At 30.7% G+C, this 72,089-nt stretch overlaps 5 protein-coding genes across 5 annotated transcripts in view; 2 read left to right on the forward strand and 3 right to left on the reverse strand.

The window, feature by feature from the left end:
* The first annotated feature begins 641 nt into the window (after window positions 1-641).
* LOC131956223 (zinc finger MYND domain-containing protein 19) lies at window positions 642-5,106 on the forward strand. The gene is made up of 6 exons (XM_059320640.1): window positions 642-848; window positions 1,888-1,947; window positions 2,292-2,398; window positions 3,060-3,697; window positions 3,806-3,905; window positions 5,050-5,106. Exons 1-4 carry the CDS (start codon window positions 840-842, stop codon window positions 3,301-3,303), a joined length of 420 nt encoding a protein of 139 aa, XP_059176623.1. The 5' UTR covers window positions 642-839; the 3' UTR covers window positions 3,304-3,697; window positions 3,806-3,905; window positions 5,050-5,106.
* A 3,477-nt stretch (window positions 5,107-8,583) lies between these two features.
* LOC131956225 (serine/arginine repetitive matrix protein 1-like) lies at window positions 8,584-15,872 on the reverse strand. The gene is made up of 3 exons (XM_059320643.1): window positions 15,849-15,872; window positions 14,907-15,177; window positions 8,584-14,565 (listed from the first exon to the last, which is right to left on the reverse strand). The coding sequence occupies exons 1-3, from the start codon at window positions 15,870-15,872 to the stop codon at window positions 13,898-13,900; spliced, it is 963 nt and encodes a 320-aa protein (XP_059176626.1). The 3' UTR covers window positions 8,584-13,897.
* A 2,305-nt stretch (window positions 15,873-18,177) lies between these two features.
* Window positions 18,178-19,683, reverse strand: LOC131956226 (52 kDa repressor of the inhibitor of the protein kinase-like). Its single transcript, XM_059320644.1, has one exon. The coding sequence runs from the start codon at window positions 19,681-19,683 to the stop codon at window positions 18,178-18,180; it is 1,506 nt and encodes a 501-aa protein (XP_059176627.1).
* Window positions 19,684-27,532: 7,849 nt separating this feature from the next.
* LOC131956227 (zinc finger MYND domain-containing protein 19) lies at window positions 27,533-35,018 on the forward strand. Its single transcript, XM_059320645.1, has 7 exons — window positions 27,533-27,646; window positions 31,496-31,555; window positions 31,898-32,004; window positions 32,676-32,895; window positions 33,256-33,313; window positions 33,422-33,521; window positions 34,522-35,018. Exons 1-7 carry the CDS (start codon window positions 27,533-27,535, stop codon window positions 34,619-34,621), a joined length of 759 nt encoding a protein of 252 aa, XP_059176628.1. The 3' UTR covers window positions 34,622-35,018.
* A 9,435-nt stretch (window positions 35,019-44,453) lies between these two features.
* LOC131956228 (voltage-dependent calcium channel type A subunit alpha-1) overlaps window positions 44,454-72,089 on the reverse strand; it is a gene marked incomplete at its 5' end in the record, with an annotated part of 44,544 nt that continues 16,908 nt past the window's right edge. The window contains 26 exons of the mRNA XM_059320646.1: window positions 44,454-45,887; window positions 46,237-46,501; window positions 48,220-48,336; window positions 49,186-49,281; window positions 50,526-50,634; window positions 52,018-52,181; window positions 54,392-54,406; window positions 54,922-55,031; window positions 55,278-55,382; window positions 55,959-56,064; window positions 56,165-56,261; window positions 56,743-56,870; window positions 57,190-57,361; window positions 58,028-58,119; window positions 58,240-58,305; window positions 58,809-58,925; window positions 59,300-59,383; window positions 60,572-60,682; window positions 61,623-61,787; window positions 62,533-62,734; window positions 63,981-64,124; window positions 64,336-64,496; window positions 65,354-65,450; window positions 69,447-69,553; window positions 69,936-70,125; window positions 70,648-70,777. Coding sequence (XP_059176629.1) covers window positions 45,220-45,887; window positions 46,237-46,501; window positions 48,220-48,336; window positions 49,186-49,281; window positions 50,526-50,634; window positions 52,018-52,181; window positions 54,392-54,406; window positions 54,922-55,031; window positions 55,278-55,382; window positions 55,959-56,064; window positions 56,165-56,261; window positions 56,743-56,870; window positions 57,190-57,361; window positions 58,028-58,119; window positions 58,240-58,305; window positions 58,809-58,925; window positions 59,300-59,383; window positions 60,572-60,682; window positions 61,623-61,787; window positions 62,533-62,734; window positions 63,981-64,124; window positions 64,336-64,496; window positions 65,354-65,450; window positions 69,447-69,553; window positions 69,936-70,125; window positions 70,648-70,777 — 3,818 coding nt within the window. The remainder of the gene's footprint in view (window positions 45,888-46,236; window positions 46,502-48,219; window positions 48,337-49,185; window positions 49,282-50,525; window positions 50,635-52,017; window positions 52,182-54,391; window positions 54,407-54,921; window positions 55,032-55,277; window positions 55,383-55,958; window positions 56,065-56,164; window positions 56,262-56,742; window positions 56,871-57,189; window positions 57,362-58,027; window positions 58,120-58,239; window positions 58,306-58,808; window positions 58,926-59,299; window positions 59,384-60,571; window positions 60,683-61,622; window positions 61,788-62,532; window positions 62,735-63,980; window positions 64,125-64,335; window positions 64,497-65,353; window positions 65,451-69,446; window positions 69,554-69,935; window positions 70,126-70,647; window positions 70,778-72,089) is intronic.

The raw sequence follows: 72,089 nt of genomic DNA on the forward strand, positions 1-72,089 counted from the left end.
TCTTCTTGGAGAGACATCTCTAAAATCAAACAACTGCTGCCTTGTAGTTTGTTCTTGGTTGGACAAAGGCTTTGGAAGCAAATCCAAATAGAGTCCTTGCAAACAAGTGACCTTATACTGTTATTGACAGTTTCGTGTATAATAATATATTAGTAGTGTGGGTTTTGTAGGAGTTAAGTGGTCTCACGTTTGCTACAGTACTACAGTTTGCTACTGTCAGTAGTGTGGTTGTACTATATCTATTGCTACTAAATCTTGTACTTAACAGAGATTCTAGAATCTACATTAACCAGATCTATATAGCCTATAATATATTACTGCATTTGACCAGATTCGTTTACTTAAACTCTATACGCAAACAGTATTACAAACGGTATATTTATTTAGAAATTTTGGCCACATATTTATATTATACACGAAACTGTCAATAACAGTATAAGGATCTTCAATTCCTAAGAGTTCAAGTTTTTAACGTATTTTTCCTTTTCCGCGGGTGCGGTTCTTTACATACAGTGAACGCGTCCAGCGCTGGTGAACAGCTGATTGTGTTTACGTCTCGTGTACACCACCGTGGCGGCGGGCGTAGGTATCGCGAACGGACGTGACGTCATATGAAAGGACTCTTATAGAGCAGGCTGAAATCTGAGTCAATGGCCTGAATGGCGCATAACCAGTTGACATGTATACTTATTTGTGTTAGAGGCGTGGTCGAGTCAGCAAAAAGCTCATGGTTGTTAAAATTAAAAAGTCTCGAGTTCGAACCCTCTGGCAGATAAGGCTCGATCCTTTCCAACACTAAAAATTAAGAACGAAGAAGAAGAAGAAATCTAGATATATCTATGTACTATGTATGTATTCTATCTCGCTAGATCTAGATTCTAGATAAAAATCTTTCTAGTGTATCTAGAGTAGAGATTCTAGGCCTCTCCTAGATTGCTAGAAGAGTATGTTTCTATTCTAGATCTAGATTATCTTCATTTAGCCTAGTGAGTATAATATAGATTCTAAATCTAGAATCTATATTTTTCATCATTTCTTACTAAGAATTCTTCATTGTCCTACCATCCAATCTTCATAGGCCAATATAATCTGTAGGCATTTGCCCTATTATAGGTCTATTAAAAATTTTTTTTTTATTTTACAGCCCCTATAATATAAATGCAAAATATTTTGAAAATTGACAATTGATTATTATCATTGCCAACAATTATGATGGAAGGATTCTTATTAATTCATTGATGTCCAATAGACTAAATTATTAGACTAGATCTAGTTGCAAAATTAGATTCTATCTAGGCCTAACTGTCTAACTAACCAACCTAATGTAAGTTTCTGTGGTTGATCTTCTAAAAACCCCGCTTTAAAGTAATTTGTACTCAAAACCTTGCAGATTTTCAGTGACAAATTGAAAACACCCAAAATTGTTTAGGCTTTTTTTTCTTTAAATTTTGTATAGTTATCAAAAATACTAAAAACATAAATACATTCAATCTTTAGTAAAGTCTGATAAAACCAAATAGTCAGGTTTTTATAAGTATCATATTTAAATAACAGCGTACATGATTTTTAAAATATTTAATAATGAGTTTTTGAGACTATACAAATTGGTGTAGATTGGATAGATGAAAAAAACACTGCATTGTTACAACCTAGAGTCTAGAAGAATCTGGTCACAGTGACTGGGGACGAACTACTTCAACAATTCATTCATAATCACAAATACAAATAAAGAAGTTTATTTAGTACCGGCAGCATTCATATTTAAAGCTTGGGCATTGTATACTGCTTAACCTTTCAGTAAATGTTAAGGGAAGTAGCCCAAAATATTTTCTCAATTCCCTTGTTTTCCACAGAACTAACTTTTTCTCTCTTTCAATATTGATTTAGTCGAAGTATGCCTTGTTGGATGAGAGGGATATTAGCATTGTTCAACAACATGCCATTGAGGTATCTGAATTGTTGGCGTAACATTCCATAACATTTTAGTTTTTAAAAAAAAACAGAAAAATAAAAAGTTTAAGATTGTTTAATTATTAATGTGTGTATTAACCATTTTCAAAAATCCTTCTTCATTAAAAATTAAAAAGTTTTGATATTTGTTAAAAAAATATATTTTTAAACACATCACAAAAACATATTTCATAGAATACAATTAAAATTCTTTTTTTTTTTTCTACAAATTTCTTTTAGCTAAGACTAGAAGTAGCTAAAGAATTCTTTTTTTTTAAAACTCTACATTATTTTATAGAATAGTATAACATTTTTTTTTTTCTTCTACAAATTTCTTATAGCCAAGAGTAGAAGTGGACAAAAATGGCAATGGGGCACGGATATATGCCATTGCACATGATATTGGAAAGAGTCGAAACTACGGGAAATATCTTCACGAGCTGCTTTGGTAAGTGTTTATCAATACGGGATAGCATTAGCTAGCATGCTGGCTTCTGCAATAATGTATACATTTTCAATGGCTGACTTTCTGTTTTTTTTTTAAAAATATACTGTAAGTAATTTGGTATGCAGGAGTTTTTTAAAATTCCTTTTGGCTTTCTGCTGAGCCTAGGGATTGAGATGACACTTTGCCAACAACGCAATAGGTGTCTTTTTTCTAACCCACTGCCCCTGGAAATCCATCCTCTATCTTGTTTCTTTTGAAAGAAGATCATTGCATTTTTGACCTCCCTTGCATCCTCTTGGCCTTTGAATTCCTACCCCTATCTATTCTAGTGGCTTTTGAAACAGTTTAAATTTACTAGTATTTACCAGTATTATCTGGTTTTTAAATATAATGTTGCTTTGTTGGTTCTTTTTAAAATCTTATGCCATAGCTCTAATATTCACCATTATAGAGGAAAAATCAATGTATCATATTGTTGTCACTGTTGAGTGTACAAAAGTTATTTATTCAAACATCCCTATGCCTCTACAAACCATATTCTTCCACAGACTTGTCTCTTTTGCTCTTCTGTTTCTAGACTCCAAGCTACTTTAGCTCTGTCTCCATACTATCTTCTATCCATTTGATGTCCACTGTTATGTTAACCGTTTCAAATTTTCAGGGAGAGGCATAAAGGTGGGATTGCACCAGGCTGGAGGGTTGTCCACAAAAATCATGTCACAGTGGATAACCGCCTGGATAACTTGGAGCTGGTGAAAGAGGATGGGATGGATATGTCGTCCCATCACCAAGACGAGGGGTCGGGTGGTCAGACCAAAAACCGGGAAAACAGTTTGTACTGGATTACTGTAACACAGCTGCTTGGTGACCCACTGGAAATTATGAGAGTTTTTAAACTTATTTAAATCGTTTAAATATGACCAGTTGTATAACATTTTAAAAATGTTTAATCGTTTTGATATAATCAGAATATTAGAATTTCTATATTATGTCAGTTGGTCAGATTTTCTGCGTTTGGTAAGTGTAATTATCTACATGTAGTCAGATGTTAAAATTGTCATCAGATTATAAATGGTTTAGAATTTTTAGATGGTCATTTATTTTAAAAAGTTGACCTTTTATTATATTCTTTTATATTTTAGTTATCTTTTATGAAAAAAGGTGTATTTGTTAAATAAGATAAAAATAATAGCTGTTTCTATTTACCGTTCTAATAAGTTTTTTTTTAATGTATTGTTTAGAACTACCACCATTTGAACAAGTGGTATGATTTCAATGGAGACATTGTAGATCCTGCAGGTAAATTAAAATTTAGGACACTAGAGCCAAATACTAAGATATAACGAGCAACAACTTTAGTGCCTTAATATGGTGGGTGGTTAGGCAGTTTTTTCTACCTCTTCCCAGGTGAGAGCTACATCTATTATGAGTGTCACTACCCACCATGCACTAGGATGGAGAGAGAGCTGCGAGAGTTCAGTATATGTGGGCGGTGCCAGGAAGTTAGGTTGGTCACTTACAGTTTTCATTAGAAATTAAATGTGACTTAATTATCTTTAATTATATATTACAATTTTAAACAATTTTTTTCTCTGATGGTGCTGTTTACATCGAGGCTAGAATCATGGGATTAGGAAACTGATTTTAAAAAACATTACCTTTAATTAGCACAGCTTAAATATAATAAAGTACTGTTTAATTTTTAATCATAAGTTGTCAAATATTTTAGTACTTATCCAATATGATCTTGTAATAATGTAAAATACAAGTAGAATAGTAATCATTCATATACATTAAAAATATTATGGAGTTAAATATTGTATTACTTATCCAATATGATTTGTAAAAATTAAGATATTTGTAGAATAAAAATCATATACAATATAACAGGATTCCAATAACCAGAGAGACAGGTTTAGAGTATTGTGTAACCACTTCATATAAAGGGGTTTGTATACCAGTAGCGTAGTGGGGGGGGGCATATGTCCCCGGGCGCCGACCTTAGGGGGCGCCAAAATGGGTTGGAAAAATAAATTGAAAGGTTGAGGGGGGTGCAAATCGAAAGGTTTGTCCCCGGGCGCCGGGAAGGTTAGCTACGCCTCTGTTGTATACAAAAATAGTCCTTCTTTTTGCCCAGGGCAGTTGGTGTAGAGTTCACCTTCGGTAACCTGAGCTGATAAATGGATAGTTTGATCAACTCTAAACCCCTAAACTTGTCAGGTATCCATAAGATCCTGTGTACAGGGATATCTTATATTAGTCAGTGAACCAAACTTAAAGTTTTGGAGAGCTGTGTTATGGCTCAAACATACTGTCCCTTGAAGAGTTGTTGTGGTCAGGACCAGCGGTCCCTCAAAGGGGAAAAAACTAGTGTACAACATGTATTTTATGTGGTCAGTGTTCTTAAAGTCTTTACAACACTATAAGTGTTTTACAAAATGACTGCGGCGTAGCTCAAAACTACTGTGCAACCGTGCAGCGTAAAGAGAACATTGGTCACGACAAAGCTTGGTTGTATTAATTTTTTCTGGAGACCTCTATCAGATCTAGACATTACTGTCGCTATCACTTGACCAGTTCATTCCTTTTTCCAATAGTGCTATCAAAAAGGTCTCATAAATTTAAAAAAAAAACAACTTTTGCCTTAACAGATACTGTGGTACTTCTTGCCAAGAAAGAGATTAGCCCTCCCACAAAAGATTCTGCAGTTCATTCCTTTTTCCTATAGTGCTATGAAAAAGGTCTCATAAATTAAAAAAACAACTTGTGCCTCAACAGATACTGTGGTACTTCTTGCCAAGAGAGATTGGCCCTCCCACAAAAGATCTGCAATTCATTCCTTTTTCTTATAGTGCTATCAGAAAGGTCTCATAAATTAAAACAAAACAAACAACTTGTGCCTCAACAGATACTGTGGTACTTCTTGCCAAGAAAGAGATTGGCCCTCCCACAAAAGATTCTGTAGAGAGCGCAGAAGACACACAAGGGAGAGTACACCGGATCGGTGATAGCCAGCCATTGGATAACATGTGAAAACGATCCTTCCATTTGACCTCCTGTCTAGTCTTTTAATATATTCATTGATTGAGTCTTAGTCCCACTTTCCCCCCAAGTTAACCTAGTCATTTCATCCACACAGATCATTTTAATCTACTACCATCTGTTTTTATGCATTTTTGATCATATGTCATAATACAGTTCATAACTCATAAGGTATAGAATATGTGATATAATTGTGATATAATATGAAGCGACAACAGTCACAACGCTTACATTGCTCAAAATTAAGGGATAGGAAAACATTTGTGATAACTTTAACTTGTAAGTTAAATCCATCTGTACTATATTTTTAAAAAAAAATTCTGACTAACATTGAAATTTAATATGGTAGCGTTAATAAACTACACATAGGCCTACTTGATTGTATGCTGACGTTTATTACTTCCCTTTTTTTCTGTTAGTGTAATTATGTAAGACTGCCATTTTCCCCCTCAAGTATAATGAAATGCATTCCAATGTTTTTTTTTTAAATAATTTTTTTTAATGATCCAAATCCTAACAAGATGGGTTATGGTTTAGCTAGCTTTAATTACCTTTGTATTACTGCTTACTGTTCTGATATTAGAATCTCTTATTGAATCTGTCTCATCTTTCACGGTTATGTTGTATTGATTGACTTTTTAAAATCAATAACTGACACAAGATCAGATTGCCTGCATTGTTCTGTTTACTTTATTGACAGTATCTAGTCTGAGTTGTAAAGGGAGATAAGATGTATAACATACATAATATCAACAATTGTACATTTTTTATAGTAATAGATCTTACCTAAACCCTGAGTTGTGCAAGTTCATAATTTGGCTGGCCGCTCCACGCTACCTGATTTATGGTAAAACTTTTTGTACTTAAGGAAAATACCTGATCAAAATTGATGTAAAGTTGATTAAGAAATATAATTATTTACTATAGTAGGTAATATAATGATGGTACGGCAAACTGTAAAGTACATTCTATTTATTCCAAAGAAAATAATTAATTCATTTTAATATTGCATGAAACTAAATTAAATTGCTTATGAATAAATTCTGCACTTGCATGATGAACTTATTTAAAACCATGATTATGACAGTTTGTCAGGTTATTTATCTAATGTAATCTTATTTTAATATATTCCTGTATGAAAGTTGTTTTCTATTTAAATTTTCATATTTTTAATTGATCATCTATCTCACCAATCAATAAGCATTTAAACATGAAATTCAGTTATTTAGTACTTGAATATTGTATTATCTATTTACGGCTCGTCTTGGGTATGAGATGTTCGTGCCCTACCAAAGCTTTGGATGCATGATTAGATATTTTTAGATGTGCCATAAAGGCTGCCATTAGATATTTTTAGAAGTGCCTCTGAGGCTACCATTAGCTATTTTTAGAGGTCTTTAGAAATACCATACATTGAATAATTATGACCTGGCTAAATTTAAACAGTATGTGTGTAATGTTTTTTTTTTCAACTAAAAACTGTCTACCAATTGTTTTTAAATGACTGTTGTCTCAAGATAGTTTTAGATCATTTTAAAAACCTTCTTGTGTTTGATTTGTGTGCAATATTTAATGGCTGATTACAATATTTGTAATTTTTTAAACACATTTTTAAATCTGCTTTAAAAGAAGTCATTTTGACTCATTAAAATCTTTTCTCGTATTAGTTTTATTTCATACTAAATCCACTAATGTGCTGTGGTGTTGTCCATTCCATAACTAACATCATACAGTTCAAGTCCCTTTTCAACAGCGCTCCTTCCCCAGTTTTGTCATGTCAAAAAGTCAGACTCCGCCTCTCAGGTGCTCTATGTCATTTAAAAATCTATGTATAAAATATACATATGGAATTTTGCAATTGATTCTAAGTAAACAATACTTCATTCTCTAAAACGTATTGTAGATATTGTCTACTTTGCAGGTGTTAATAAGATAACTTTTATGTACATAATACATATTTCCAATCAGAATTCCTCAATTTGCTTTATCATGTTCTATAATCCTGTCACAATTTTTTGTTTATCACATTCCTGTAAGTTGAATCCCTAGGATTAAATGTGTTTATTTATAAATTGCTACAAAGAACTGAAGCATAAACACAAATTATTTCAACAATGATGTGTGATCAACTTTATGACAAGTTAGAAAAAAATGTGCAAATATTTCAGAACTACTCATTATATTTCCTTTTGTATATATATGTAGTTAACTACCAATACTTGCAACTGATTTTTTGTTATTGTTTGTTAACCTTTTAACATGGAGAGCATTCCATTTGTAATCATAATTTTTTAAATTTACGTACTAATTTTGTAATGAGAGTATTTTTTTTCATTAACACAAATTATTTATAAATGGTGTCATCATTAATTTTATTACGTTATTCAATTTAAAAAATTGGTTCCAGCATATTTGTCCATATTAAAAAAGAATTTTAAATGTTTTAATCTTTTGAGTTTGTTTTTATTGTCCTAAAACACCAAGTTTATTGTGTGTTTTTTTTTTAAATGTTTATCTGAGTTTTTTTTTTTACCATGCATTTACATCACTTTTCAATCTTATAATTTAAAAAAAAAATCAACAAATTAAAAAAATACTCTTAACTACAAGAAAATTTAAAATGTTTTATTTTTATTTTGAAGGCAATAAAATAACATCATAAAAAATAAACATACAATGACAGATAAGAGAGAAAAAAACATAACGGTGAAATAAATATTTTAAAGGAGGGAGGACAAATAAAGAACAAAACAAAATATGGAATAAGCTTCCAACAGTAAAAGTAATAAGTCACTGTAAAAAATTTCATAAAAAAACGTTTTAATAACAAGCTTTTATGTAATAATGCACTAAAAAGTAGAAAATAAATTATAGACTACTATTTAAATAACTATAAAGAAAAGCGTGGGTCACTTTAGTAATTTAGTACCTATTGGATACCTTATTTGAGAAGAGACCCACGCTTTTCTTTATAGTAATTTAAATAGTAGTCTATAATTTATTTTCTACTTTTTAGTCATCATTACATAAATGCTGGTTATTAAAACGTTTTTTATGAAATTTTTTTTCAGTATTTTTTTTCAGTACTTTACATGTTTTATTTACATGACTAAAAACCATTGCGCGTCTATTGAACATGATGGCGCAGCTATTGAACGTGATGACGCATGTGGTGTGGTTGGATAGACATGCCTACTAATTCTGTCCAAATTTTAATTAATTCATAAAAATTAATTAGGCATCCAATTAAGTCTAATTTAATTTCAGATTGCATTGTCTTCATGTCTTGACCCACGTGTCAAATGTGAATCGTATTGGTCAAGTAGAAGTGTCCGAATTTTCACTCCTGCGTTTTGATCTAGACTGACGACAGAGGAAGTGAGTTAAATAAAAGCTTGTAAAAACTAGGAGTTCTTAAGGTGGTAGATGATTAAAAAAAACTTTCACTCCCAAGAAAAAAATACTGAGTCACGCCATAGAAAGTAATGTAGTTAATGTAGATCCTGAAATATTTACAGTATTTCAATTGCGGTAATTTGCAACGTTAAAGACAAAATTATCATGCATACTGGCACATTGGTTTATTTTAAAAAAAGAGAAAATGCTGTCACATTATACATGATTTTGGCTTCATAACAAAAGTGAAATGAGTATGATGTAAATTGAGTATCATTTCTGTTGCTTTTCTTTTACAGTTAAGAACTATTACTATTATATGTGAAAAAAAATGTAAAAAAAGAACAACAAGCACTTGTTTGACTGAGCTGAGGTTCCACATAGAGAGCAGAAAAATTATTTCAGAATTTACCAATGTGTCAAATGTCCACAACACAGATATTGTGCAAGAAAAAATATTTGTAAGTTATAAAAAATTAATAATTTTTCTAAATATAAAAAAAAAAGAATGACCCACTAAATATTATAATTTAATGACTACGGCCAAATTACATGTTAGGTGAAGGAAAAAAAAAAGTTTTTATATGTTGGTTGTTATAGGTCTGAAACATCTATAAAAAGACACAAATACTATTTAGAAGAGATCATATCTTTAATCTCATGAATAAATAAAATTGTTTATAACGAAAGGAAAATTAAAAACGTCAAATCACAAAAAATTGTAGAATGAGAAATAGTAAGAAAACAATTACTTCCAAGAAAACATTTCAAACAGATTGAGCCATTGGTCCACAGCTGAAGAGACAACTCTTGACAAGGGAGAAAATCATAAAAAAAGCAAGGCAAGAACATTAAATAAACATAACTTATCAGTTTGGAAGTATGTTTTCAGTATTTAATTTACATAACTGTTTTATGCACAGCGTTCATGAACAAAACAAGTTTAGAAACCTATGTAATTAATTAAATACTAGTATGCCATTTTTTTGCACTGAGCAACAAGTAAAACAAAAGGCACTAGGAACAAAGGAAAAGTTCATTAATTTTTAAAATATCAAAACAACTCATTTTTATGCTCATGTATTTTCAAAACAGAATTTTTGAGGTAATCAAATCACAATGGAAAAAAAAATTATAAATAAAGTGCACTACATGTTAAAGCTTTAAAGCTAGTGAACACCCAATAAATAAACAGCAGCATGAATGTAAGAACGTCAAAACTCTTCATCCTGTTGTAGAATGGCTGGCTTATGAACATTACTTAGATGGTTATGCCCATATAGAGAAAGAGAAAAATTAAAATTATCTACAAAATAATTTGTTTGAAAGGTGGTTAAAACTTGTAAAATAAATTAGTTTTACATAATAAGTTCAACGGTATCAGAATCACAGAATGTTGTCAATTACAGAAATAAATAAAGATTTCAAAGAACTAATAGATCAAAATCACGGAAATCTCACTCACTGAGCATCACAGACCTTTGCCATTTGATTGCAAATATCTATATCAACATTGCTACTTTTAAAAAAATATTTAAAACCCGGATTTTCAATGTATGCATGGCCAGCCATGAAGACATACAATGTGTGTGAGTAAAGCTGTAATATCAATTTGCATTTATTATGTCAAGTTTAATAAAGAAATATTTTTAAAGATTTTTTCCATTTATTTTTACATGCAAAAAAGTTATTTAACCTTTTGTATTTGTTGAGTTAATTTAAAAGTGTAGGACATTTTTAAAAAAGTGAATAGCCATTTCAATTTTTAAAGATTACTTTACATAAACTGACTTTTTAAATTGAAAATTTAATGAACTATCATGATAAAGCTTATGTCTAGGAAGGTGTACTACAATTCTTTAAATTCAGAATTTTTCAAATTCAAGACTATATCATTTTAATTTTATGTTTAATTACTAAAAGAAAAGTTTAAAAATAATATTTAAGAAAGAAAGCATAAAATTAAAAAGTTTACTTAATTACACTTTTCTATTAAAGCTATACAACATTTAAAAGCTTACATCTAGCAATCTTGTTAAAATGCTTAGAAACAGCTGTAAAGTTCTGGAATTTAAAGTAAAGACTAAGTTGCAACTTTGTAAAGATAATTTGGAATAAAAAATTTCCAATGAATTTGTGCACAATTGCCCAAGTAAAAAAACACCTAATCAAAATTACAAGTCTATCTACTTGTATTGAATAAAACAATACACATTTATTATCACACATTTGTAATAACAAAAAACACATAAAATTTATAGTACAATTTATAACAAAAAAACACCAATAAAATATGAATCAAAAGAAATATTTGATGACACAGAAACAGTTATATCAATAGTAAAAAATATGAGATAAGAAGTTATATAGTTAGTATGTTAGATAAATAAAAATCGATGTAAAAAATGTTTTTAGTTCAAAGAGTTAATTATCTTTTGTTTTATTGTATATTTTTAACAAGCAACAAACAAGGTCCATTTTAAATTATGAATCAGAAAAAAAAGATGGTAAATGAGAAGAAGATGCTGACAACATGCAAACCAGTGAGGTGTAGATCAGATTCTACAACAGACCTGGCCATTCATGCAAGTTAACCCATTTAACAGACGACTTCAACCCCACATTTTATAACTTCACATACAAAGCAATCAAACATTTACTACAGCAAAACACATGACACAGAATGCACACACCAACCTGAATTAATTTTATCTAGATTTATAAATATTTTAAGGATATGATCTTTATGGTCTGGTAGGGTTTGATCAGCAATACCTTGAAAAGAGCCAGTTTTTAAAAAATCGGCTATAATTGACAGCTAGTCTCACTTACCTCAGATCCTGTTTAGTCTTATAAGTGTATTTGGGCTTTTTTTTGTATTTCAAGCAATCAACATTCAAACTTGTTAGTTTTCAAGCAATCAACCTTTCAGCATTTTGCTTACAAGCCATCATCAGACCTATCATACATCTACTTATCATTACAGTTCTATATGTTGAAAACACTAGTTATGAACTACCTTTAATTTCAAACCATTAAGACTGTATCTATAAACAATAGTATTTATATAAACTGCCAGTAATATCGGATATTAGCCTATAATAAATTTAAGAAAATACATTGAATATAAAATGATGATATCATACAGATTATATCTCTAAGGTATAATCTCTGAATTGTTTTATAACATTTATGTTAATCTTCCTAATGAAAAATCCCTAAATTTTTAAATGCTCTAAGTGAAACATGTTTCAAGACAATGCTACAGCCTGATCTGGATGTAGTACACCCAATTCATACATATATAATGATAGGTATAGGAAATGTACACAGCTATTTTTGTAGTAATCATATCTGAACAAAACATGTTACTAGAAATGGAATATTAAAATGGGATTAGTTGTGACAAAAGGGGATACATTTTTAAATGAGAATTGGAATTTACAAAAAAAAGATTCAAATTTTGTAAAAGGAAATAATGAACTTGCTGACAATAACTGTTTTTATTAGTTTACTCATTTGTGCATATCAATTTATGAAATTTATCATGTATTAAAATTATTTCATTTAAAAAGAAATTCTATACAATGCAAAAAATACAGCTTTTTAAAAAGATGTTTTTTTTACACAGTTTACTAACAACAGACATTCAGGACAAATGCAAGTTATTTTTTAAAAATAAAAAAAAATCAATCACAAGATAAAAGGGGGATAATTAAAAATAAACATGTTGGTTACATCTAAGTGAATGAAATAATTATCACAAGAATTGGAAGGGTATTATGTACAGTTATTAATATTGCAGTTATGGAAATTAAATGGTATGCTTTCATTGTCTTAAATGAAACATTAAAGACAAGAGGTTTACATTTTAGCACAAAAGACAATATGAAACAGATTACATTTTAATAACGGTGATGTTAGCTCAAGTATGCTAATTTATTCTTAATTACATGTTTTCGAAATTACCTTGAAGTTGTTTTTTTTAAAATGTGTCTGAACGTGTTTTTTTTGCTTAGCTTTCAGTTTAGATCCAAACACCTGGCTAGAGTATAATTAAAAATTAATAATAAAAAATGTAACAAATATCATTTTTTTAAAAAACAGTTGGCCTAGTTTAGTCAAACTCTCTTTAATGTAATGCATATCAAATCATCAGAATAAGTTGTTAAAATGAATTTCATATAATTTATTTATAGATTCAAATGCTTTGTTCTACAAATAGACATTATAAATATTCATTTTAATAAACCTAACTACACAATAACTAGAATAATATTTATGACACCTCGTTTTAAAAACAAAACCCAAATATTTTTATAAAGATTAACAATTTAGCTACCTATTAATGAATTTCAAGTTCATATCAAATACTTTTTAGAATAGTTTAAAAATAATTATAGACTTTGTTAAGTAAGCTGTATCTTATTCCAAAATTATTAAAAACCTCGAGTAACAAAATAAACATATATCTTTATCACAAAACAATCCACTCTTATTCCACAATAAATTTAGTTAAATACATACAAATCACAATATTTTTTTAACTAAAAAACATTTAATGAGTAAGACTACAAAGGCTATTAGAGTAGCCTGCTAAATTCATGGCAGTTAGACTTTGTTTATATTTAAAAACAAGTTGAATCAGTAACATGAATACTATTGTTGAAGCATGGGCAACTGTACATGACAGCCCTGAGGCAAGCAGCTCACATGCAGAACAGACTAAAGGCAGGACAGCCAATAGACTGAACAGGAGTTCACATAAAAGAATATTCATTCACTATTCACTTTGGCTAGTTTGTATAAGTAAAAATAACTAAAAATAGCAAAGTGTAATGCATCAGTAAAATATTTAAACTAAATTCAAAAGCAACATCAATAAACGGTATTTTTTAAAAAATTGTGCAGTTTGATAGTAAAAGTAAGAAACAAATAAAGTATATTTATAGGAACTTGTGCTGCAAGATACAAGGACTCAATCTCACAAAAACTATTTGGTGTTGTATAGAGCATGATGGTCAAGAAGGGTTGGGAAAAAGGTTTAATTATCCACATGTATCAACACCAATCCTCATCTGAATCTTCTTGAAGCGCTGTCTGACTGTCGCTCCGCATTTCATATTTGTCTGGCTTACGTCCCTTTTGTTTGAAACCGTTTGGTAAAATTCCTCCCCTTGATCTGCTCCCTCTTGTACGGCTCCCCTCTTGTTGGCTGGCTGCCATAAATCTGTGGTCTTGTCTATCTCTCTCAGCAGCTTGCGGGTCAGGTGACCTGGATGACTGTCTAGGAGAAGGCTTAGGAAGGGACCGAGAATCTCTACCCCTTTTGTTAGAACCCCAGTTTGAATCATCACGGGGGTAACTACTAGTTCTGTGATCACCTGGGAGTGTGCTAGACCTTGAAGGGTCAGAACTTTTATTCAAATTGTTTCTTTCTGTAGGACTATATGGCTCAGATCTGCCTAGCCTCCCTGGCGGAGGGGCATGGCGTTGATGCTTAGGAAGGGGCGATGCAGCAGCAACGGAAGATGTGGCTGAAACTGGGATGTTGAGTTTAGGAACACGTGTGTCTGATGCACTTGACCTGGGAAAGTTCGAGGACGGTGCCATTGGTAGACGCCGGTGTGCTCTGTTTGACATTGGCGGGCTGTCAGCTGTTATTGAGGGTGAAGGGGACCTGGAGTGTTGAACAAGACTGGTTGATCCACGTCTAGGTGTTTTCATACCTGCAATAAAAAAATGAAGGTCATTGCATCCTTCACAGCCAGATGTTTTTTTGTGAAAAGATTTTTATTACTAATACAATACATCATATTATTAAACTTAAATAAACAAGAGAATAAATAAATTTAAATTAGGGTAAATATAACCAAAACAATTACTATAGAAGCTCCATTTTTGTTCAAGTAGTTTTATTATTTTTTAAACTATTTTAAAATATTTTAATACAACATATGGATCTAGTAAGGAACGTGAATGAATATTTAAATAATAAGTATGACTGTTTTTTTTTTAAATCACGTAAAAGATGTAAATGGATTTTAAACGAAAAAAATGAAATACAAACCATATCTCTTTTGTCTATCCTGGTCTGCAATAGTGTGAGCTTGCTCACAGATATTATCTACTGCAGATGCAAAACCAACATCAAACCTACGAGGTGATGGCGACCGTCTGGAGGGTATAGGGGACGCCCTGGGGGAGCTAAAGGGGCTCTGTGCCCCCACAGGTAACCTCTGAGACAGTGGTGATCTTGTACGTGTGTCAGCCCTGTCAACCAGGCCTGTCAGTGCTGAAGCTTGTTCTGGTCTAAGTCCTCCAGAAAATTCAGAGTTTAGCTGCATAAAGAAAGATAAATATAGAAACAAAATTTGAGTCTGGGCCTACACAATAAGGTTGAATTTAATTTAATGCAACCATTTAATTATACCACAGCATTAATCGTAGAATCACTTTATAATTGCTAGTGTATCACTGTTGAAATTCAGAACTATTTGTAAGTATTTATAACAAAAATCACTTGTAAAACAATGTAACAAAAAAAAAAGGATTAGGCCTACATATCAACGTTTTTTTTTTTAAATTTGAAAAAATCTAATTGTTTTCTGAGTTATCTTCACCTGTGTTGTTCTCTATTGTTGAATAAAATATATTTAAATAATATGAAAGCAAATAATATATGAAACTAAAACAATGGATAAACTGAAAATATTTAGGCATCTTTTAGAAATGATAAAAACTGGTGTCATTTAAAAATTATTGCTATAGACCTGGTAACATTAAAATGTTAAGCTATGAACAGATTCCATTTAGATATAAAGCTATAAACTAGCTCTATTTAAAAATACATCTATAAACTTTTACCACAACTGGTACATTCAGGTATGAAGTGCCACAACCAAGTTATTCACCTCTATGTAAAATCTGCACAATTCAAATTAAATTTAGCACACAAAAAATTGCCCTAAAAAGTATTCTATAAGTTCTGTACACTTTATTTCAGCTTTACCCAAAAAAATGTAAAATTGTCCATATTAAATAATCTGCAAGGTAAAGAAAAAACAAGTTGGGAAAAAAAGCAAGAGTTTGAGTCAAGAATATAGGAAAAAAAAACTTAACTGGATAATTAATATAATGATACATAAATTAGTTTAGAAATTTAAACAGATTCTGTAGGAATAGAAAACAATACCATTTTCAGAATTAGTCTTAAAATATCTCAAGAAAATCAGCATTGAGAAGTCTTTAGACAAAAGTTTAGCAAAAACTTTTGATGAAAAGTTTAAAAGCAAAGATGTCACTAAACAATGATATAAAGTTGGATGTTTATCTGTGTATACAATAACAAATAAAAGATTTTTGCTCCAAAACTCACAAAGAAATTACATACATAAGAAAAATACTTTGTTACTATTAAATAAAGAAAAGTCTCTGCAATGTGTTTTGAAACTTCAAGGGCACAAAAAGGAAGATAGTTTGGGGGAAATTTGATTAGAAAAAATATGCAATTAAATGTATTTTGAGGATATAACCATTTTAATCAATTTTGTTTAGTTAATATATAATTAAATTAAGTATTTAAGAAAAAGGAACATTTTTATTTTAGAAAATATATTGTTGATTGATATTCACATCCTATTGTAGCAATATTTTTTGAAGCATGCTCTCCACCATAAACTCATTTGTCTATAAATATTTAACATACTGTTATAAAAATATGATATTATTTTGTTTGTTTTAATTATTGAATTGAAAAAGTTCAATAAAATAATCTCAAATACTTGGACAAGAAAACATAATCAGCAACTACGAATAAAGCTTGAAATATTTACATAGAAAGTAGATTTCTTACGTTTTTGTGATTTAAAAACATTCCTTTTTTACTTTCTCGTATATACGAAGTATAGAGAAAGTATTGTAATCGTGCAAAAAAAAAATTGTGATTTTTACAAATCTCGACGTTTTACACCTCACTGATACGGAAAAACATAATTTTGCAATCTTGTCCGTATGTCTGTGTCTGTCTGTCAGTCTGTGTGTGTGTGTGTCTGTGTGTAAACACGATTACTTGAGTACCGTTACAGCTAGGTTGATGAAATTTCATATATAAGTATTTTATCAAAATCGTAGATCCGTATCGACTTTTGAGCGATTTCCGATAACCGGAAGTGGTACTTTTCCTATTTTGAATTTTTCAAAAGTCTATAACTTGAGTACTATTTCAGATAGATAAATGAAATTTCACATGTAAGTAAAAGATCTAATTCTCTACCTTCTGTTAAATTTTGAGTAATTTCCGTTGACCGGAAGTAGTAATTTACGCTACTTCCGATTTCTCAAAAAACTAATGTAAATTTTTAAAGTACTAATAATATTGCGCACTATTATGCACTTTTTTATTTGGGGTTCACTTGGTGTGCAATTCTTTTGTCTACGAGATTTTATTCTATTTTAAAAACTTTAAGTATTTAAAATGGATTAAAAATCATGTCTATAGCCCGAGTTCCCATCCCCTGTTTTTTTATATAAGAATATTCGAGAAAGTTTTGGGGAGATCACTCCCGGTTTTTTTAATAAGTTAAACACAAATATTGTACAAGAGTTGCATTTGACAACGCCTGGCTTCAAATTTATCACATTTGCATAAATTAAAATTGAACCAAGGAAGGAGCTAAGACAGAAGATGAAGGACCAATAACAAACACAAGGGTAGGGGTCAACCACTATAAAACTCAACCAATCACCTCTTTCAGTTTGGACAATGATGCTGTAATTTCATTGGCTTCTTGAGCAATGAGTGAATGTTCCCTGCCATTTACATTTTGTGTTGAGACCAGTGGCGTAGCCAGGATCGTCTCATGGGGGGGGGGGGTTCCAATTTTTTCCACCATTATATATATATATATATATATATATATATATATATATATATATATATATATATATATATATATAGACGCAATAACAGTACTAGAACACAGCAAACAGATAAAAGTACTTATAACATTACTTACCTATAATCGTAGTTCAAGTCTTCTTGGACTCTTGGCTAATTCATCAAGAACCTCATCCGCTAAAATTTCAATTTGTCGGTGAATATTTAATAATGCCAATCCATTTAGTCTATCCTCGCAAGTAGTATTTCGCAAGTACGTTTTTAGCCGTCTGAGAGTGGAAAAAGAGCGTTCGCTAACGGCAGTTGTTACAGGCAATGTTACAAATATTTGCAGTAGTTTGTGTACTGTTGGAAATATTTTTACGTCACACATTAAAAAAGCTTGATGAGCGTTTTGCGGTACATTTCCACTTGTAATAATGTGGCGCCACCACAGTTTCAGTTATCCAATGCTTTCATAGATGACACTGCTGTTAATCAAACGTTCATATTTTTGCATAAGTGTTATGGCATTCTTTTCCTGTTCTTTGGTAAAACCCGAGTCATTGGGTAAAAGACACATAAAACCTCTCAAAACAGATTTATGTTTTAGCAATCTGTCTCCTATTTGACATATAACCGAATCAAGGAAAGGAATAAATACAGCTATTCTGTAATACTCTTCAGGCGTATTTGCCATAACATTGCAGCGTTGAATTTGTTTTCCAGCTCGACGTGGAATAAGTATATCTATGTCGAAGTCCTCACAAATGTCTTTGACTTCATTAAATACGGTAGTAAATTCTGATTCAGCATTCTTCCGCATATTCACTAGTAGGCTACTTGAATCTTCTGTAAATTTTAGAGCCGCAGATAGGTCAAAGTTTTCTGTTTGGAGTATTCTGCTGACAGGAAGTGTTATTGCAAAGATTTTTGAGATAACTCTAAGAGAAACTTGAAACTCAAGACTCCTAATTGCTCCTAAAAGTTGAACCGCTGTTGAAGAAGTTGTTGTATCGTGCCAGGATGACATAATTTCCAGTGCATCAACAGTTGCTTTTTGAAGCTGTACAAAAACGTTGACAGACTCATGACGCTCAATCCATCTGGTTGCGCACAATCGTTTAAGTCGAGATGCTGATGCTTTAGGTGTTAATTTCTCTATTGAATTTGCAAGCAAAGATTGTCGTTTTGGTGTGTTAAAAAAGTTGTATGTACTATTAAGGATTCCCATACAGTTTCTCACAGCTGGTAGTTCGCAGGCATCAGAAAGTGCTAGGTTTAGACTGTGAGATGCGCAATGCACGTAAATAGCCAAATCAAATTTCTCAGCAACATATTGTTGCGCCCCATGAAGTCGACCACTCATTGCAGCGGCTCCATCATATCCTTGACCTATCATAAAATTACCGTCCATGTGTAAATTTGCTAGAGTGTCCATTAAAACATTTGCAAGTCCTTTGCCTGTTAGATCAGTTACACCTACAAACTGTAGGAAATCCTCCCTTATTTTCTTTATGTCGTTATCATAGTAGCGAACACACAACAAAAATTGCTCCATACCAGCTATATCACTAGTTTCATCGGCTAAGACAGAAAACAATTTAACAGAAGTAATTTTCACAACAATCTTTTGAACAATTAATTTATTGCACACATTTATCACTTCATTCTGAATGGTGGGGCTTAAGTATCTTGCATTTTTTGAAGAATTTTCTAGATGATGTTTAAGTGTTTCGTCTCCACCCATGGCTTTGTATCTTAAAAGAGCTCGAAAATTTCCATCATTTTCGTCAGGATCCTCCAACTGAAAATTTCCGAAATCCCTGTGCCCCCTAAGTGCAAGACCTTGTCGGCCGCAAAAAAATATAGCTTCTATTATGGGCGCTAACCTTAAACGATTTTCTAGAATTTGTTGACTTAATGATGAGTTCAAGGCGATGTTAATAGGTTCTATTTTTTTCTCCATAACCGATTTACGATTTTGGGAAAGTAAAATTGCTCTTTTATGATATTCACATTGCTGGTGCTCATTAAACTTGTCTGTTGCCTTTTTCCAGTTTGAAAATGGAATTTTTGATAACTTACCTAAAGGCTGACTACCTACACCACCATAATTCAAACTAAACAAAACACAATATTTGCAAAATGCGCCATCAAGTAATTTGGAATAAGTCAACCAGTTCCACCTAAGTAGCCACGAATATTGAAACTTTAAATTTCTTTGTCCGCTTGCTGGAAATTTAAAAAGTTCTTCAGGACACCAGATGTTTTCTAATAAATACAACCGTGTATCATCTGTAATAACTCCTTTGATAAAATTGCCACCGCCCAAAATGATGGTGACGTCAATATACAATCATAAAGTGGTCACCCATTAACGACGACTCACTCTTCAGACGATTTTGCGCCCAACCCCCCTTCTCTAATTGTAACACATTTTCACAAAAAGCCAGATCTTCGCTTCCCCCCCCCCCCCCACCACCACTCTCTTTAAAAACACCACACCTCAACACATAACCCCCTCCGCCGTTCCCCTGAAACTGCATTTTTACTTTCTCGTATATACGAAGTATAGAGAAAGTCTTGCAATCGTGCAAAAAAATCGAGATTTTTTTACAAATCTCGACGTTTTACACCTCACTGATACGGAAAAACATAATTTTGCAATCTTGTCCGTATGTCTGTGTGTGTCTGTGTGTAAACACGATTACTTGAGTACCGTTACAGCTAGGTTGATGAAATTTCATATATAAGTATTTTATCAAAATCGTAGATCCGTATAAACTTTTGAGCGATTTCCGATAACCGAAAGTGGTACTTTTTCTACTTTGAATTTTTCAAAAGACTATAACTTGAGTACTATTTCAGATAGATAAATGAAATTTCACATGTAAGTAAAAGATCTAATTCTCTGCCTTCTGTCAAATTTTGAGTAATTTCCGTTGACAGGAAGTACTAATTTACGCTATTTCCGATATCTCCCAAAAAAACGCACGTAAATTTATAAAGTACTAATAATGTTGCGCACTATTATGCACATCTTTATTTGGCGTTCACTTGGTGTGCAATTCTTTTTTCTACGAGGTTTTATTCTATTTTAAAAAGTTTAAGTATTTAAAGTGGATTAAAAATCATGTCTATTTCCCGAGTTGCCATTCCCCGTAGTGTTATATTAGAATATTCGAGAAAGTTTAGGGGAGATCACTCCCGGTTTATTATAATATGTACTGACCTCGATAAACATTAATTAATAAATGAATTAATACCAAAAGCAACCTTTTAAAGCCCGAAATAACGGATGAAAGCAAAAATGTGTCGTCACACTTTCCGATCACCCCTTCCCATAAATAAAAAAAAAAAAAAGCCTGAACATACTAAAGGAGAGTATGGATGTTGATGGAGGATCCCAACGTTAAAAATTAAAACAGGGCAAAATTTCAGGAATCCATGTTACATATTATTATTTTCCTTAGGTATAACAAAGGTATTTACATTGTGTTTTATATCTTACGAGCCGCTATCATACGCCGCTATTTAGTTGTTTCATTTTCTACTTTTCAGTAATTCATAATTTGTGAATTCGACAGTAACAATACTGCCACTGAAAATATTTGCTTTAAAACACTATCAGTAGCTCGTTAAGGACGATAACCTCCCCTCCCCACCCTCCTTTCCCACAAACCCTACCCCCCCCCCCTCCCAGTGAAAGCAGCCCCCTCTGAGTTACCCACATTAAGTTTAAAATAGTTTCAAACTAAATTATCTGCCCCTAATAGCTGTCACTAAACCCGGCTCTACGATTGTAAACATTTAGCTTGAACCACAGCTCACCAGACCATGTAGGGATGGGGGTGGTAGGGATAGAGAGAAAGAGAGGGGGCTGCTAGGGGCGCTTACCGCTTGGTGTTTTCTATGGTATCCATGAAGAGAATTATTTCTATAGAAGAAATATATATTAAATCAGCGTACCCGTCCCGCGCGTTGCTGCGGTCTCAGAAGACAGACTGACGCAATATTTTAAGAGGATTCCATAATTACATTAGCAATCACGTATTTTTTTACGCTTGACATTGATTTCTAAATCTAAACAATTTAAATGTAATCAAAGCCGGTGTTATATTGCTTTCATCATAGTTGTTGAGGCGCAAATTCTACCGCACACAGTAGCCCATTGTATCCATAATGTATCGCACTCTTTAAGACGAACGTAGGCGCAATACTGTTTATGAGGGACCCACACAGAGGCGCTAGACCACACGCCAGTGGTGCAGTAGACACAAGTTTCCCTACTGTAGGGCGCTCTTTTAAAACTCATAGTGTTCCTCCCGAAGCCAGGGGCGCACCGGGTCAAACGAATTGTCATCGAATGTCGTGTGCCACAGAGTCAATATTGTAGAGTGCTCTTTAACACAACCTTAGGATATCCCAGGGCGCCAAATCGCATCCTGCCGGGGCGCCGGCAGACGCGCCTGATTCCATATAGTCAACAATTATTGTTGCCCATCGTGTCTTTAGTGTATAAATTAAAAAAAAAACGAACGTAGGCGTCATAGTGTTCACATGGTAGCACCGGGCGCTTCGGGTTACGTAATATCCGGGGCGCCGGCGGCTGCGCCTGTTGTTGTTTTTTTACCTTAGCCCCCATGCAGAAGGCTCAAGTTTTAATATCGCCGCCCTGGATTTTCGGGCGCCAAGCCGTTTATTAACAAAAATCGCACCCTTCAGGGAAACGCCCATAATAAATTTTAATTTTTGTTTTCGCAGAAACCTTCTCGTGAGTGTTTTCATTAACTCTCGAAAGTTTAACGGCACTCAGATGAACGATTTAAAACAGCATCCGTTTTGTTTTTTACAAACTGTGTAGAGAAAAATTGCACCCTCCAGGAGCGCCGCCCTGTTAAAATAAAAAAAAAGAATTTCTTACTCTAACCTCCCCTGAAGTTTTATGGCGAGCGGATGAACGGGATTAAACCGCAATCTACTTTTTCGTATATATACCCTATATAGGGAAGAATCGATTCGCGCCCTGCTGGGGCACCGTGCTTGTGAAATATATCCAGTGGTATTCTTAACTTAAGTTGCATGGCCATAGGATGAAAGGTGTAGTGCTGCATAGAGGACATAAACAAACCCACAAACAAACAAGCAAAACTTCATTATATATATACATAGAGAGAAATATACATAATTCTACATATGCATATATGCATATATATATATATATATATATATATATATATATATATATATATATATATATATATATATATATAACTAGATTTGGTGACTTCCCATTTTCCCCAATGGCGTCAAATTTTGCACATAATCCACCTATTAATTCATGTGAAAAAAAGCATCGTTTTCATCGTAAATTATTAGATTTTGGTATCAGCCTCTCTCTGATCGTCGCTTAGCAAATCTGTTATCCAAAAATTCAACAAGCATGTATTCACCTGTACATTTTGCCGTTTGTGTCATCTCCCCTCACCCCCCCCCCCCTGGGTGATAGTTTTTAAACGTGCATAGTTAATTGTATATATTTTTTTATCTGCAGTCAGTTATTAGTACAGTTAACTCTCATTAGTCATTTATTGAACTGGCAAAATGCATACTTCTTCAATATATTTTGCTATTTTTCGCCATGGTGTCACCCCCGAAATGTTGCCACCTTGCGCAGTCCACAGCCCCGCCCCCCACCTTGTGAGGCCTCTGGTTAGGGGTACTACTTGAGTACAGTAAATATGTATATATATATATATATATATATATATATATATATATATATATATATATATATATATATATATATATATATATATCGGGGGGGGGGGGTATAGCCCCTTGGCACACCTTGTACCTACGCCACTACATAATCATGTTCTTAAGATTATATGGCACATTCTATGTATAAATTCGATAAAAATAGCTATTACTTATTCTACAATTTTATATTTGTAATAACATATTGTAAACGAAATGAGTCTTAAATTCGATTACAAAATGGGCCTTTATATTATGTATTTTTTCTATTTTGCAATCATATCATGTATTACTTGTTGTATAGCCTAGAATCTAGATTCTATAATAATATACTAATATATTATATAATACTTAATCCTATATTATATCGTTTAGTAATCTCTACCCTAATGTTTTCTATACCGAATAATCAATATTCTGTAATATAAATTAATCATATAATCTCTAAAATTAATCATAACTATGATCACAATTAAATTCAGCAATCCACTGTATTAATTTATATTGCTAAAAATAATTTAATTTTCAATTTTAAAGATAGAAGATACATTTTTTATAATATTAATTATTATTAGCTCTGTAAAATGAATGGTTGTTTAATTTTTCTTATATTAAATATTTTAAGCGATTAATTAATCGAAATGGTTTTATTCCGTTAGCTAGTTTTTACAGTTTATAACTATAATTAGAGTCTCAACGACAGAATCAAATGAGAAAAAATCTATAGCGTTATTATATACCGACACTGTTGATAAGCCACTCAACGACAGTGTCGTTGAGAATAGTGTATGATCGGCTGATCTAGTAGTTGTTGTGTAGGGTACTGAATGACCATAGACAAGAATGAGGAAGCATGACATGTCGGCAACTTTTGCTGTGTTTGAGGCCTAAGATGTGTGTTCCGACAGAAAATACAATAAAAATCGTACTCAAAATATAATTTTTGTGCTGTATTTATGTGTGAAAATTACAAAAAAGGACTGTTATAAATTGCCATGTTATTAGTTAATACATTTTATCCAGAGGCGTATCCAGGTTTTCGTTGTAGGGGGAGCGAAAAGAGCAAAAAAGGCGCCGAATTTTTAACACGTTCTACATAAGTGTATTATATATATATATATATATATATATATATATATATATATATATATATATATATATATATATATATATAATTACTAGCTGTATGTCATTACTTCGCTATGATGTAAAATAAATTGAAAGAAGCACTCTGAATAAATAAGATAAAACACACAATGTAGGCCGACAAAACAAAAATTGTATTAAACTAAACAAAAAAATATATATACACACTACAACCAAAACCAATGAACGTAACACAATCTGTTTTGTAATTCTTGTAAAAAAAATTCTTACATAATAATTCCTGGGAAATTATTTAAGACAAGTGAAATAGGGGAAATAATCACTCTCTTAATATAAATATGTATATATCTACACATTTAATTATAAATGTCAAAACAAATAAATAATTACTTTAGAATATAATGAAATTGTTTAACAATATTCGTGTTTACAAAATGTTTTTGTCTATAATCAGAATTTAATAAATCGTCATCATAAATGCTAAAGTATTACAGCATAATGAAAGTTTTTAAAATCAGAGTTGGTATAAAACCACGCTTTTAGATTCTAAAGAAAGCCATTCGGAATAAAAGCCTACATTTAACTAAAAGCGGTCTTTTAGTTCAGATCATATATTTTTAAATAACTACTGCTTCTTTGTGTTCTTTAAAGATCATTTTTAACATAGTGATAGGTAAGCGTTAGATCACTGTATTGCTCACACACCCTTTTACTGGTAATTGCAAAAACAATATTCACAGTTTTACGTTTAAAAAGCTAATTTTCTGGCGGCATGGTACTTTGGTACATCATTACGCGTTTTTCCACATGTACTTAATAGATCAGTTCTGGGTGGGTTGGGGGGGGGGGTGGTTTCAACTTCATTCACCACTGTCCGGTCACTTTAGGTTAATTATCCGACCCATTGTATACCTAGGTGTGACATTAATGTCGCTCTACACAATTGTAGTGGTGAGGTGTGGGGAGGGGGGAGGAGATAACCAACTCAGAGTGAACATAGCGTCAGTTTTTAGATGACTGTTCTTCCTTCCTTCCTTATACGGAAACCGGCTCAGAAGGTTCACTTCCATTAGCCAGGCAGGCCTCAGTGTGGCAAACCCCGAGAGAGTTTCCCACACCTTGGTCGCTACTTCCGTGGGCTCTCAACGGGCTTTCCTTCCCCACCCACCAGACGCGGGACGTCGTCCTACCGCCTGGTACCCAGCTTGATCGTGGGGGGCCTTCCGCCAGATCAAAACCCTCTAGCTGCTGTTATCTGCCACTGGCCATTCCGCACCCACTAGGGGGGACATGAGTTTGGTCGGACCAGTGGCATTATTCCGAAGCCCCGTTAAGGCCGCCGCCTTAATGACTGTTCTAAACATACATATATATTACACAAATATATATTACACAAATATATATTACAGAAATAGATTTAAATAAGTAGCAGTGGTATTATGACAATATTTTTTTTACAGAGGGGTCCATGGGGGAGGGGGGTTGTAACTGTTTCATATAATTTTGAATCGTAATCACTATCGCCCAAACTGTAAGAATACTACTACTTCATCGTGATGACGTTTAAAAAGAGGTGCCACATCAGTTGTATTTGTTTCTGTATTGTATTTTTTTTTAAATTAATCACACGATTCAAACTGTATATATATATAAAGTAATTATTTTTGAAGTTTTATGTATAAAAATTTCTATTTTCAATTATTCGTAAACAAATACATTATACAGTTGCTTTAAACTTAACACCCCTCTTGCCAAATGGTACTACCCGTAGAGGCTATTTAAACGTTGCAATGCGTCGTAATGGTTATTTTTAGAATGGCAAACTGATGCAGCTGTTAATACGTGTTGTAAACGTAGACACTACTAGACTAGTACAACAATGCTTAATTGCTCCATGAAAAGAAATCTTGTGATTTACATAGATGTGCCGACCAAAAATATTTTTTTAACAAATATCATTGTTTAAAACTTTGAGTTTAAAAAGTTTCCAAAAAGGCGCCACTTTGCTGAAAATGGCCAGAGGGGGAGCGGCCGCTCCCCCTGCTCCCCCCCCCCCTGCGTACGCTACTGATTTTATCGTTTGTTCCTGTTTTGTGAAAACAAAATTTTTTGGAAAAAATGTCCTACATTCCTGACGTAACAACATTCTGTGATTCTGATACTTGAACTTATTATGTAAAACTAATTTTATTTTAAATTACTATTTCTCAAATAAAATTGTTTTTGCAAATAATTTTGTGATTTTACATGTTTTAAATTTCCTTTTAAAGAAGTTGGTTAAAAACAATTTTATTTATTCATGAGAGATATGATCTCTTCTTCTAAATAGTATTTGTCTTTTTATAGATGTTTCAGTTTTCCCCTTCACCTAACATGTAATTTGGCCGTAGCCATTATTAAATTTATAATAGTGGGTCGTTCTTTTTTTTTATTCATAAAAATGATTCATTTTTTTAACAAATTTTTTTAAATATTTAATAGTAGTTCTTATTAACTCTAAAGGAAAAGGAATGATTCTCAATTGACATCATACTCTCAATTTTGTCATGAAGCCAAAATATACCAGATCTGTTAAGTGTGACAGCATTTTCTCTTTCTTAAAATATACCAATGTTTGTCTTTAAACGTTGCAAATTACTGCAATTGAAATACTGTAAATATTTCAGGATCTACATTACTACATTACTTTCTATGGTGTGACTCAGTATTTTTTTCTTGGGATTTTCGTGATTTTGAACTATTAGTTCTTTGAAATCATTATTTATTTATGAGTGACAGACGTGATATGTTTTTTGATGGATGACCCCCGAAACCCACAGTTATCCAACGGATGACGGGTAGTCTAGTTTAAATATGCCCGGTGTGTGCAACGACGCCATTTGTGGCCCGCCATGGTCTGTGGGTGTTCTACTCACAAGCTTACACGCCCGTTATTGAATCTTTGCGAGATGTACAATACCAAGAACCTCAACTGGTATCGTGTACATACCTTTGTACACGATACAGCGGAAGATGCTTGGCAGCCATCATTTACCCGTTACAATAACGATCGTCGTAAGCCTGTAAGTACTATAAAAGTGAAACACCCACAGCGAACCGTTCATGACGTAGTTTCATCACCGGGGTTAGTGCCCAATGGGACACTCAAGAACTAATCAAACATAGCGGACGTTAAGGGGGCATAACTCTGTTCAAATTTTATTACTATAAGTAACAGAGTAGAGTTTGTTTATATAACGGCATAAGGTTATTTTATAAATGCCACTGTTTTTTCTCTTTCGCATAACGTAAAGAAAATATTAAAAACACGCAAACTGCTAAAACATATTAGAAAGATTAATGCCAAATATTATTTTCTTTTTTATGCTTTGAAAAGGTGGAAACATTTTAATAACGTAATAACAGTAGGGTAGAAAAATCAAATTAATTTAACTCTTTTTCTAACTTTGACAAGGGAGATAATTTAGAAATAAATTAAACTTACACTAATAAAAAACACGTGAATGCAAACCTACGGAACTCCTAGAAGGAATTAGTGTTGCAATAATATAATTAGCAAAATGTGAATACAAATTGTGCGGATGCGGATTGTTAGGTATATTATTTATTAGTATTCTATCTTTCAGTTTGCGGACAAGCTGGGGGTTTTATAGGAGAGGCGTAGCGAGGGACGGATATATGTCCCCGGGTGCCGACCTTAGGGGGCGCCAAAGTGGGTTGGAAATAAATTTGCGGGGGGGGGGGGGGGGGGGTGGAAATCGAAAGTCCTAGGTAGGGGCATGCAAATCAAAAGCTTAAGGGGGTGGGGTGGAAATTGAAATTTTGACGGGAGGGGGTGCAAATCGTAAGTTTGTCCCCGGGCGCCGGAAAGGGTCGCTACGCCTCTGTTTTGTAGTCATTCACTGTGTCAGACGCGTCCGCCGGTGCTCGGAAAGGGCGCAATTTAGAACTACGGGCTAGACTGTGAGCAATACGCCTTTATGATTGCATTTAAATTGTGTTTATGTTATGAGTGTTGTGTTTGTTAGATTCTAGACCAAGATTCGTAAATTTAGATTTTTAAGTATTAATAAATTAGGCTACTTATTAAAAAACTTCCTTCTTGGTGGAGTCTAGATTCTCTAGACCTCTAGTTAGGCAGATCTAGACTAGAAATCTAGATTTTCTACGTACCGCATAGATTCTATGTCTAGTTTAGTGCAGAGTTTCTTCCAGGCGAAGCCCCCCCCCCCCGAAATTTTTTTTACCGCCCCCCCCCCCCCCCGAACGAAATGAAATTTATATAATTTATATAGAAAATATATACTTTTAACAGTGTCCGCCCCCCCCCCCCCCCGAAGAAAGTTTACCGCCCCCCCCCCCCCCCGAAGATTTCAAGTGCCCCCCCCCCCCCCCCGGAGAAAAAAGTCTGGAAGAAACACTGGTTTAGTGTATTATCTTGTTAAGCCTAGTGTTACAAAAGCGCTCCTGGGTTATTTGAAGAATCACTCCTTTTGATTTCATTGGTTGTTTTTAATACTGATTCTATTTATAGCGCTACATTTTTAAAAAGTAACAATAAGGAAATAAATATGATACAGTAAATATTATAGATGGGAATAAATTAACCATATGCTCTTATCTGCCTACACTTTGTTTAAAAAAAATCAATAACATAACCTTTCAACTTTTAGAAACGTGCGATTTCATTGGTTAGCTACTTTGCGTTGACACAGACTTAAGGTCTGTAGGCCATACAGTACACACATCATATTCACTTCCTTGTGTAAAATTGTACAATCAAAGGCCTAAAATGTAATTAATAGTTTTCCATAGTAGCATAGAATATAAAAACAGCCCACTTCGACGTATCGAATACATTAAATTACCGATTCTCTCGTGATAACTAAGCACTTGGGTGGAAAATGGCCGAAATTACAAAAGTTGGCATGAAAAAGTTCGGATGTGGCCAGATTAAACAAAATGGCGGACATCGAAATGCCTAATATTTAGACTTAAGTTTAGAGAGAGTACTCATTACACGACATTTAACACTCAGCAGCCCCATTTTCAATTTGACTAGAAATCTAGATAGCTGATATTCTAGATCTAGTTAGGAGATAAAAGAAAGTAGGCCTAAAGAAAGATCTTTAAATATTAAATCTAGATCTGGGGGTCAGCGTGGTTGAGTCGGAAAAGTCTCGAGTTCTAACAATCGGGTAGATGAGGCTCGTTAGCTGGGGACAGCCACTCTTCTAGGAGAGACATCTCTAAAATCAAACAACTGCTGCCTTGTAGTTTGTTCTTGGTTGGACAAAGGCTTTGGAAGCAAATCCAAATAGAGTCCTTGCAAACAAGTGACCTTATAACTGTTATTGACAGTTTCGTGTATAATAATATATTAGTAGTGTGGGTTTTGTAGGAGTTAAGTGGTCTCACGTTTGCTACAGTACTACAGTTTGCTACTGTCAGTAGTGTGGTTGTACTATATCTATTGCTACTAAATCTTGTACTTAACAGAGATTCTAGAATCTACATTAACCAGATCTATATAGCCTATAATATATTACTGCATTTGACCAGATTCGTTTACTTAAACTCTATACGCAAACAGTATTACAAACGGTATATTTATTTAGAAATTTTGGCCACATATTTATATTATACACGAAACTGTCAATAACAGTATAAGGATCTTCAATTCCTAAGAGTTCAAGTTTTTAACGTATTTTTCCGCGGGTGCGGTTCTTTACATACAGTGAACGCATCCAGCGCTGGTGAACAGCTGATTGTGTTTACGTCTCGTGTACACCACCGTGGCGGCGGGCGTAGGTATCGCGAACGGACGTGACATCATATGAAAGGACTCTATAGAAAAGCAGGCTGAAATCTGAGTCAATGGCCTGAATGGCGCATAACCAGTTGACATGTATACTTATTTGTGTATCTAGAGTAGAGATTCTAGGCCTCTCCTAGATTGCTAGAAGAGTATGTTTCTATTCTAGATCTAGATTATCTTCATTTAGCCTAGTGAGTATAATGATTCTAAATCTAGAATCTATATTTTTCATCATTTCTTACTAAGAATTCTTCATTGTCCTACCATCCAATCCTGTCATTTAGGCCAATATAATCTGTAGGCCTTGCCCTATTATAGGTCTATTAAAAAATTTTTTTTTATTTTACAGCCCCTATAATATAAATGCAAAATATTTTGAAAATTGACAATTGATTTTTATCATTGCCAACAATTATGATGGAAGGATTCTTATTAACTCATTGATGTCCAATAGACTAAATTATTAGACTAGATCTAGTTGCAAAATTAGATTCTATCTAGGCCTAACTGTCTAACTAACCAACCTAATGTAAGTTTCTGTGGTTGATCTTCTAAAAACCCCGCTTTAAAGTAATTTGTACTCAAAACCTTGCAGATTTTCAGTGACAAATTGAAAACACCCAAAATTGTTTAGGCTTTTTTTTTCTTTAAATTTTGTATAGTTATCAAAAATACTAAAAACATAAATACATTCAATCTTTAGTAAAGTCTGATAAAACCAAATAGTCAGGTTTTTATAAGTATCATATTTAAATAACAGCGTACATGATTTTTAAAATATTTAATAATGAGTTTTTGAGACTATACAAATTGGTGTAGATTGGATAGATGAAAAAAACACTGCATTGTTACAACCTAGAGTCTAGAAGAATCTGGTCACAGTGACTGGGGACGAACTACTTCAACAATTCATTCATAATCACAAATACAAATAAAGAAGTTTATTTAGTACCGGCAATATTCATATTTAAAGCTTGGGCATTGTATACTGCTTAACCTTTCAGTAAATGTTAAGGGAAGTAACCCAAAATATTTTCTCAATTCCCTTGTTTTCCACAGAACTAACTTTTTCTCTCTTTCAATATTGATTTAGTCGAAGTATGCCTTGTTGGATGAGAGGGATATTAGCATTGTTCAACAACATGCCATTGAGGTATCTGAATTGTTGGCGTAACATTCCATAACATTTTAGTTTAAAAAAAACAACAGAAAAATAAAAAGTTTAAGATTGTTTAATTATTAATGTGTGTATTAACCATTTTCAAAAATCCTTCTTCATTAAAAATTAAAAAGTTTTGATATTTGTTAAAAAAATATATTTTTAAACACATCACAAAAACATATTTCATAGAATACAATTAAAATTCTTTTTTTTTTTCTACAAATTTCTTTTAGCTAAGACTAGAAGTAGCCAAAGAATTCTTTTTTTTTAAAACTCTACATTATTTTATAGAATAGTATAAATTTTTTTTTTTCTTCTACAAATTTCTTATAGCCAAGAGTAGAAGTGGACAAAAATGGCAATGGGGCACGGATATATGCCATTGCACATGATATTGGAAAGAGTCGAAACTACGGGAAATATCTTCACGAGCTGCTTTGGTAAGTGTTTATCAATACGGGATAGCATTAGCTAGCATGCTGGCTTCTGCAATAATGTATACATTTTCAATGGCTGACTTTCTGTTTTTTTTTAAAAAATATACTGTAAGTAATTTGGTATGCAGGAGTTTTTTAAAATTCCTTTTGGCTTTCTGCTGAGCCTAGGGATTGAGATGACACTTTGCCAACAACGCAATAGGTGTCTTTTTTCTAACCCACTGCCCCTGGAAATCCATCCTCTATCTTGTTTCTTTTGAAAGAAGATCATTGCATTTTTGACCTCCCTTGCATCCTCTTGGCCTTTGAATTCCTACCCCTATCTATTCTAGTGGCTTTTGAAACAGTTTAAATTTACTAGTATTTACCAGTATTATCTGGTTTTTAAATATAATGTTGCTTTGTTGGTTCTTTTTAAAATCTTATGCCATAGCTCTAATATTCACCATTATACTAAATTATAGAGGAAAAATCAATGTATCATATTGTTGTCACTGTTGAGTGTACAAAAGTTATTTATTCAAACATCCCTATGCCTCTACAAACCATATTCTTCCACAGACTTGTCTCTTTTGCTCTTCTGTTTCTAGACTCCAAGCTACTTTAGCTCTGTCTCCATACTATCTTCTATCCATTTGATGTCCACTGTTATGTTAACCGTTTCAAATTTTCAGGGAGAGGCATAAAGGTGGGATTGCACCAGGCTGGAGGGTTGTCCACAAAAATCATGTCACAGTGGATAACCGCCTGGATAACTTGGAGCTGGTGAAAGAGGATGGGATGGATATGTCGTCCCATCACCAAGACGAGGGGTCGGGTGGTCAGACCAAAAACCGGGAAAACAGTTTGTACTGGATTACTGTAACACAGCTGCTTGGTGACCCACTGGAAATGGTGAGAGTTTTTAAACTTATTTAAATCGTTTAAATATGACCAGTTGTATAACATTTTAAAAATGTTTAATCGTTTTGATATAATCAGTTGATTAGAATTTCTATATTATGTCAGTTGGTCAGATTTTCTGCGTTTGGTAAGTGTAATTATCTACATGTAGTCAGATGTTAAAATTGTCATCAGATTATAAATGGTTTAGAATTTTTAGATGGTCATTTATTTTAAAAAGTTGACCTTTTATTATATTCTTTTATATTTTAGTTATCTTTTATGAAAAAAAGTGTATTTGTTAAATAAGATAAAAATAATAGCTGTTTCTATTTACCGTTCTAATAAGTTTTTTTTTAATGTATTGTTTAGAACTACCACCATTTGAACAAGTGGTATGATTTCAATGGAGACATTGTAGATCCTGCAGGTAAATTAAAATTTAGGACACTAGAGCCAAATACTAAGATATAACGAGCAACAACTTTAGTGCCTTAATATGGTGGGTGGTTAGGCAGTTTTTTCTACCTCTTCCCAGGTGAGAGCTACATCTATTATGAGTGTCACTACCCACCATGTACTAGGATGGAGAGAGAGCTGCGAGAGTTCAGTATATGTGGGCGGTGCCAGGAAGTTAGGTTGGTCTCTTACAGTTTTCATTAGAAATTAAATGTGACTTAATTATTTTTAATTATATAATACAATTTTGAATAATTTTTTTCTCTGATGGTGCTGTTTACATCGAGGCTAGAATCATGGGATTAGGAAACTGATTTTAAAAAATATTACCTTTAATTAGCACAGCTTAAATACAAAGAAGTACTGTTTAATTTTTTAATCATAAGTTGTCAAATATTTTAGTACTTATCCAATATGATCTTGTAATAATGTAAAATACAAGTAGAATAGTAATCATTCATATACATTATAAATATTATGGTTAAATATTGTATTACTTATCCAATATGATTTGTAAAAATTAAGATATTTGTAGAATAAACATCATATACAATATAACAGGATTCCAACCCCCCAATATCCAGAGAGACTGGTTTAGAGTATTGTGTAACCACTTCATATAAAGGGGTTTGTATAAAAAAATAGTCATCCTTTTTAGCCCAGGGCAGTTGATGTAGAGTTCACCTTCGGTAACCTGAGCTGATAAATGGATAGTTTGATCAACTCTAAACCCCTAAACTTGTCAGGTATCCATAAGAGCCGGGTGTACAGGGATATCTTATATTAGTCAGTGAACCAAACTTAAAGTTTTGGAGAGCTGTGTTATGGCTCAAACATACTGTCCCTTGAAGAGTTGTTGTGGTCAGGACCAGCGGTCCCTCTAAAGGAAAAAAACTAGTGTACAACATGTATTTTATGTGGTCAGTGTTCTTAAAGTCTTTACAACAATATAAGTGTTTTACAAAATGACTGCAGCGTAGCTCAAAACTACTGCGCAACCGTGCAGCATAAAGAGAACATTGGTCATGACAAAGCTTGGTTGTATTAATTTTTTCTGGAGACCTCTATCAGATCTAGACATTACTGTTGCTATCACTTGACCAGTTCATTCCTTTTTCCAATAGTGCTATCAAAAAGGTTTTGTAAATTAAAAAAAAAAAAAAACTTGTTCCTCAACAGATACTGTGGTACTTCTTGCCAAGAAAGAGATTGGCCCTCCCACAAAAGATTCTGCAGAGAGCGCAGAAGACACACAAGGGAGAGTACACCGGATCGGTGATAGCCAGCCATTGGATAACATGTGAAAATGATCCTTCCATTTGACCTCCTGTCTAGTCTTTTAATATATTCATTGATTGAGTCTTAGTCCCACTTTTCCCCCAAGTTAACCTAGTCATTTCATCCACACAGATCATTTTAATCTACTACCATCTGTTTTTATGCATTTTTGATCATATATGTCATAATACAGTTCATAACTCATAAGGTATAGAATATGTGATATAATTGTGATATAATATGAAGCGACAACAGTCACAACGCCTACATTGCTCAAAATTAAGGGATAGGAAAACATTTGTGATAACTTTAACTTGTAAGTTAAATCCATCTGTACTATATTTTTAGAAAAAATTTATGACTAACGTTGAAATTGAATATGGTAGCATTACTAAACTACACATAGGCCTACTTGGTTGTATACTGACGTTTAATATTTCCCTTTTTTTTTGTTAGTGTAATTATGTAAGACTGACATTTTCCCCCCTCAAGTATAATGAAATGCATTCCAATGTTTTTTTTAAAATAATTTTTTTTAATGATCCAAATCCTAACAAGATAGGTTATGGTTTAGCTAGCTTTAATTACCTTTGTATTACTGCTTACTGTTCTGATATTAGAATCTTGTATTAAATCTGTCTCATCTTTAACTGTTATGTTGTATTGATTGACTTTTTAAAATCAATAACTGACACCAGATCAGATTGCCTGCAGGTGAACCCATTGTTCTGTTTACTTTATTGACAGTATCTAGTCTGAGTTGTAAAGGGAGATAAGATGTATGACATACATAATATCAACAATTGTACATTTTTTATAGTAATAGATCTTACCTAAACCCTGAGTTATGCAAGTTCATAATTTGGCTGGCCAGTGCTACCTGATTTATGATACAACTTTTTGTACTTAAGGAAAATACCTGATCAAAATGATGTAAAGTTAATTAAGAAATATAATTATTTACTATAGTAGGTAACATAATGATGGTAAGGCAAACTGTAAAGTACATTCTATTTATTCCAAAGAAAATAATTAATTCATTTTAATATTGCATGAAACTAAATTAAATTGCTTATGAATAAATTCTGCACTTGCATGATGAACTTATTTAAAACCATGATTATGACAGTTTGTCAGGTTATTTATCTAATGTAATCTTATTTTAATATATTCCTGTATGAAAGCTGTTTTCTATTTCAATTTTCATATTTTTAATTGATCATTTATCTCACCAATCTATAAGCATTTAAACATGAAGTTCAGTTATTTAGTACTTGAATATTGTATTATCTATTTACGGCTCATCTTGGGTATGAGATGTTCGTGCCCTACCAAAGCTTTGGATGCATGATTAGATATTTTTAGATGTGCCATAAAGGCTGCCATTAGATATTTTTAGAAGTGCCTCTGAGGCTTCCATTAGCTATTTTTAGAGGTCTTTAGAAATACCATACATTGAATAATTATGACCTGGCTAAATTTAAACAGTATGTGTGTAATGTTTTTTTTTCAACTAAAAACTGTCTACCAAATGTTTTTAAATGACTGTTGTCTCAAGATAGTTTTAGATCATTTTAAAAACCTTCATGTGTTTGATTTGTGTGCAATATTTAATGGCTGATTACAATATTTGTAATTTTTTAAACACATTTTTAAATCTGCTTTAAAAGAAGTCATTTTGACTGATTAAAATCTTTTCTCGTATTAGTTTTATTTCATACTAAATCCACTAATGTGCTGTGGTGTTGTCCATTCCATAACTAACATCATACAGTTCAAGTCCCTTTTCAACAGCGCTCCTTCCCCAGTTTTGTCATGTCCAAAAGTCAGACTCCGCCTCTCAGGTGCTCTATGTCATTTAAAAATCTATGTATAAAATATACATATGGAATTTTTTGGTTGTATACTGACGTTTAATATTTCCCTTTTTTTTGTTAGTGTAATTATGTAAGACTGACATTTTCCCCCCTCAAGTATAATGAAATTTATTCCAATGTTTTTTTTAAAATAATTTTTTTTAATGATCCAAATCCTAACAAGATAGGTTATGGTTTAGCTAGCTTTAATTACCTTTGTATTACTGCTTACTGTTCTGATATTAGAATCTTGTATTAAATCTGTCTCATCTTTAACTGTTATGTTGTATTGATTGACTTTTTAAAATCAATAACTGACACCAGATCAGATTGCCTGTAGGTGAACCCATTGTTCTGTTTACTTTATTGACAGTATCTAGTCTGAGTTGTAAAGGGAGATAAGATGTATGACATACATAATATCAACAATTGTACATTTTTTATAGTAATAGATCTTACCTAAACCCTGAGTTATGCAAGTTCATAATTTGGCTGGCCAGTGCTACCTGATTTATGATACAACTTTTTGTACTTAAGGAAAATACCTGATCAAAATGATGTAAAGTTAATTAAGAAATATAATTATTTACTATAGTAGGTAACATAATGATGGTAAGGCAAACTGTAAAGTACATTCTATTTATTCCAAAGAAAATAATTAATTCATTTTAATATTGCATGAAACTAAATTAAATTGCTTATGAATAAATTCTGCACTTGCATGATGAACTTATTTAAAACCATGATTATGACAGTTTGTCAGGTTATTTATCTAATGTAATCTTATTTTAATATATTCCTGTATGAAAGCTGTTTTCTATTTCAATTTTCATATTTTTAATTGATCATTTATCTCACCAATCTATAAGCATTTAAACATGAAGTTCAGTTATTTAGTACTTGAATATTGTATTATCTATTTACGGCTCATCTTGGGTATGAGATGTTCGTGCCCTACCAAAGCTTTGGATGCATGATTAGATATTTTTAGATGTGCCATAAAGGCTGCCATTAGATATTTTTAGAAGTGCCTCTGAGGCTTCCATTAGCTATTTTTAGAGGTCTTTAGAAATACCATACATTGAATAATTATGACCTGGCTAAATTTAAACAGTATGTGTGTAATGTTTTTTTTTCAACTAAAAACTGTCTACCAAATGTTTTTAAATGACTGTTGTCTCAAGATAGTTTTAGATCATTTTAAAAACCTTCATGTGTTTGATTTGTGTGCAATATTTAATGGCTGATTACAATATTTGTAATTTTTTAAACACATTTTTAAATCTGCTTTAAAAGAAGTCATTTTGACTGATTAAAATCTTTTCTCGTATTAGTTTTATTTCATACTAAATCCACTAATGTGCTGTGGTGTTGTCCATTCCATAACTAACATCATACAGTTCAAGTCCCTTTTCAACAGCGCTCCTTCCCCAGTTTTGTCATGTCCAAAAGTCAGACTCCGCCTCTCAGGTGCTCTATGTCATTTAAAAATCTATGTATAAAATATACATATGGAATTTTTTGGTTGTATACTGACGTTTAATATTTCCCTTTTTTTTGTTAGTGTAATTATGTAAGACTGACATTTTCCCCCCTCAAGTATAATGAAATTTATTCCAATGTTTTTTTTAAAATAATTTTTTTTAATGATCCAAATCCTAACAAGATAGGTTATGGTTTAGCTAGCTTTAATTACCTTTGTATTACTGCTTACTGTTCTGATATTAGAATCTTGTATTAAATCTGTCTCATCTTTAACTGTTATGTTGTATTGATTGACTTTTTAAAATCAATAACTGACACCAGATCAGATTGCCTGCAGGTGAACCCATTGTTCTGTTTACTTTATTGACAGTATCTAGTCTGAGTTGTAAAGGGAGATAAGATGTATGACATACATAATATCAACAATTGTACATTTTTTATAGTAATAGATCTTACCTAAACCCTGAGTTATGCAAGTTCATAATTTGGCTGGCCAGTGCTACCTGATTTATGATACAACTTTTTGTACTTAAGGAAAATACCTGATCAAAATGATGTAAAGTTAATTAAGAAATATAATTATTTACTATAGTAGGTAACATAATGATGGTAAGGCAAACTGTAAAGTACATTCTATTTATTCCAAAGAAAATAATTAATTCATTTTAATATTGCATGAAACTAAATTAAATTGCTTATGAATAAATTCTGCACTTGCATGATGAACTTATTTAAAACCATGATTATGACAGTTTGTCAGGTTATTTATCTAATGTAATCTTATTTTAATATATTCCTGTATGAAAGCTGTTTTCTATTTCAATTTTCATATTTTTAATTGATCATTTATCTCACCAATCTATAAGCATTTAAACATGAAGTTCAGTTATTTAGTACTTGAATATTGTATTATCTATTTACGGCTCATCTTGGGTATGAGATGTTCGTGCCCTACCAAAGCTTTGGATGCATGATTAGATATTTTTAGATGTGCCATAAAGGCTGCCATTAGATATTTTTAGAAGTGCCTCTAAGGCTTCCATTAGCTATTTTTAGAGGTCTTTAGAAATACCATACATTGAATAATTATGACCTGGCTAAATTTAAACAGTATGTGTGTAATGTTTTTTTTTCAACTAAAAACTGTCTACCAAATGTTTTTAAATGACTGTTGTCTCAAGATAGTTTTAGATCATTTTAAAAACCTTCATGTGTTTGATTTGTGTGCAATATTTAATGGCTGATTACAATATTTGTAATTTTTTAAACACATTTTTAAATCTGCTTTAAAAGAAGTCATTTTGACTGATTAAAATCTTTTCTCGTATTAGTTTTATTTCATACTAAATCCACTAATGTGCTGTGGTGTTGTCCATTCCATAACTAACATCATACAGTTCAAGTCCCTTTTCAACAGCGCTCCTTCCCCAGTTTTGTCATGTCCAAAAGTCAGACTCCGCCTCTCAGGTGCTCTATGTCATTTAAAAATCTATGTATAAAATATACATATGGAATTTTGCAATTGATTCTAAGTAAACAATACTTCATTCTCTAAAGTATTGTAGATATTGTCTACTTTGCAGGTGTTAATAAGATAACTTTTATGTACATAATACATATTTCCAATCAGAATTCCTCAATTTGCTTTATCATGTTCTATAATTCTGTCACAATTTTTTGTTTATCACATTCCTGTAAGTTGAATCCCTAGGATTAAATATGTTTATTTATAAATTGCTACAAAGAACTGAAGCATAAACACAAATTATTTCAACAATGATGTGTGATCAACTTTATGACAAGTTAGAAAATAAATGTGCAAATATTTCAGAACTACTCATTATATTTCCTTTTGAATATATATGTAGTTAACTACCAATACTTGCAACTGATTTTTTGTTATTGTTTGTTAACCTTTTAACATGGAGAGCATTCCATTTGTAATCATAATTTTTTAAATTTACGTACTAATTTTGTAATGAGAGTATTTTTTTTTCATTAACACAAATTATTTATAAATGGTGTCATCATTAATTTTATTACGTTATTCAATTTAAAAAAATTGGTTCCAGCATATTTGTCCATATTAAAAAAGAATTTTAAATGTTTTAATCTTTTGAGTTTGTTTTTATTGTCCTAAAACACCAAGTTTATTGTGTTTATTTTAAATAATGTTTATCTGAGTTTTTTTTTTTTACCATGGTTCACCAAGCATTTACATCACTTTTCAATCACAGACATCAGACACAAATGAATCTCTTTTAATTTAAAAAAAATCAACAAATAAAAAAAATACAACTACAATAAAATTTAAAATGTTTTATTTTATTTTGAAGGCATTAAATATCATAAAAAATAAAAAAAAACACAATGACAGATAAGAGAAAAAAAACTACATTCATAAAGGTGAAATATTTTAAAGGAGGCAGGACAAATAAAGAACAAAACAAAATATGTGGTAGATGATTAAAAAATACTTTCACTCCCAAGAAAAAAATACTGAGTCACGCCATAGAAAGTAATGTAGTTAATGTAGATGCTGAAATATTTACAGTATTTCAATTGCGGTAATTTGCAACGTTAAAGACAAAATTATCATTGGTATATTTTAAGAAAGAGAACATGCTGTCACACGTACATGATCTGGTATATTTTGGCTTCATGACAAAATTGAAATGAGTATGATGTCAATTGAGTATCATTTCTTTTCCTTTTCATTTAGAGTTAAGAACTATTACTATTAAATATAAAAAAAAAAAAACACACTTGTTTTGACGGAGCTGAGGTACCACAAATGAGAGAAGTAAAATTATTTCAGAAGGTACCATTGTGTGTCCTCAACAAGAAAAAATATAAGGTATAAAAAAAATGAATCATTTTTATAAATAAAAATTAAAAAAAGAACGACCCACTAAATTTTATAATTTAATGGCTACGGCCAAATTACATATTAGATGAAGGAAAAAAAGTTTTTATATGTTGGTAGTTATAGGTTTGAAACATCTATAAAAAGACACAAATACTATTCAGAAGAGATCATATCTTTAATCTCATGAATAAATAAAATTGTTTATAACCAACTTCTTCAAAACAAAAATTTAAAACATGGTTTAAAACACGTCAAATCACAAAAAATTCTTAGCAAAAACAATTTTATTGTGGAATGAGAAATAGTAAGAAAAACAATTACTTCCAAGAAAACATTTCAAACAGATTGAGCGATTGGTCCACAGCTGAAGAGACAACTCTTGACAAGGGAGAAAATCATAAAAAAAGGAAGGCAAGAACATAAACATAAGTTTGAAAGTGTTTTCAGTATTTAATTTACATAATTGTTTTATGCACAGTGTACATGAACAAAACAAGATTAGAAACCTATGGTAATAAAGTAAATACTGGTATGCCATCATGATACCTTTTTTTTGCACTGAGCAACAAGTAAAAGACACAAGGCACTAGGTGATACCATTCTCTAGGAACAAAGGAAAAGTTCATTAATTTTTAAAAAATCAAAACAACTTATTTTTATGCTCATGTATTTTTAAAAAAGAATATATTTTTGAGGTAATCAAATCACAATGGAAAAAAAAAAATTATAAATAAAGTGCACTACAAGTTAAAGCATTAAAGCTGGTGAACACCCAATAAATAAACAGCAGCATGAATGTAAGAAAGTCAAAACTCTTCATCCTGTTGTAGTATGGCTGGCTTATGAACATTACTTAGATAATTATGCCTGTATAGAGAAAGAGAGAAAAATTAAAATTATCTACAAAATAATTTGTTTGAAAGGTGGTTAAAACTTGTAAAATAAATTAGTTTTACATAATAAGTTCAACGGTATCAGAATCACAGAATGTTATCAATTACAGAAATAAATAAAGATTTCAAAGAACTAATAGATCAAAATCACGGAAATCTCACTCACTGAGCATCACAGACCTTTGCCATTTGATTGCAAATATCTATATCAACATTGCTACTTTAAAAAAAAATTAAAAAACCCGGCTTTTTAATGTATGCATGGCCAGCCATGAAGACATACAATGTGTGTGAGTAAAGCTGTAATATCAATTTGCATTTATTATGTCAAGTTTAATAAAGAAATATTTTTAAGGTTTTTTTTCACTTATTTTTACATGCAAGAAAAATTATGCAACCTTTTGAATTTGTTGAATTAGTTTAAAAGTGTAGGACATTATAAAAAAGTGAATAGCCATTTCAATTTTTAAAGATTACATTATAAACTGACTTTTAAAATTGGAAATTCATTGAACTATCATGATAAGGCTTATACCTAGGCAGCGTGAACTACAATTCTTTAAATTCAGAATTTTTAAAATTCAAGACTATATCATTTTAATTTTATGTTTAATTACTAAAAGAAAAGTTTAAAAATAATATTTAAGAAAGAAAGCTTAAAATTTAAAAGTTTACTTAATTACACTTTTCTATTAAAGCTACACAACATTTAAAAGCTTACATCTAGCAAGCTTGTTAAAATGCTTAGAAACAGCTGTAAAGTTCTGGAATTTAAAGTAAAGACCAAGTTGCAACTTTGTAAAGATATTTGGAATAAAAAATTTACAATGAATTTGTGCACAATTGCCCAAGTAAAAACACCTAATCAAAATTACAAGTCTATCTACTTGTATTGAATAAAACAATACACATCTATTATCACATATTTGTAATAACAAAAAACACATAAAATTTATAGTACAATTTATAAAAAAAAAAAAAAAACACCAATAAAATATGAATCAAAAGAAATATTTGATGACACAGAAACAGTTATATCAATAGTAAAAAATATGAGATAAGAAGTTATATAGTTAGTATGTTTGATAAATAAAAATCGATGTAAAATTGTTTTTTAGTTCAAAGAGTTAATTATCTTTTGTTTTATTGTATATTTTTAACAAGCAACAAACAAGGTCCATTTTAAATTATGAATCAGAAAAAAAAGATGGTTAATGATAATAAGATACTGACAATATGCAAACCAGTGAGGTGTAGATCAGATTTTACAACACAACTGGCCATTCATGCAAGTTAACCCTTTAACAGACAACTTTATCCACAAAATTTTATGACTTCACATATACAGTAATCAAACATTTACTATAGCAAAACACATGACACAGAATGCACACACCAACCTGAATTAATTTTATCTAGATTTATAAATTTTTTAAGGATATGATCTTTATGGTCTGGTAGGGCTTGATCAGCAATACCTTGAAAAGAGCCAGTTTTAAAAAATCGGCTATAAGTGACAGCTAGTCTCACTTACCTCAGATCCTGTTTAGTCTTATAAGTGTATTTGGGCTTTTTTTGTATTTCAAGCAATCAACATTCAAACTTGTTAGTTTTCAAGCAATCAACCTTTCAGTATTTTGCTTACAAGCCATCATCAGACCTACCATACATCTACTTATCATTACAGTTCTATTTGTTTAAAACACTAGTTATGAACTACCTTTAATTTCAAACCATTAAGAACGTATCTATAAACAATAGTATTTATATAAACTGCCAGTAATATTGGATATTAGCCTAAAATAAATTTAAGAAAATACACTGAATATAAAATGATGATATCATACAGATTATATCTCTAATGAGAATTGAAATTTACAAAAAAAAAAATAGATTCAATTTTTGTAAAAGGAAATAATGAACTTGCTGACAATAACTGTTTTTATTAGTTTACTCATTTGTGTATATTAATTTATGAAATTTATCAAGTATTAAAATTATTTCATTTAAAAAGAAATTCTATAAAATGCAAAAAATACAGCTTTTTATAAAGATGTTTTTTTACACAGTTTACTAAAAACAAACATTCAGGAAAAATGCAAGTTATTTTTTAAAAATAAAAAAAAATCAATCACAAGATAAAAGGGGGAAAATTAAAAATAAACATGTTGGTTACATCTAAGTGAATGAAATATTAATTATCACAAGAAATGGTAGGGTATTATGTACAGTTATTATTATTGCAGTTATAGAAATTAAATGGTATGGTTTCATTGTCTTAAATGAAACATTAAAGACAAGAGGTTTACATTTTAGCACAAAAGACAATATGAAACAGATTAGATTTTAATAACGGTGATGTTAGCTCAAGTATGCTAATTTATTCTTAATTACATGTTTTTGAAATTACCTTGAAGTTGTTTTTTTTAAATGTATCTGAACGTGTTTTTTTTTGCTTAGCTTTCAGTTTAGATCCAAACACCTGGCTAGAGTATAATTAAAAATTAATAATAAAAAAATCAACAAATATTATTTTTTAAAAACAGTTGGCCTAGTTTAGTCAAACTCTCTTTAATGTAATAAATTGTTAATAAGAATAAGTTGTTAAAATGAATTTCATATAATTTATTTATAGATTCAAATGCTTTGGTCTACAAATAGACATTATAAATATTCATTTTAATAAACCTAACTACCAATAACTAGAATAATATTTATGACACTTCGTTTTAAAAACAAAACCCAAATATTTTTATAAAGATTAACAATTTAGCTACCTATTAAGGAATTTTAAGTTCATATCAAATACTTTTTAGAATGGTTTAAAAATAATTATATACTTTGTTAAGTAAGCTGTCTCTTATTCCAAAATTATTAAAAACCACAAGTAACAAAATAAACATATATCTTTATCACAAAACAATCCACACTTATTCCATAATAAATTTAGTTAAATACATACAAATCACAATATTTTTTAACTAAAAAACATTTAATGAGTAAGACTACAAAGGCTATAAGAGTAGCCTGCTAAAATTCATGGCAGTTAGACTTTGTTTATATTTAAAAACAAGTTGATTCAGTAACATGAATACTATTGTTGAAGCATGGGCAACTGTACAAGACAGCCCTGAGGCAAGCAGCTCACATGCAGAACAGACTAAAAGCAGGACAGCCAATAGACTGAACAGGAGTTCACATAAAAGAATATTCATTCACTATTCACTTTGGCTAGTTAGTATAAGTAAAAATAACTAAACATAGCAAAGTGTAATGCATCAGTAAAATATTTAAACTAAATTCAAAAGTAGCATCAACAAATTGGTATTTTAAAAAATTGTGCAGTTTGATAGTAAAAGTAAGAAACAAATAAAGTATATTTATAGGAACTTATGCTGCAAGATACAAGGACTAAATCTCACAAAAAACCATTTGGTGTTTTATAAAGCATGATGGTCAATAAGGGGTGGGAAAAAGGTTTAAATATCCCCGTGTATCAACACCAATCCTCATCTGAATCTTCTTGAAGTGCAGTCTGGCTGTCGCTCCGCATTTCATATTTGTCTGGCTTGCGTCCCTTTTGTTTGAAACCGTTTGGTAAAATTCCTCCCCTTGATCTGCTCCCTCTTACACGGCTCCCCTCTTGTTGGCTGGCTGCCATAAATCTGTGGTCTTGTCTATCTCTCTCAGCAGCTTGCGGGTCAGGCGACCTGGATGACTGTCTAGGAGAAGGCTTAGGAAGGGACCGAGAATCTCTACCCCTTTTGTTAGAACCCCAGTTTGAATCATCACGGGGGTAACTACTAGTTCTGTGATCACCTGGGAGTGTGCTAGACCTTGAAGGGTCAGAACTTTTATTCAAATTGTTTCTTTCTGTAGGACTATATGGCTCAGGTCTGCCCAGCCTCCCTGGCGGAGGGGCGTGGCGTTGATGCTTAGGAAGGGGTGATGCAGCAGCAACGGAAGAAGTGGCTGAAACTGGGATGTTGAGTTTAGGAACACGTGTGTCTGATGCACTTGACCTGGGAAAGTTCGATGACGGTGCCATTGGTAGACGCCGGTGTGCTCTGTTTGACAGTGGCGGGCTGTCAGCTGTTATTGAGGGTGAAGGGGACCTGGAGCGTTGAACAAGACTGGTTGATCCACGTCTAGGTGTTTTCACACCTGCAAAAAAAAAAAAAGAAAGGTCATTGCATCCTTCACAGCCAGATTTTTTTGTGAAAATATTTTGTTATTACTAATACAATAGATCATATTATTAAACTTAAATAAACAAGAGAATAAATAAATTTAAATTAGGGTTAATAGTACCAAAAAAAAAAAATTACTATAGAAGCTCCAGCTTTAGCTACAAGTAGTTTTATTATTTTTTAAACTATTTTAAAATATTTTAATACATATGGATCTAGTAAGGAACTTGAATGAATATTTAAATAAACAAGTATAACTGTTTTTTTTTTTTAAATTTGATTAAAAGATGTAAATGGATTTTTAATAAAAATGAAATACAAACCATATCTCTTTTGTCTATCCTGGTCTGCAATAGTGTGAGCTTGCTCACAGATATTATCTACTGCAGAAGCAAAACCAACATCAAACCTACGAGGTGAGGGCGACCGTCTGGAGGGTATAGGGGACGCCCTGGGGGAGCTGAAGGGGCTCTGTGCCCCCATGGGTAACCCCTTAGACAGTGGTGATCTTGTGTCAGCCCTGTCAACCAGGCCTGTCAGTGCTGAAGCTTGTTCTGGTCTAAGTCCTCCAGAAAATTCAGAGTTTAGCTGCATAAAGAAAGATAAATATAGAAACAAAATTTGAGTCTGGGCCTGCACAATAGGGTTGAGTTTCGTTTAATGCAACCATTTAATTATATAGGCATTAATCGTAGAATCACTTTATAATTGCTAGTGTATCACTGTTTAAATTCAGAATTATTTGTAAGTATTTATAATGAAAATCACTTGTAAAATAATGAAGCAAAAAAAAAAAAGGTTAAACATCAAGGTGTTTTTTTAATTTGAAAAAAATCAAATTGTTTTATGTGTTATCTTCACCTGTATTGTTGTCTATTGTTAAATAAAAGATATTTAAATAATATGAAAGCAAATAATATATAAAACTAAAACAATGGATCAACTGAAAATATTTAGGCATCTTTTAGAAAGGATAAAAACTTGTGTAATTTAAAAATTACAGCTATAGACCTGGTAACATTCAAATGTTAAGCTATGAACAGATTCCATTTAGATAAAATCTATAAACTGGCTTTTTTTAAAAATACATCTATAAACTGTTACCACAACTGGTACATTCACATATGAAGTAACACAACCACGTTATTCACCTCTATGTAAAATCTGCACAATTCAAATTAAATTTAGCACACACAAAATTGCCCTAAAAAGTATTCCATAAGTTCTGTACACTTTATTTCAGCTTTACCCAAAAAAAAATGTAAAATTGTCCATATTAAATAATCTGCAAGGTAAAGAAAAAACAAGTTGGGAGGAAAAAAAGCAAGAATTTGAGTCAAGATTATAGGCAAAAAAAATTTAACTGGATGATTAATATAATGATACATAAATTAGTTTAGAAACTAAACAGATTCTGTAGGAATAGAAAACAATGCCATTTTCTGAAACAGTCTTAAAATATCTTAAGAATATCAGCAATGAGAAGTCTTAAGACAAAAGTTTAGCAAAAACTTTTGATCAAAAGTTTACTAACTAAAGATGTTACTAAACAATGATATAAAGTTGGATGTTTATCTGTGTATACAATAACAAATAAAAGAGTTTTGCTCCAAAACTCACAAAGAAATATCAGTCATAAAAAAAAAACACTTTGTTACTATTAAATAAAGAAAAATCTCTACAATGTGTTTTTTCAAACTTCAGGGGCACAAAAAAGAAAGATAGTTTGGGTGAAATTTGATTTGAAAAAATATACAGTTAAATTTATTTTGAGGATATAACCCTTTTCAACACATTTTTTTAGTTAATACATAATTAAATTCAGTAATGAAGAAAAAAGAACATTTTTATTTTAGAAAATATATTGTTGATTGATATTCACATGCTGTTGTAGCAATATTTTGTTGAAGCATGCTCTCCACAATAAATTCATTTGTCTATAAATATTTAACATACTGTTATAAAAATATGATAGTATTTTGTTTGTTTTAATTAATTAATCGAAATAGTTCAATAAAATAATCTTAAATACTTGGACAAGAAAACAAACAACAGTTGAAAATGAAGCTTGAAATATTTACATAGAAAGTAGATTTCTTATGTTTTTGTGATTTAAGAACATTCCTTTTAAAAGACAAACACAAATATTGTGCAAAAGTTGCATCTAACAACAACTGGCTTCAAAATGTATCACATTTGCATACATTAAAATAGAACCAATTAACGAGCTGAGACAGTAGATGAAGGACCAACAACAAACACGAGGGTGGGGTCAACCACTGCCACTATAAAACTCAACCAATCACCTCGTTCAGTTTGGACAACGATGCTGTGATTTCATTGGCTGCTTGAGCTATGAGTGAATGTTCACTGCCATTCACATTTTGTGTTGAGACACTTGGGATGTCTTTAAGCTCCATACTCTGAATGATATAAATTGAATGGCAATGGCTCTGAGTTTTTTAACTTTGTTACTAGTGTTTACTGTAGGCAGATTTCTTCCTCTGTTTGTTCAGTTTGAGAAAACACGCAACCACCAAGTGTTTCATAAGATTTTGGATTAGTGTTTTAAAAACTAGTCTACATGCCTAGTTCTTTTAAAAATGAAAATATTCAACTTTGATTTGTCAACTACCTGTTTTGATACTTCTGCAAGGAAGTATCATTCATTTAAGAAAATATTCAAACATTTTTCTAAAAAACGTTTTTATGGTATCAAAGCGTATCAAAGGGTGTGCATTGAACTGGAAAGTCAAACAATAGGGCTTTAATTAGGAGCAAAAGCAAGCAACCTATAGCTCTTTTTTTTTATAATGATCCATAGCTTTAAACACAAAAATCCTGCAATCTTTGAACACCCAATATTATTATTTGTAGTAGATAAATAAATCAGTAATGAATGTTAAAAATATAACAATTTTAAAAAGTAACTTTGATATTGCAATAGGGCCACATCATACTAGATTGTAAAAAGAAAAAAAAAATGTTAAAAGTTATGAAAAACCATCACCTTAGAGTTGGGAGTAGTTTCTCAAACAACATTTCTTTTTTAACTCTCTTAAAACAATTATAATTCATTAGGCAAACTTTTTAAAATATTTTTATTTCATATATAAACTTTAAGTTTTTAAAAATTCACTAGAAAAAAATGGTTGCGGAGTTTGGGTAGAAGAACAAAGAATAAAACAAAATAATAATCGTTTGAGAAACTTTTCCTTAAGCTGTGTTAAAAAAAAAGAACCTCGATCCCGGAAAGATCTGAAAAATGCTACCTTGTTACGAAAAGGTATAGGTGGACGAGAGCTGGGCAACTCATCCGGAGTAAATGACTTATTGATATATCCACCAAACCGGGGACTGTAATGTGCCTAGCATTCATAAATATCAATGAAATAAACATTTATTTTTAAACAAGCTTTTCAACTTGAATTAATTAAACTCTATAAAAAAAATAGTAATTCACAATGCTCCACCCTTTGTGAAATAAAGATTTAAAAAATACACTCAAACAAAAGAATAGTGCTGGTCAACATAGGTAAAAACAAATTTTAGACTGTTGTTTCAGGAAAAAAGAATTTTGTGAATTAAATGCATTTGAAAAGAATTTCCAAGATGCAAAAATTAGGAAAAAAGCTGAGTTGTAAAATTTATTTTTCTGAAACACATGCTGTGAAACTTGAACATACATAAAAGTTTTATTATGTCTCTTATTTATGATATATAAGATATATTTTGATTTTTAAAAACTGAATTGAAATGTCATGTTTAATGTGAAATTAAAATTAACTTTTTCTAAATTCTAATAATATAAAATTATCAAATACCAAATAAGTTAAAAAAAAAATGAATAATAAATGAATATTTGAATTGTACTATAATGAAATATCAATTGAAGTCTCAATAGTTAAAATCCTTAGTCAAAATTTGGTTGATTTTTTTATTTGGGCTAAATTTTTTACATTAGATTTAAGATTAGAAATATATATATGATTTCTTGTTATATTTTTAAAGTGTAAAGAGTAAATCAATCCATTTAAAAATATAGGTACTTTGGTTAGTATATGACTTTGTAAAAACACACTGAAATGAAATTGTATCTTATACTTTTAAGTCACAAAGAAGATTGACCGATGAGTGAAGGACAGATAGAAATCATGAAATTCTTTTTTTTCCAATATTAAATGCAAAACAATTTTTTTTTAAATCAGATCAATGATTTTTATGTTTTGAGAATTATTTGTCATTCTAGTAGATAGTCCATAATAGTTTTACTATATGAAATAATATACTGTTAGCAAACAATTTATGGAATTTTAAAAAGAAAAGATGAAATGATAATGTGAACGGTATGAAAAAAAAAATGATTTCAGTTATTTAAAAAATCTGATAAAATACTGCTTGGATGTAAAGCTAACAATTTATCCAATGCAGTAGGCCATATGTCATTAGCAAAATATAATTATATTTTAACTTAATTTTCACAATTTAATTTTTTGTAATACTATTTATAAAGGTCGGGTCATATGAAACTGAAATCATATGGTCATATCAGAAGCCTAGTGTTTAAGAGAATAAATAAATAAAAGTTAGGGCTTACAAGCAAGTAACTGACCTGCGCATTAGAGTTATCCCCTGGGTCGCCTCCCTTCCTTCTTTTGCTGCTATTCCTCCTGTGAAAACTGTAAGGACTAGGTTGGTTCCAGTCATCTCCCTTGTCAATACTTTAGACAGCAAAAGTGCCAGACAACATCCAAATACAATGCAATGAAATATGGTACAACATCAAGTTGTAGTACATCAGAGCATGTCATACAGTTGGTGACATCCAGTTGAAACAACATCCAGAATTTGAAGAAATGATTATGAAAAAAAGGAACCATGGGTAAGTAATACAGATATAAGAGACAAGGTTGTGGTTAATTTTTTTAAAAAATCTGACTATTTGAAATAACTACAATTGTACTCATATTTGTTTCAGTAAAAGTGCAATCTGTATAAAGAGCTCACATGAAGACGATGTCAGTTTATGCAGTATTTAACAAGTAGCTACATGCTATGAGATAGATTAATCATGCAGGATTAAAGAGCAGAATAGTTATTAGCATTTACAGCAAGAGCTTACTATGGAAAGTTGAGGGATTTTAAACTTTATTTTTCACTTTTCTCAAAATAAGTAAAACTGACATCTCTGCTTGGGATTGTATGAAATTACAAATCAAGCATTTGTTAAATGAAAATTAATTGTTCTTTAAATTAACTAATTTAGATTTTATACGCCAACACAACAACCATGATACTTGTAAAAAAGAGTTTCTTTACTAATGTCAATGTTGAAACAATACTAACACTGAATGGTTGTAATGACTTAGACATAACAGAAAATTATGTAATTTTAATCTTAATAAATAACTCTTAGCACAACTATTTAGTTTTATTTGTTTAACTTTGAATATGCTTAGTAACCATACTAACCACAGCAATAAACAATTTAACCAAACATAGATTAGCCTTAAACCACCTATGGTCAAACCCCCTATGGTCGAAGCACCCCTATGGTCAAAGCCCCGCTGTGATCAAAACCCCTATGGTCAAAACCCCTATGGTCAAAACCCCTATGGTCAAAGCCCCGCTGTGATCAAAACCCCTATGGTCAAAGCCCCTATGGTCAAAGCCCCGCTGTGATCAAAACCCCTATGGTCGAACCCCCTATGGTCAAAGCTCCGCTGTGGTCAAAGCCCCTATGGTCAAACCCCCTATGGTCAAAGCACCTGTGGTCAAAGCACCTAGGACCTTCACTCCAGTTAGAGAGTGTGTTGTTACACATTGTTTTTGTAATTTATAAATAAGTATATATATATATATATATATATATATATATATATATATATATATATATATATATATATATATATATATATATATATATATATATATATATATATATATATATATATATATATATATATATATATATATATATATATGGCACTAAGAGACAAATTTAAATTTAGAGTACTTAAAAAACATACAGACCTCTATAAAGAAAAATAACTTAATGTTTTATTAATCAATACTAATAGGCCGACAATAAATCTAAAACCTACTTTTGTCCTCCTCTTGTGCCACCACCTCCACCCATTCCACCACCCCCTCCTCCACTCTCTCCACCACTACCATAATTGTCATCAGAATGAAAAGAGTCTACAGACTGGCTTGACCTTGAGGATGATCTCATTCCACCCATAAGCCGCCTGAATAAAGATGGTCGCTGAAATCATAAAAATTTAAGCTTACGAAATTCAACACATTTTTAAAAATTTAAAAGCATTGAAAAAATAAACATAAAAAGTTAAAAATTCTTATCTAAAAATTCAATTTACTTTAAGCTTAAAGAGAATGTAAAATTATTCAAGTGCTTAGTTATAATAAAAAATGCGACTTTGACAAATTTGTTAGCATTGGCCAATATAAAATTACAAATAATAATAACATACATCATTAGCAATAAAGAATAATAAAATTGAAATATTTACAGAGAATATGATTTATGAAAGTTAAAATTTTAAATGTGGTTACATAGAAAAAAGCTAGATAAATATTAAAATTAATTTTTTTGGGCAGATCTTTAATTTTTAATCCATTCAATGTCTTTACATTTTTTTACAGAATGAACCCTGATTCTAAAATAAAATTTCAGATCTATTGGTTTAATATTTAGAATTTTATTTTAAAAAGTAAAGACACAGAAAGTCCTAATGATGTATTAATGATTTAGTAATGCATTATATTCTTATGCTTATTCTTGTGATAAGCTTATTATGTTACATTTACCACACAAGAATTTTTTAATGCTGAAGAAAGTAATTTTCAACATAATTTTTTTTTTAAATTGTTAAATGAAAACATTTTTAAAATAAAGAAAAGAATTTCAAGACATTTATAAAAATCATCAAAAAAATATAAATGAGACAAAATGTTTAAAAGATATAAAATATAAAAAAGAAAACTACAACCAAGCCATCTAAATGAATAATATTTCTCTTGACTTCTTTAAACAAAAATAATTGTGAAATTAAAAATAAAAGAATGGCAAGCTATTTAAACTTAAGGGGATATGCGCGGAAAAAAATCACAAAATTTCTTGTTTTTCGTCATGATGGGTTTCTTGCACTTTTGGATACTTTGTCCATTTTTGTATAAAGAAAATAATAACTTTAAAGAGAAAAAAATATTGTATGTGTTTGAATTACGATTTTTATGACCCTATTAATTAAAAAAGAATCAATTTTTCCCAATCTTACAAGCTCTCTATGAAAAGTTTTATATCCGTCATTATATTGTATTTGAGATCATTGGAAAGCTGGATTTCTCATGTATTTAATAAACTTAATTTCCTACATCTCGGAAACACCCAAAGCTTACAATCGACTTTGCAGTTTACACAGATATGGTACTTTCCTGACCTAGTTTTCGTTACTTTTGGCTGTTTTTCTCAGTTTGCATGTTTTTAACACTAAAAAGCCTACTACTTTTTATTTATTAAACAATGCCAACGATATTTTCAGTAATTGTTCTTAATGCAAAAATAGAACTTTTGTCACGAGGGAATTGTGATTGCTTTCATAGAAAAAAAGTATTTGGTAATTAATATGCAAATTTTGAAACTTTTGAATACTAAAAAGGGTACGATTTTTTAGACCTTGTAAAATTCTTACTAGTAATTATTTCAAAAAGTTGTTGTGACAAAAGTTTTAATATATACTGAAATATAAGCAGTTTAAATTTGATTGCTATAGGTGCACAAATAAAAAAGCCTTAGTATTTTTAAAAGTACCGAAAAATTCAAAATGGCGGAGGTTTTTTGGGTTTCCATGACAACCAAAATTGTTTTCGACCTTTTTTTTTGTTGTTTAATGCTTACTTTTATATGCCAAATATGATAAAAGTATTCAAAAGGCTTTAGATCTTAAACTGTAAAAAATAGAAAAAAACATAGCATATCCCCTTAAAAGTGTAGCATTCACTAATTCAACATGTGTCATGAATCAAATACACCATGCTATAGTACCTGTAATTAAAATAAAGAACTAAAAATTAAAGATATTATAACTTTTCAAAAATAAAATCTTATACAAGGGTACAAAAAAAGTTAATCTTGTTAAAAAAACAACCATGCTTGAAACAAAACAAAACATCTGGGTTTTCCCCCCAAGTCTTACACCAAAGGCACTCTGTAATAAAATGTAGGTGTAACATGCCGTGAGGAGAAGATAAAATTGTAAGTAACAACCAATATAGTGAAAGCTTTTTATGAAATCTAATTTATAACCATATGCTTTTAAAATTAAAACCATTTTAAATTTAGGAGAGGAAAAAAATGTAACAAAAATATTCCCAATACCAATAGCGTATAAAGAAAAGAAGTCATACAACTGACAAAAGATTATTTCTAAAATACTAATTTTCTTTTAAATTTACCTTTTCACGATGGGTCTGAATTAAACAAAAAAAAAACACAGACAAGTGTCTAATAATTACATGTAGAAGGTTTCATATGTAATACAAATTTTGCAATTCAATATGACTTTTGACCAAAAAAAAATTAAATATAAAACTCAAGCTACATGGTCCAACCATTAAAACTCTCAAATAGCCTACTGTTAATACTGTAAATCAACAATCCATAAATTTGTAGAAAACAGTTCATATAATTTCATGACATTCTCATGATAAAAAATTACAATTATTTTTTAGTTAACAACTAGCTGTTAAAAATGTAAAAAAAAGTATTTTTCTAAGAATATTTCAAGAAACATACAGTTGAAAATGAAGTTTACTGCAACTGATGTAAATTGGTAGCTATTTATCATTATGCTTAATCTTAAATAAAAAACATGGCACTCAGTTGACTTTGGAGTTGGTACTATGCTACAAATGGATATTAGACCAATTTAAAATATGTTGTGGGATTAAAGTTGACCAGATGCAACACATGCAGAAAAACTCACCATTTTAATGTTGTTGGAGGCATTCTGGCTCGCTTTGTATGCTTTCCAGTTCTCAAATATCAGCAAACCTGCATAGATTTTTCCTACAGACATTTTCCCCTCTTCCAGTTCTGTAAAAGAAAGTAAAAAAAAATATAAATATTTCAATCCCATGTATGCCTTAATAGAGTGTGAAGACAAAATTCCGAAATATAAAAAAAAAATACCCAAAGACCCATCAAATGCAATATAAGCTAGACAACTACGAAAACCTCTGCTTAGCATTTCAGAAAAAAATAAATAGACAATTTGTCAAATGTAGGCTAACTATGATGACCAGAGGTCAGCTTTATGTTTTGAACAAAAGAGAAACTTACCATCACTTGGTGGCATGAGAAGATTTATAATTTTTTTTCCTTGAACTGGCCAAAGTTTGCGAATCCCCTCTCGCAATTCTTCATCTTTTCTGTTCATTGTTTCAGCTATAAAATAAACATTCATTTTTAAAATTTCAAAGTAGATTAGCCCTTTGTGAAAATTTATCCTAAATATTTTAAAAATATATATCTATGGAAAGAAACGTAATACACAGTATCAATATAAATTAATCTGCAACAGATGTATAAATTTCAACTTTGTGTTGTCTTATAAGTCTGTATGTTTATGGGATATCCTTTAAATATAGAATGTTTGGTCAAAGTGAGTCACTATGTCAAGATGAGAGAGGGAGCAAAAATGTCTTGTAGAGCTGGGTTTGAAAGAGGTTGGTAGGAATCATTGGTAAGTTAGTAGTTCAAAGAGATGAAGGGGATATGTGGTAAGTCAGTTGAGTCCTCAAGACTATGTAGTAGGTATAAGAGTCATCATCCCTAGTAAGTTTTAGATTTCCAAATCAGATAAGATGGGCCAAAGGGTGGGTGCAGCAGATGTAATTTGTTTTTATCATGTTTCAATGATTTCCAAAAGATCCAGGGTTAGCACCCACAACTCCAGACTTGTATGAGTGCACAATTCTTACAAATTAAACAAAAATAAAGCAAAATTAATAATTGAATTACCTGGCCCCATTTTGATAATTAGACACTCTCTAATTAGAGCAAATAATGTTGTTGTAAAATGGACTGTTCCATCTTCTGCAACTGGCATATTCATTCGAATAAGTTTCTGAGGAAATAAAATTATTTTAAATATTTAAATAATAAATCCTGAAGCCTAAACAGTGATAGGAAATAAATGAACAAATTGCAATTAAATTGGCTCTTACCCTATAGGCCAGTTTGTAAGGACACTTTTTACCAAAGCCTACAGGAGGCTCCATGTTTCTTAACATTTCATACATATCTGTGTAATGGATTCTTCCCCTATTCAAAGTCAAAACAGTTTTGATTTTATTTTAATTAAAAATTAGCAAACCATGAATTCTTAAAAAACAAAAAACAAAGTGAGTTCTTATGTGTGTGTGTGTGTGTGGGGGGGGGGGGGGGGGAAGGGGAGGTGCAATTATGTGTGTGTGGTGGTTTAGAGGGGCAATTATGTACATGTATTTTTTTAAAAATTAAATATTCATACAACTGCTATATTCAACTACATACAACTGACTAAACAAATTTAAACTTTATCCACAACATCACATCAAATAAGTTGTAAAATTAAAAGATAATCTTGCAATAAATAAATTCCAATTTCTGCTTAATTTTAACAATTTAGACTTTTAAATAAAAATATTAATAAGCTAAAAATTCACATTTTATTCTACATAACAATATCAATGGAAATTTTTTATTATTTCGTACTATAAAATAAATTCAAATTTTATTCAATTAGCCTTATTAAACTGCTTACGTGGCTTTGGGGTCATACAATGACCAGACCCTAACATATTCATCCAAATGATGAGAGCCTAAAATGGATGAGTCTCTTGTCAAATAGTCAAAGTTGTCCATAATTACAGCAACAAAGAGGTTGAGCATCTGAAAGAGCATAATTATCCATTATCAATTAAGTTGCATATTAATGAACTCCTCAATTGTAAGTGATTCTATTTCATTATCAATGTGTTATTTCAATACAAATATTATTAATGCATTATTAACTAATTGAGCTATTCCATAATTTTTTTTTAACAATGTAACATAAAGTCACAAATTACGCTATTTAAAAAAAAAGGTTACTTCAATATTAATGATTCTTTAAAAAAAATAAATCAATGTAATTTAAAAATTAATTCACAGAGATTCCAAAACGAATACAATTTATTTAAAAGACAAGTAAATTTAAAATACAACTTACCAAAAATGAACACAAGAATATAAATGAAACAAAGTAAATATAGGCAATATTGGTGCCACATCCAGACAGGGCCTGATCTGGAGGGTCTGCAGGTCCTATAGATTCTGGGTCACATGGTTGATCAGCCAGGCAAGCCAGCATGACCAGTTGCCAAGATTCTCCTGTTGCAGCTCTGTTGAAAAAAATTCCAAAGGTTAAAGTGCAGTCTGCAAACACATGGCCTAGTCCCTCTTTTTTTAAATAAAAGCTTTTTATTAAAAATTTTAATGCATTTTTAAAAATGTATTTTTATAGCCCAGAATATATAGTAAATGGCAAAGATCATAAACCAAGCATTATTTTCTAGCCTAAGCCAGAAGTCAAAAACATACAACTGTTAGTGTTTGAAAGTATGAATGTTTTTCTTATTATTTAATACCAGGAAATTTTAGCAAGAAAAAAAGCAAAGAAAACATACTTATATATATTTTTAAAAGTAGCTTTTCTTCAATTCTTAGGGATGTAACTAATCTGAGCCTAAAGCATGGTATTATTTTCTTAAAATTATTTTGTAAATATTTTAATATATACAATGAATTGCACAACATATTTTTTAAAAACAGAAATTATCACTTAAGAATAATATTCTGCAAATTAAAATTAGTCAAAAAAAATACTTTTTATAGTTGATCTACAGACATGTTTTAGTTCAGTAAGAAATATATAAAGAAAGTGAGGCTTGGTAGAAGACGTCTAGTAAAAACACAACAAGAGAACAGAAGGAAACTCTATGAAAGCATATATGATTTCGTTTTTTAAGCTCCCTTTGAAAAAAAACAACAGCAATTTAAATGCTCACCTGAATAGTAATAACAGTGCAGAAAAAAATGAACGGAAATTGTTGTGCCGATTGATGGATTTGTTGGAGTCCAGCAAAATATTTCCAAACACCTGGGATAAATCAATCATTTTGGTTAGAGAATACTTTATTATTCTACAATTCTCTTATGCGCAGAAGATTGTTGTGAATTTAAAAAAGAAAATTACAGTTCGATGCAAGAATTGACTTACTTGCATTCCAATAATGGCATAGATAAAAAACAGCATGAGAATAAGAAGACATACATAAGGCAAGGCCTGGAAAAAAAAAGGAAACAAAAATATTTTAAAATGATTTTAAGAGACACAATTTTAGGATACTTATAGAGTAGTATCGCTACTCATAATAAAAAATGTTAGGTAATGAGTTTTGTATGATTTTAACTAAAAACATTGAACATTGGGATTTTCAAAAAAACAATTTAAAAAAAAACCGTTTAACTTTTATACATGAATAAATTTACACTATTTACTTGATTAAACAGTTGCTGCCTATTTAACAGTAGTTACTGTAAGTTAAAAGCTAAGACATGTAATACAAAATTATTGGCAAGAAATACAATAATGTAAATAGAGGTTTTCTGATGATATTGCTGTGAGAAGGAAAGCAAGGATCAGGGATAGGGTTAGGGCCAGAGTTCTGGTAATGATTCTAGCAAAAATATAGCTTCTTAATGTCTTGACAACATTTTGACAAGCACTGCCAAGACAGAAATTTGCATCATGTGCCAGGACAAAATACAGTGACAAAAATAACTTGCCTTGAATGACTGGAAGAATGTCCACAGCAGTAATCTGATTGTATACCCCTGACGAAGTAGTTTTACTAATCTAGCTGCCCTAAACAGTCGGAAAACTCCAAAACTGTACGGGCTTTTCTGTTATTGAATATAGGGTGTATTAAACATTAATAACACTAACAAATTGTATTTGAATATATAATAGATATTACATAACAAGCTAACAGCATTTCTGTGAGCAGATTGTAATTAATGAATTACACCAAATATATTAATTATTATTTTAAGTAAACTTTTGACATAAAATTTTAAAAATATTTAAAAAGTACATTTTAAATCAGAATATGACAAACTAATTACACAAATATTTTAAAATGAGCAAGTCAAGCATGCTATTTTATACAGATATACCTAGCTGAATTGAAAACTCTCTAAACCAAAATAAAAATGATAAAACAGGTAGTTTAATTCATATTAGATGAACAAAACTGGCACTTAATAGATATACTTACAATGAATTCAGTTATTAACACATCTATAATGCTACCAACAACAGTGGTAAAGTCAAACACATTCCATGGGTCGCAAAAGTAATTCTGTGTTTTAATAATATAAAAACATTAAAAACTAAACAAAACATGAGCTCAAGAATATAAATAAAATTAAGTAATTCTACATTTAAATAACATAAAAATTAATCAAAACATAATAAAAACTATTCTAAGAGTTATAACAGTTTAAAATATAGTCAAACAAAGACAATTTAAAAAAAAGTATATTAATAAAATCTTTTTGAAATGAATTAATCTAAATTTATAATTGAATTCTTTTGTGTCGACTAGAAACCAAATAATCATAATGTAATAAATGAAATTTATAAAAAAAAAAGAAATAGAACAAAACTGGACATGTTCAAAAGGAATTAAGATTAGTTATGTTCTTCAAGACATTAAAAATCAACATGCTTAGTTGTTGGGTGGAAATATTGAGAAAAACTATCATTATATTTCCCATATGTATTGTAGTCCCTATATTGAATAAAGACTAAAACATTTTCTTCTTTCTAAAACAGGGAGTTTTTATGTAAAACATTTCTCATTGAATGTTTTTTGTGATCATAAATTGAAGCTGTTTCTAATTTTTCATATTTTGACAACTGCCAAACCTTTAAAAGTAGTAAATTTACATAAAATTACAGGAAGAAAAAAGAAAATAATTTTTTTCTCTAACAATATAAGGGCTTCTACCTTTAAACTATATTTTGGAAAAAACAAACACATATAAAAAATAAATAAAAGAATACAAGTAGACAACATATACTGGTAGTTTCTAATGCACTGCATAGTAGTGTTAATCTGAGAGAAAAAAATTGTTATGAAAGGTAAAAAAAAATTTTTAACATAGTAATGAAAACTTATTTTTTTTAATTAGAAAAATTACTTGTTTTAAAAATGTGCTGTAACATTTTAAATTTTGGACTACCATTATCTAAATAAATATTGCAATTTTCAAACGGTTGTATTAACCTTTAATATTAGAAACAAAAACATTATGCAACCTATTCCTTAGACTCACAAAAAACAGGTGAAAGCAGATAATTCATCTTAAATAATTTTTTTAAAAGTGTGGCCAAATATTTTCAACTTCCATATCAGATTCACATACTACTTGCTCAACATCTACAAAAAATGTATAAAACGTGCTCTCCAAAGAAATATGGAGCAAAAATAATAGTGGCATGCATTGTATAAGGAGTAGCTTCCCTTCTCAAAATGTGTTCTTACCTTAGGCCCAAGGCCAATAATCTTGAGAATACACTCAAGACTAAAAAAAGCAGTGAACCCCTCATTTAGCCATTTAAGAACATTTTTATATAGTTCTGACTGACCGTCATACTGTTGAGGTATAGGACATAATACAAAAGTTATTAAAATTTTGATCATGATGATTATATAATGAAGTAGTTTAAGACAAAGTAACACAAAGGTATTATAAATTTAGTTTTTAATGATTTCATTTTAGCTAGATGGCTTTAAACTATTTTGAATTTATTTTATTAATTGATACCACCAAATAAAGGACAGAGGGCATGTTACAAAAATATAGCGAAATGTTTTAAAACTAATTTAAACAAAGCAAGTTGGTGTTTTGGTTGAGGTTATAACTTTTTTTACCTTTGAATTGGTCATACAATTTTCTAGTTTTCTTACCCCAAAATGGGTGGTCAATATTTGAGCAAAATAAGAATATCCTATATATAGTATTTAAATATTGTTAAAATATTTAGTAGTTTTCTTAATTGAATCACGTACATTATTTATTATGTACTACTTTACTATTAACTTAAGGAGTAAGTAGTTATTAATAAAACCTTTGATTGTTTGAGTTATTGGTGCTTTAACCTAACTATAAAAAAATAACAACAGCTAATTATTTAAAACTTTTATTTAAATAATAATGTATTAATGAACAGATTGAACAATCTGTGCACTGCACACATAACATGTGTAATTTTTCCATTTAACAGAGCACAATGTATGTTTATACTTAATTACAGTAATTTGTTTTCTTCAAATAAATACTATGTTCATAAATAAAATATTTGTGATGAAGGTGCCAAATTAATAATTGTAGGTAAGGACACCTCATAAATATATTCTCATTAGAGCATTATCAAACATATGACTAAATGCTTCTTTATAAAACATTGATATTGTTAGTTTCAAATCCATGTTTTGTAATAGTTTAATATCTTTATTATAGTGAATTTAATTAAAAAAAATAATAAAAGCTTATATCTATGATTTATTAATATTAAAAGATTATTTTTCTTACCTTCATCATCAAGACAATAGTATTTAGTGCAATAAGAGTCAATATAAAATATTCAAATTTTGAAGACATCACCAGCTGCCAAATTTTGTACTTGATGGAGTTTTTGTTGTTGGGGATGAAGCGGCCCTTGGGCTTGGCATTGATTGCAAATTCTATGCACTGTTTCTGTAGGAAGAAAAAGTTGATAGTTTGATTTTAAATGTTCAACTTTTTATCGATTGCAATAATTTGTGCACTTTTTCTGAAGAAGTAAGAAGTCTATAATTTTATTAAAAATTAATAATTTTCTATGCACTTGTTTTCTAGATGAAAAAGTTGATTATTTATAAAATAATTTTTACATTGACTGTGAATTCTATGCAGTTTCTGTACAGGTTAAAAGTATATAAATCCTTTATATAATAATTTTTAACGTTGATTGTAAAATTAAAGGTCTATGGTTGATGTTTTCACAAATCAAGCCAGAGTCCTAACCTAATAAAGTGATTAAGATTTACCCTCCCAATAACCCCAGGCATAATATGATGTAATACATTGATATCACATATTGCTGGCTGCAAAACAGTGACCAGAGTTCTTCTATTTTATATTTACTTCAGTTGGATTTAGTACTAGCTTATGCTGCAATTATGAAATTAAACAGTTTTTAAATAACTAAGTCAGTTTTAAGATTCCTAAGAGGATATTTTGGCCTAATAATCAAACTCAAACTGCCATAAAGTTTTGCGATGTCAGTTAAAATCCACAATTTAAAATTTTTAATGTTTGCAAAACAGAATAACTAATTTTTAAAAGTTTTCTTTAAAAAAAAAAATGGATTTTTATTTAGATATTGGTTAAAAAATGTAGATTATTACCAATTGGCTTTCAAAAGAGAAATACATTGTATAAAATATAAAAGGGAGTTAACCTGATTTTTATCTATCTCCTGATCCATCAGTTCATTTTCACCTTGCTCTTGGAAAGTAATGATGATCAGAGCAACGAAGATGTTGATAAAGAAGAAGGGGAAGACAATGAAAAAGACAATATAGAAAAGTGACATTTCCATTCTGTAAAGTGGCTTAGGTCCCATGTCTTCATAGGTTGTATCCATTGAATTCTTTAAAATACTGGAAATTTATTTTAATATAGAATTAATTATCTTTAAACACAAGATTTGATATTATCTTTAAAATACAGGATTGAACATTTAAAAAAAAAAAACATTTGCATAATGATTGGGGGTGGTCCATAAAAGAGTTTTTTTTTTCTTCTTTTTTTTTTTTTACCTCTCCTCCTTTTCCCAACTATCATAAAAAGTCAGATTCCCCCACACCTAAAAATCATGTTCATCTAGCTGCGGGCCAGCAGGTGACATTAGGTTAGCCTGTCGTCACTTCTGTGACATACTCTGCTGACAAGAGCTTTCCTGGCATTTCTGTCCGGGGCTAGTCTCTCCAATAGAGTAAAACAGGCTTTACTAGTGAGTTGAAGACTAAGGGGCTCCACCCTCATGGCTCTTCTGTTACTTTTGTTTTGTCCTGAGCCAGTCCACCTTGACTTGTTGATACTCAGGCTATCACTTTTATAATGTCTTCTTTTGGCATCTATTTAAGTTCTTTTCCAGCTTTCTACCTCATGCTGATGTTCCTTGATCTGATCTTGGTGGTGGTTCTGGTGGAAATAATGGTCTTTGGTCTGGTCGTTTCCAATTTTTACTGGCTTTCATTACCAGGATTCACAAATTCTCTAGATGGAGTTCCATTTTCCCAAGGTAGAAGTCTGTATTTCTCTCTGTTTCTGTACAGAGTTATTTTTTAATGAGATAAGGTTGCTGGCGTTATGTTCAACCCCCAACCTGGAGGACCAGGGTGCCAGCTTTCATCTGACCCCATACTTAGATCTCCCCAGCTTGGTTGAACCAGCCAGGAGTTAACACTCTAGCAGTCTACCAACCATTTCTTTCTTTATAAAGTTTCCTTCCTTCAAGGGGATATAACTAAACTTTTTTGATTTTTGATAAAAATTTAATTAAGCTGCTTTCTTTGCAAGGAAAATATCTTTAAATATACTGTTAACTGTTTGCTATTTAACATTGCAATAAAGTAGCAAATTTAATATTTGAAGAAACAATTTCATACTTCCCCCACATGGTATTGAAAAAGAATAACTATGTAGTAAATAATTATTGATTTAGAATCTTATAAAAAAAGAAATTAAAAAAAAAAACAGTTTCTCTATTTAAAAAGTGGCTGCAATGTTCATGATATAACTCATTAACATGCATCTCACAAGTATTACTCTATATTTCAATTATTGTTCTTTCACACAAAAGCATGAAATAAAAATTATATTATGATTGGAGGTTGAAACTACCTGGGCCATCCCTCTCCTGTCGTCACAGTGAATAAGGAGAGCATTGCCATCATTATGTTGTCAAAGTGAAAATCGTGACGCAGCCATTCTCTATCTTTTACAGTTGGCTCATTAGAGCTACCAGCAAACTCAAAATACTGGCCTCTATAAAGCAGATGAAAATATCTTAGAGACTAGGTGTCATAAAATTGATAAAATAATTGAAGTTGCAGATAGGCATAATATAAAACACATTTACAATTTTTTTTATAAGAATTATTTTTTTTAGAATTAAAAAATTTCTTACTTTAAATATGTAGGATAAAATCAGCAGTAAAAACCCCAAAATGAACTGTTTGAGCCCATCTATACTTACTGACACTCATCACGTGTGGACTTTGATTCATCAGTACAGTAGAAAAACCTGCCCTTAAACAGCTGAACAGCAATGACAGCAAAGATGAACTGGAAGAGCATGTACACTATAAAAATGCTGGAGACGTTCTTCAATGAGTTCACCACACAGTCAAACACAGCCTGAAATAAAAGGAAAAGAAATGTTATAAAATCATAAACAATGTAGAGGGTCATATGGATTGATGGTAGTGTGTAACAGGTGCACCATCAAAATGGCAATAGATAAAAAGACCCAGTCAGAATAGCCCTGACAAGACTAAATAAATTGATGTAAAAATAAGGCCAGACTACCATGAGTTATTTAAGGTTGTTGGCTAAACTAACTCTGAAGTGTATTAGTGAACTGGTCCTAATGACAGGGGTCATATTGGGGCCATTTTTGCCTAGGTGACTTATTGCCTCAAGAGTAAGTATATTGAAGAAGGCGCTTTTGTTGGGATTTCTAATGACTGGGACCCTTTTGTCTGGAGCTAAGATGATGGGAGCCTATTGTTTGCACATGTGGTTTTGTCAGGAATTGTAATAATGGGAGCACTTTTGTTGGGAGCCAAAATTATGGGAGCCTATTTATCTAATGCCTATATGATGGAAACCTATTTGTTGGAGGCCTTATTGATGGGAGCCATTTTATCATGATGGGAACCTATATCAGAGGGGGGGGGTCAATTTGTTGCTGTCCCTTTTACTGGGTCAATTTGATGAGACTTTTTGTCAAGGCCGTTTTGTCACAGGCACAAGCATAACAATGTTGTCTGAAATCTTAAATGTTTAGGTCATGTGTATATTATTATTATGTCCCACTTTGATGGGTAGTAATTGTAAACTGGGAAAGGAAAAAGGTCACTGTATACCTATTCTATGACTGCATGTTAAACTTAACTTTTAATACAAGAAAATAATCTTCTCAGCTGTATTTAGATGAATATTTCTATTCAAACAAGGCCAAGATAAAGCTTGAAATATATATTATTACAGACCTTCAGCTTAGGTACCCTTTTGATGGTTTTTAACGGTCTCAATACTCTCAACACTCGCAAGGATTTTATAGTATTCAGATTTTGACCAGCGCTGTCACTGAAATGTAATAAAAAAAAAGTGTTTTAATGTTATTGGGAGCAAAAATTTTAAATCCTTCAATATCAAGTATAGCTAGTGGTACTGAAATTATGAAAGAAATATAAACTATTTTTAAGTTTCATTCTGTCTAAGAAAGATAGTTTTGTTTTTTATATAAATAAAATGATTTCTTTACATCAGTGTTGGTTTTTCAATCAAGCACATTATAAACATTACATTTTCCTTACATTCAAAATGTTAAAGTAACTGGTAGGCCTAAAACATTAAAAACCATTGCCAGATTAAATACTCTAGCATTTAAATAACATCTTCTAGTCATTGATATTTTTGTTAGCTGTCAAAATAAGATACATCTTTTTGAACTATTTTTAATTGCCCTCCAATAACCAAATTCTTATTCATAAGCATAATGTGTGAAATTATTAAATTACCTCATAATATTAAGTTAATGATTCATAATAATTGACAGAATGAACTAAATATTAACCTAATTGCAATTATTAAAATGCATTATATTTATTTTTGTTGGCAAAGTTTCTTTACTTCATGTTGTTTTTGTTAGCCTGTGGTAATATGAACAATTAATAATCTTTGCAGCAATCTAGTATAGTATGTTTCATTTTAAATCACTGAGCTGAAGCAATGACTGTTAAAAAAACAAGCATAAAAAAAAGATTTCATCCCATTCTTCAAAATCTGGAAGAAAATAATGTCCCTGATTTCCATTTTATTATTGGAAGCTTAAAACAAAATATAAAAGAAAAGAAAAAAATGTCCTCTACAAAGTATAAATAATTTTCCAAAATTCTAAGACTATCCAGATCAATGTAAAAGCAAATTTATTAATTTAAGAAACCCTGTAATGCAAAACTAAACAGTTTTAAAGAACAAGATTTGCAATTTAAAATTTTAGGTTTTTGAAGAACTTTCATTTTTTTTTAAATCATAATTTTTTATTTCATAACTTACAACTGAAACTTTCTTCTTGTTCTACTTATTCATTCTAAATTGTAATGTTGAATGTGATTTCATCCAACACAATTAGGGATAACATGTCAACATTTATGAGCAGTATGGCCCATTGACTTTGCTTCAATAGCATTTGTCCTGCCAAGAAAAAATTGTAGCTGATGTTTGATTTTGGAGTTCTGCTAGAAAGGTTTCTGTTCCCAGCTAACAAGCGTCCTCTGCCTAAGGTCAGAGCTCAGTTTCAAAAGATCAAATTTTGAGAAACCCGTCTCTATCAGGTCCCTAAAACGTTCTCAAGATAAACAACTCTAGACTTAGCATCCTCCTCACGCATACACCTTCAGAGGAGGGAGGTGGGGGGGGGGGGGTGGAATGTGATTGAATGAAACTTTGAACATAATTTGACAAACAAAATATTTTTTTTAAAAATATTGTTTAAAGCAGAACATACTCTATATAACAGGCAAGAGACTGAAGAGAAAAAGAAATGTCAGAATAAAGTAGGAGATTTATTCTTGTATCCTATTGGAATTGTCAGCCCTTGAAAAATGAAACACAAGCATATAAATTATAAGATATTTTTAATTAAACACATTTTTATATTTTGAACCAATTGTATATCAGAAAAAAAAACATTTTTGAAATGAAACACAAACTAGAACATTTTTATCCCCTTTAGTACAAGGAATTAATGCTATTGATACTATATGCTCAAAAATATGAATTTTATGTAACTGAAGTTAAAGACCAATTAAACTAAAAAGAATTAGGCCTATATTTTTAAAAACCATTTAAAAATTAGAACTCTATGAAGAAATACTTTGAAAATCTAACTCTTCGAATTTTTAAAGCAATTTAAACAGATAACATTTTCTTATTATCTATTATTTCAAACAAAGAAATAAAAAAAATTAAAATTTGTTTAAAAAAAAACATGCTTAAACTAATGAAAATATTGTGCTTTATAAAAAAAAAATTAGATATCCCTTTGAAATGTCATTGCTGTAAAAAGATTGAATACACACAATCATGCACATAGGAAATATTTTTAACAATGTTTTTTTTTTTTAATTTTAGTTTATCCAATATTTTCAGCAAGTTGATAAATACTGATGAAGAAATGATGTTTCATGAACACTTAACCTTTGAAAAGCACAAACCGTCCACACAAATATTTTGAACTATAAAAAACAACCAGCAGCCTTTAAGTAAATAAAAGAATTTTAAACAAATTGTATTCCATGATATTTTAGGAAAAAACAAAAAGTCTTCGGAATTGCTTTTCAAGTTCAGAGAATAGATATCATGTGAAACATGGGGTACAAGGTATGATGCGGGCAACATCACTGCTAAACATAAATATTACTCAAGTCACAAATGCCATCCAGTGTTATTGTCCATTGTGGTGAAAAAAATGATTAAAAATCAAAAGATAGATAGGTGAAAAAATAAAATTCAAATAAAAATTAGTTCGAAAGAAGTAATGTTTTAAAAAAATTCAGAGCCAGGTTATTATATTGAACCAGTTTTTTTAATTTGTTTGCAGAAAGAAAAGTAAAACAAAGAATAAATAAATTAACATTCCGCCAAATAAAACAAAAATTAAAATTTTTCTCCTTCTTAATTCTATCATTAGGCGGGCTTTGCAGCAATTTTTAAAAATCTTCAGGCTGAAAAGAAGTAGATTATTAAAAAAGAAAAGTATTTCATCATTAATAAAAAGACAGACTGACATCCCCAGCATTGTTCTAAACTTATAACAAGCCAGAAAACAAAGTGTAACCAGGAACCAAACTACTTTAGCTGCCCACATGTCACCAAAAAAAAAAAAAAAATGCCCTCTTCATTTTATCTTACCTTTCATTGCTAAATGACAAAAAAGATAAATATAAATACTGATTTTTTTTCATTTCTACAGTAAGAAATTGTAAAATGCAGAGCAGACTTTTCCTTACTTTTTTAGCCTTAAATATTTGTGTTATGGTGAGTTCATATAAGCATAAAAGACTTTTACATTTAAAAAAAAAAATCACAAAAAAATTAATTAAAATCGAAAGTAGATTTTTTTAAAGTTGTAATAACTAATACTTATATGATACTATTGTCAAAATACACAAAACTGCATTAAAATTGATGTTAGATTTCATATCATTGCTCATTACTTTTATTATTTTTACTTTGCACCTATTGTAAAATAAATATTGAGAAATAGCATGAAACGTCAAGATCAGTGAAAATCTTGATTGTTGTTTTTTTTTTTTTGCACGATTACAATACTTCCTCTATATTTTGAATACAAGAAAGTAATAAAAAAAATTGAAATTTTTACAAATCTCTACATTTTACACTTCCTTATGTTGGAAAAACTTAGGGAACATGATAACTTGAATACAGTTTCATTTATCTTGACAAAATTAGAATTAGAATATCATTTAAGTTAAGTAAGTATAATTTCACATATAAGTATTACATAGTTTTGGCGAGTTTTCTTCCCATTTTGATTACTTAAAATTTCAGTGACCTCTATTATCATGCTTTCTAAAATAATATCTTATGCTGCAGATTCTGTCAAATTATTTATGATTTCCAGATATCGGATTTCTTAAAAAAAAACATTAGATTTTGATTTTTTCATATTATACTTTCTAAAGCAGCATATTCTAAGAGTTTTTTGCCTTTATTTTTTTTTCTGCAAGTGGCCTTATTATTATGTAAAATTACATGAGAAATTTTTTGAGAAATAACTTCCACTTTTTAAAAATAAAGCATACTTAACTGAAAAATAATCAAAAACCAAAATAAATAATATATATTTATATATATATATATATAATATAAATATTCAGTGGAGTTAAACTGACATAGAAAAAATATTTAAAAACAAATAATTTATAAAAAGAAATTGTTTCCATTTACAAATGTAAGCATTAAAAACCAGTTTTAGAAACGATGAAAAAACATATAACATACAAAAAGGAGTAAAATAGGTTACTAGGATTAGGTTGAAATTAGAAAAAAACTTACTTGAATACAAAAGCTACAAGGGCACAGATAACAACAGTGGCATCCAGAATGTTCCAAAGATCTCGCATATATGAGCCAGGGTGAAGGAATATACCTAAATCTACTACCTATTAGAGATATATAAGCTTCATTCAGATAACATCAACATATAGGCTATATATATATATATATATATATATATATATATATGTATGTGTGTGTGTGTGTGTATATATATGTGAGTATATCTGTGTATATGTATGTGTGTATAAATATATATATATATATATATATAATGGGTAAAACAAGTGAAATCCCAACCCCTTTGCAGATGCAACATTTAAAAGTGTATATAAGTTGAACTGACTGTTTTCATAACTAGAAATGTCGTAATGAACTTTATTCAAAATGAGCTGAAGAAAATAAAGCTATATTTAAAAAAATTGAAGACTACAAAAATAACACAGTAGCAATAAATAAATAGTAGCAAATGAAATTTAATTATCTTGCCTTCAAGAGTAACTCTATGGTAAATACACCAGTGAAGATGTAATCGAAGTAGTTGAGAATGTTGTTTCTAAAGGAGTTATCTTTGACAGGATCTTCTGCAGCCAGAGCTATAGAGCTGGCACATATGACAATCATGATGAACAGGTCAAAGTACCGCAGGTTGACCACAAAGTGGCAAAAACGTCGAACTCTGGGAGGAAAAAATTATTTAAACAAAGATGCAAAATTTTATTGGATGTTTTTTTTTTATTTTTGTTGGACAGGTTTTTACTTTTGTTTACTCATACTCAGAAATCTCTGTTAAGTTTTTAAAGAGCTTGCTAAAATGTTGAATTAAAGTTAGATAAACTCTTTAAAAATTGTTTATCAAAATGATATTTTTGAAAAAAAGGAAAAAAAAAATATTTCCTTATTTACCCACATCAACATATTTACAAAGTTTATAGTAAGATAATAGTCATCTTCACTTTTAGGTAATTAAGTTAGATGTTACATCTAAACAAAGTATTAATAAATACTTTTTCCAAAAGAAAAAGTTTTAAATTTTGAGTTTGGTTAATTGCAAATCTTGCAGTGGGCAAAATGCTATAATATGGTTAAGTCAAATGTAATTGTCATTAAATAAGTGATCACAAATTCAAAATACTGCAATATAGTTAAGTCAAAGGTACTCAAGTCAATAAAGAAGTAATTACAGATTCCAATTACTCACGGATTGGTCGGACCAAATATAAACATGGAGCTGTAAGGTAACATGGGTTTAGGCCCTTGGAATTCTGCGTTTTCATTCTGGCTGTCGGAGGTTGGCTCTACATCAACAGCATCACTGCCTGTAGTACCAGCTAAGAAATTAAAAAAAGGGTCATAAGTCACCCAAGTCTTACAAGACATCAACCACTTTAAGAATAACAGGAGACAGAAATGGCTAAAGTCATGGGTAGGCAGGCCTATATGATAGTGAATGGCAAGGTTGGATGTTAGAGCATATGAGTGTTAACCCAGATGTCATGAGATTGAATTACTGATGGGTTGCCAGACTTGCTTTAGGTAAAGGCGACTGGGCATAGTGCTGACCACACTATCCCTTCATATGCTGAGGTCACTGAATCAGCTGAACTCTACTTTATCTTTCCTATGGACCATCAGGTTTGAATGGGTACTTTACTATAAGTGTATGATACTCTTAGTTTTTGTAGACAGGTTAAATTCATGCATAAGTTATTAAATCTGCTGAATGATCAGTTTCTAGTAATTAAAGTGCAGCAATTTGAAAATTTGCCTTGAGTCAGCTGTAATGGGATAATTACTAGGATTAAAATATTTTTAAAATAGGTATGACATCCGTGACAATTAAAAACTAATTTTACAGGGAAGATGGCTCATCTTCTAAAACTATATGAAACTAAATTAAAAATTAAGAATAATATTAGTAAGGCTATGATGATACTAGCTGAATAGTTATTTATTATAAGGAATATGAAAAAGACTAATAGAATTAAAAATTGTTTTTTAGAAATTATAATTCTATGAAAATATAGGAGAGCAGCTAATTTATTTTTGAATTATTTTACCTACTAAGGAAAGGAAAATCAACATAGTACAAAAAAAAAGTGTACTCTAAATTTAAAAATTAAGCAAACATTTTTTTTTGTTTCTTTAAAACTACTCTAACTTTCAAGCTATAAAAAGTGCTGATAGAAAAAAAGATTTTAAGATGTATGAACCATTTTTAAAGTCTTGTAAAAAAACAATAAATTAGTAAGGATTCTCCATATAAATCATGGATAACTATGCTAACTATGCATAAATATAACTTTTCACCTTCTTAAATTCATTACCAAAATTAAGCATTGGAAAAATTAAGTGTAAAAAAATCTTATTCAAATTTTTAAAAACTGTATCAGCTTTAGGTGAAGAACAATTAGAGTAAATTTCATAAACAAAAGCATGAGACTAGCCCATGTGAGAATATTTACTATATATTCATACTTAAATTTTTTTTAGATTAGTTAATTTGAATATATAGATCTATATAAATATGATATATATTTGTCCAATTTAACAATATACATTAAGATACAGTTTTTAATCTATACAATGCTTATTGAAATTGCATAAGCCATCTTTGAGTTATTTCAATAGTAAAATGGTAAA

The sequence above is a fragment of the Physella acuta genome, unplaced genomic scaffold (genome assembly GCF_028476545.2).
Source record: "Physella acuta isolate Inbredline_101_S28 unplaced genomic scaffold, ASM2847654v3 ptg001137l, whole genome shotgun sequence".
In the NCBI taxonomy this organism is placed as follows: domain Eukaryota; kingdom Metazoa; phylum Mollusca; class Gastropoda; family Physidae; genus Physella; species Physella acuta.

Excerpts from the sequence above, each read along its gene's own strand:
- LOC131956225 (XM_059320643.1), bottom strand. The coding sequence starts at position 15,872 with ATGGACAATTTTACATTTTTTTGG. Across the intron at positions 15,178-15,848 it reads ACAATTTTACATTTTTTTGG|CTAAACTCTGAATTTTCTGG; the intron begins GTAAAGCTGAAA and ends TTCTTTATGCAG. Across the intron at positions 14,566-14,906 it reads GGATAGACAAAAGAGATATG|GTATGAAAACACCTAGACGT; the intron begins GTTTGTATTTCA and ends TTTTTATTGCAG.
- LOC131956227 (XM_059320645.1), top strand. The coding sequence starts at position 27,533 with ATGTACAATACCAAGAACCTCAACTGGTATCGTGTACATACCTTTGTA. Across the intron at positions 31,556-31,897 it reads TTCAACAACATGCCATTGAG|CCAAGAGTAGAAGTGGACAA; the intron begins GTATCTGAATTG and ends AATTTCTTATAG. Across the intron at positions 33,522-34,521 it reads GGGCGGTGCCAGGAAGTTAG|ATACTGTGGTACTTCTTGCC; the intron begins GTTGGTCTCTTA and ends GTTCCTCAACAG.
- LOC131956223 (XM_059320640.1), top strand. Across the intron at positions 1,948-2,291 it reads TTCAACAACATGCCATTGAG|CCAAGAGTAGAAGTGGACAA; the intron begins GTATCTGAATTG and ends AATTTCTTATAG. Across the intron at positions 2,399-3,059 it reads TATCTTCACGAGCTGCTTTG|GGAGAGGCATAAAGGTGGGA; the intron begins GTAAGTGTTTAT and ends TCAAATTTTCAG.
- LOC131956226 (XM_059320644.1), bottom strand. The coding sequence starts at position 19,683 with ATGGAGAAAAAAATAGAACCTATTAACATCGCCTTGAACTCATCATTA.